This window comes from Furipterus horrens, unplaced genomic scaffold (genome assembly GCF_987537825.1).
Source record: "Furipterus horrens unplaced genomic scaffold, mFurHor1.1.pri manual_scaffold_9, whole genome shotgun sequence".
Classification (NCBI taxonomy): domain Eukaryota; kingdom Metazoa; phylum Chordata; class Mammalia; order Chiroptera; family Furipteridae; genus Furipterus; species Furipterus horrens.
Genome location: NW_028327179.1, coordinates 29,321,160 through 29,393,248, shown reverse-complemented (window position 1 = coordinate 29,393,248; position 72,089 = coordinate 29,321,160). Strand labels below are relative to the sequence as shown.

The window sequence follows — 72,089 nt, the reverse complement described above, 5'->3', positions numbered from 1 at the left end:
TTATACTTGTAGGGGGCGTACTTCAAGTGGAAATTTCCACTGCAGACAGAGATGCATGCTTAAGAATAGGGTACTTACAGAGATGAATGAATGTCACAAAACTAAATCTCAAACATCTTTCAATTTGTGGTGCATTTTTATCAGGACTTGATGCCACTCTTCCATATTTTGGCTCAGCCTATATCTACCCTAAACTAAACAGAAGAGGGATTAAAATCTAGGGAAAGGAGAACCACCTCTTGCAACTCCAAATGTATTCTGAGCAGAGTGGCTACTCCCATCTTCACCTCTCTCTGGTGAAATCAAACAGAAGGAACTGCAAATTCTTTAGGGCCACCTCTAGTGGCCTTTCTCAGTTGGCTGGTAAACCTCAAAGGTAAAGATTTAATTAGGAATTTAACTTTGGCTTCGAAAAAGAAGTCACAATACTGTATCTAGGTATTTCAAACAGGGGAGAAGTCAAACCACTCACAAAAGAGTTTCCTGCTGAAAATCCTTTAGTGGCAAGAAGTGTGTCTCACTAATTGGGGTGATGGCCAACAGGACGTCAATGGCCAGTCCTTTGCCCAGAGTGGAGTTTCTACTAGGAATGGCAATATGCCCTTTTTGTGCACTCTGAAAGGCGTCCTGTGGGGAGGCCTGAGGAGCTCCTGGCTGCCTTTGTGGAGAGGGCAGGTCTGGCCAGGCCTCCGGTCAGCAGGGCTAAGCAGCCACCTGCTGACAGGGCCTTTCTTCCTCATGAACTAGTCCAGGGGATTCCATTAGAGAAAGTGCAGCTTCAAGCAAGTCGTGGCCACCTTTAATGATTTCCAGAGAAGGAAATGAGTCTCCCAAATCAATTATGACACTCAACTTGGTTATTTAGGCTGGTGAATCCCAAGTGAAATCAGAGGATGCTATGTGTAATTCAATGATGTGCAACTCGCTGGGTTTCAGAGCCCAGGGACTACCATGTTAGCATTTTGCTAATATTTCCTGTATACCTTTGTAACTGCAGTGCTTGGTGCTAGCCCAGTTCTGGGCACAGAGTGAACCCCCAATAAAAGAAATAGCCGAGTATAAATCTCAGTGCCTGTCTTTTGTCTGAGCTTGATCAGTATCTAAGCACCCACTTGGGGAGGGGGGTGAGGAATGCCTGATTTACAGATTTTACATAATGAAAAATGCAAACATCTCTAATGCATGGTCTTTACATTTCTTTACTGATTCAAATAGTTAAATCACATGGATGTTTTTCAACATTAAAAATGTCCAAATAGTTTGTTTTTATGTGAACACATGCCCCCTGAGACAGAGTGCAGGTCAGGTGAAAAGAAACAAAGGTTAAATTCATACATAGGAGCTATGCAATTCCTAGGAGACAGGAACCATTACTAGTCTCTGTATTAGAAGGTGATCCACAAATAGGGGCAGAGTCTCTGTGTGCAAGTGTTGTTGAAGTGACTGGCTTGTCATCAAGCTGGCTTTCCCTAAAGCACAACATGAAGATTCCCTGTTGTCCGGTAACCCTTTTGAGCTCCTTCTACTGCCTCTGGTCCTGACACTGTGCCCTGCATCCATATATTTTACCATTTCAGAGATGCTATGATTCGTGAAAAGCACCCAGCTAAGGGTGCAACAAAGTGACTAAAATGCACCCTGGGCCCCGCTCCCTAGGCCGTGCTCTCTGCTCACCAAATCAAATGCCCCATCTCCGCCTGAAGGGGGCGCTCTTTTCTAATTTGCACAAAGGTGCCATTCCATCTAGCAGAGGCCTGGTAGCTGTGCCTGGTTGCATTAGTGTAGCTGTTTCTGAACTATTTCTAACCATACAGAAACTTCATTAAAAGTAGTTAGTAGATATCCGTACCAGCAGAGCTCTACTGCCGCAAACCTCAAACAGAGATAAAAGAGAGTATAGAGAATTTTAACATCCAAAACAAAGGCCCAGAATTTTACAGAACTGAGGAAACAAGAGCTTACAGACACAGGAAGCACAACCTATACCAAGAAAAACAAATAGGAAGAAATCTTCCAACAAATGGTGCTGGGAGAACTGGACAGGAACGTGCAAAAAAATGAAACTAGACCACCATCTTATACCATACACTAGAATAAATTCAAGATGGATAAAAGACTTAAATGTAAGCCATGACTCGATAAGAGTCCTAGAGGAAAACATAGGCAGGAAAATTTCAGATATCCCACATAGCAATATTTTCACTGATATATCTCCTAAGGCAAGGGAAATAAAGGAAAGAATAAACAAATGGGACTAAATCAAACTAAAGAGTTTCTGCTCAGCAAAAGAAAACATCAGCAAGATGAAAAGGAAACCAACCATATGGGAAAACATATTTGCCAATGATACCTCAGACAAGGGATTGATCTCCAAAATATATAAAGAACTTATACGACTCAACACCAAGAAGACAGACAACCCAATTAAAAAATGGGCAAAGGACCAGAGCAAACACTTCTCCAAAGAGGTTATACAGAGGGTCCATAGACATATGAAAGAATGCTCAATATGACTAGCCATCAGAGAGATGCAAATAAAAACCACAGCGAGATACCACTTCACACCAGTCAGAATGGCCATCATCAACAAACCAACAAACAGCAAGTGCTGGCGGGGATGTGGAGAAAAGGGAACCCTAGTGCACTGTTGGTGGGAATGCAGACTGGTGCAGCCACTGTGGAAAACAGTATGAAATTTCCTCAAAAAACTAAAAATGGAACTGCCTTTTGAACCAGCAATTCCATTGTTAGGATTATACCCAAAGAATCTTGAAACACCAATTCAAAAAAGCCTATGCACCCTAATGTTCATAGCAGCACTATTTACAATAGCCAAGTGCTGGAAACAGACTAAGTGCCCATCTGTGGATGAGTGGATCAAAAAACTGTGGTACATTTACACAATGGAATACTATGAAGCAGAAAGAAAGAAGGAACTCTTACCAGTTGCGACAACATGGACAGGACTAGAGAGAATTATGCTTAGCAAAATAAGCCAGGCAACAAAAAACAAATACCATATGATATCACCTAATATAGGAAACTAATGAACAACACAAACAAAAGAGCAAAGTTGAACCAGAGGCATGTAAACAAGGAGCAGACTAACAGTTACCATGGGGGAGGGGGGAGGGAAAGAAGGGGGGCAAGTAAGGGAAGGGTCTAGACAAGGAACTAGTATAAATGACCCATGGACATGGACAATGGGGTGGGGATTGATTGTGGGAGAGAGGGTGAGCTGGGTGGCAGGGGGAGCAATGGGGGAAAAGATGGGACAACTGTAATAGAAAAACAATAAATAAATCAAAAAAGAAAGAAAGAAATTTATACCAGATACATTTTAGTGAAACTGCAGAACACGAAAGACAAGGGGAAAATCTTGAAATGCAACAGGAACAAATGATCCACAAATTACAGGTAGCTTCCTCATTGCAAAAAGGGAAGCCAGAAAAGAGTGAAATAATATTTTGAAAATGCTGACAGAAAGTAATTGCCAACTTACATCATCAGGAGAACTGTCTTTAAATCACAAAGGCAAAATAAAGGTATTTTGGAAAACAAATGTTGAAATCACTAAAAGATCTTTACTAAAGAATCTTCCAAAGATTGATTATCGGAAAGAGGGAAAATGAGCCTAAGAGAAAATCTGAACAACACAGTGAGAAACACTTAAACATGGAGATAAATCTAAACAATGTTGTTTATATAAAACAGTAGTAATTTTGAATTTGATGGCTTAAAAAAGACAGAAAAACTCATGATGGGGGGAAGGGAGTAACTGCAATTACTAAAATATGTTAGGATCTGCATATTCTTCCAGAGAGATTGAGGCATTGATTATTGATTTTGTTAAGCTTTCTTAACAAATTTCAAGGGTAGTCTCTAAAACAATACAAGTAAAATGAATAATTTTCAAACCAATCAAGGGAAAAAATGGAATAAAAAACAAGCAAAATATTCATCAACCCCCAATAGGCAAGAAGACAAATGGAGGAAGCATAGAAAATGTGAATCAAATAGAGGGGACAGACTAAGATTATTTTTTAAGCCCAAATATACCAGTAATCACAGTAAGTATAATTGTATTAAACTTGCCAGTTAAATATAAAAGTATCCAACTGGACGTTGTTTATAAGCAATACAATAAAAAAATACCTAAGGCCATAGAACAGTGAAAAGTAAAAGTATAGGAAAAAGAACACTATTTTTCACTATGCAAATACTAATTAAAATAGAGTTGGGATAGTTATAATAATAGCAAATTAGATAGACCTTGAGACTATATATATTTTTTTTTTATGGATTAAAAGTGTTCCAACACAATGACGAAAGTTTAAACTCCCCAGGAAGATACAACAGTTCTAAAATTGCATATAACCAATAAATTAGCTTCAAATGATACAAATCAAAAATTGATAGAACCATAGAAAGAAATGGACATATCCTTTCTCAGAATGGGAGATTTTGAGATACCATTTTCTATTCTTGACAGGACAAAGAGAATTAAAAACAAAAAACAGACAAATTAAAAAACCTAGTAGAAATAAAGTTGCACTTCATTGTGCAGTAATTTTATTTTTTTTTAATCAGAAATATAAATAACTGCCTCTCTGAACATAAAAACTTGATCTAATCCCAGTAAAAGGCAAAGGAATCTTATGTTTTATTTAAGCTCAGAAGCCTCATGATAGTTACATTATTTCCAGTAGGCATTTTGAAAATTTTAAATTGTTTAGAGATGTACTATGTTACTAACTCAATTTCATCCACTAATCTAGTGAAACCAACACACTTTAAATATATTAACACAGAAGATTTGAGTAACACAAGTTATAAATTTGATTTAATGAACATACAGAGAAATCAGAATCCAATAACTTAAGAATACACATTCTTCAGAAGAACTCATAAAATATTTATGAAAACTGACCAAATGTAGACCATAGAGTAATTCTCAAAAAGTTTCTAACAAATGATATTTAACCACAACAGAATTAAGTTTTAAAGCAATATATAAAAGCCAATTGCATGTCTATATACAAAAATAGAAAAATGTAATTACCAAAAAATTTATTCTATTTCATTTGAAATAGAATTATAAAAGGAACCTAGAAATAAATAATACTAACAGAAAATATATGTATGGTTTTTATTATTTCCCAGAGTTGTTTCTATTTGCTTTACATATTAATTTGTTTACTATTTATAATACCTCTTTGAAATGAGCATAATTATCCCCATTTTAAAGACGAAGAAACTGAGGCACAGAGGATTTACATAGTTCACAGAGCTGGTAAATGGTAGGATTCTAACCCAGGCGGTCCAGAGTCAGATTCTGCACTCAGCCTCTATTCTTTACTACTTCTCAAAAGACATGCAAGGTCTTTCTGGGGAAATCCATAAGATTGTATTGAAAGTCATTCACACCTAATAAATTAATGAATAGACCACATTTCTGATGAGAAAGAATCCAAATCATTAAGATATCAATTCTCCCCCAAAATGTTTTCACTAAATTCAATGTAACTTCAGTCAAAATCTGAACAAGTTGCTTCTAGAAATTCAACAATGTGATGCTAAAATTTATATGAAAAGAACAAATAGTCGATAATGCTAAGACACTCCTGGAGAAGAAGAATAAGATGAGATGACTTGCTCCACCAGATATAAAGACTTATTATATACTGTATTAGTTAGGGTGATGTGGTGTTGTCACAGAAATAGGTAAATTTAACTGAAGGAACTGAACTGAACTTCTGCTACCACCTTGCTGCTACCACATATTCTGGCTACACAGAGTATTCAACTTATGGAGCAATTGTTTTCTCAGAGTATCAAATGATTTTGGTGAATAATATTTACCTTTATTCTCAAAGGTAGTAAGACACTAATTTCTGCAATTCTGATTATGTCTATTGGTATAGTTAATGTGGCCAGTTACAATTCAGAATATGGAACTCCAAGACTCTTACACAGAGGGGGCCAAATAATTTTTTGCCCAAATTCAGATATCTTTGAGAATGAAAAGAAGCCCTTTTAATAATAAATTATACCAGTCAAACCAGGACAGACTGTTACCTTACTTTCACTCAATTCTGTGCTCTTTTAATAACCAGTTTGTTCTATCAATTATGCCAACTGTTTCTAGGCCAAATGATATCTTTTAAAAATTACTAGTCAAACTGATTTAAATATCATAATATATGTCTTTTTATGACAAGTCATATGACCTTGACCATTAAACGAACTAGTCAGCAACCACCACTGAGCAGTGAGTACCCATTGGTATTTGTGACAATCACTCTGCCCATAAAGCATGGGCAGTGGGATTGAAGTATTGGATTCAAATCCTTTCTCTGTCCCATGTATCCTTGTGACTTTGGGAAAACCAGTTAACCCCTCTGAGTCTCAATTTCCACATTTATAGAATGTAAAATATTTCAAGGGTGTAGTAAAGAATGAAGAAGATAAATGTAAAAAGCTAGCATAACTCTCAGCCCATAGTAGGTGCTCAATAAAGAGCAGATGTAGTATAGTTATTATTGATATTAAAAAGATGATTATTACCTGATATCACTGGTTCCAGTGAAATAAGTGTTGCTTTACTCTTTTAAAAATAGCTTGAATTTTTCCATTGAAGCCCATTCTTTGAGACTTAACCCCAAAGAAGTACAGTCTCCATACCTTCAATGCTTGAGGCTTACCTCCCAGAACTTCAGAGTAGTACCCACACTCAAAACCAACTTCTCCTATGGTCTGCCTCTTGGAGATACTGAGGGTTTTCTCAATGCAAAGCCTATTCAAATCCCTGCAGATCACTCACCTCAAGCAGGGCCTTCCCAGATCACCATGTTGCCTCAAGAAGTATGCTCTGTTGGTCTCCAGTCCTCTCCTCGCTGGCCCATCTTGCTGTATCCATGACAACCCATGTTATGACTTCTGCCAAATAAAAAGTATAATGTTAACACACTTGTTTGTTCAGCATAAACTCAACGTAAGTAGTTTAAAAATCAGGGCTCTAGGTTGAAGCAAACCTTCCCAGTTTCCTAAAAGGGACCCCAGCCTAACCCAAATATGTTGGGTCCAGAACCCTCATTTATTCCAATTGTTGCATAATCAACATAGATAAAGAGGCATAATTCCCTTGAAAGATTTTCAAGGTCCTTTTTAAAGTGTTTCCCTCATTACTGTGGTTCTAAACTATGGCCATGACCTCAAGACCAAATTATAGCCTCTGGAGGCTGGTTTCAGTCTGGTGGTTACAGCAATGAATTTGGAGTCAGGAATCCTGGAGTCTCAGCCAACTATTCCTTGGGTAACCACAAGCAAGTAAGCTGTCCTTGTCTCAGTTTTTCTATCAGTCAAATGGGGTAATTTTTCCTTTCTCCCAGCTACTTCAAAGGCATATGTTATGACAATTACTCCACGGCCACAATAAACTTGGAACTTTTCGCTCAGTAACAAAGCTATTGTCAGCTTTTTCCTTCAAAGTATAATAATTTAATCTTAGGATACTTTAGGTTTTGGATGTCTGTTATAGTGGAGGTTCATTCAGGGATATTTTTCTCTAGGGTTGCTGAGCCACATACCCGATTGCCTTAGTGCTGGCTAATGGAGGCAGCAACATCTTCCAAAACATTAAACCAAAAAGCCCGCCTTCAGCTCAAGAGACCAGCATTGCTAAACCACACTGGTGGCTTTCATTAACCCCAAATGCTCAGGCTTCTGCATGATACGAACATCTGACACTATGTGAAAAATATTCTAGAGAATAGGTAAATAAGGCCTGGTAAAGATTCCCATCCCTGCTTCCTTTGTGTGACACCAATATATTTCCTTGTTTGCCATGTTCCTATTATTTTTAGTTCTAAAGGGATCCTTTTGTCCACACTCCATATTTTAGTGATATTTTAACACTAATCAATTCTATTAGCTCCTTGCATACAACCATTAACAGACCAGTGAAGGTGAGAATCCAACTACAAATACCACTTTGAGTAGCTTTAAGAAAGAAATAACTTTAAGCTTGAGTTCTTATAGTTGATAGCCTTCAAGAAAGGTATTACAGTAGTCCCTCTCTATATCGTGGTTCACTTATTGTGGCCTCACTGTATCATAGGATTTTTTAAAATATTATATTTAATTATTTATCACGGATTTTTCACTATATCATGGGATTTTACGGTACTGTATACATATGTTGTTAAAGTTACATAGGTTTAAGAGTGTAGAATATGTTTAAGAACATAAGTAGTGTTTATAAAAGTGTGGAAAAGGTTAATAAGGGAATGGGAAAGGTTAATAAGGGAATGGGAACAGTTTATAAGTGTGTGGGAAGGGTTTATGAAGCCTTAAAATATAAATACTAAAATAAATGTAAGGTTCCTACTTCATAGATTTTCACCTATCGTGAGGGGGTCTAGAACGTAATACCCGTGATAAGTGAGGGAATATTGTATATAGTTAGCAGACAGGTTTTTTTCCAAAAGATCCAAAATTATTATTTATATTACTCATTTTTTCTCTTTAGTATTGTTTTGTATGCATGTCACTTCTGAATAAGAACATAAACTTTGATAATTTAGTGGAATATTAAAGTGTCACCACATAATGATACATTCTGTCTTCTAGAATAGTTAGCTGACAACTGAAATAGGAAGAAGAAAACTCATCACATTCACTCTCTTCCGATGTAAATAAATAAAGATTATAGTACTAAGGATTTTAGCTAGTTTCAGTCCACAACTTTAGTGTGTTTTATTATTAATGCTTAAATATATATATTTAAATACACATACACACATATGTATTTATATATGAACAAAGACTCCACAAAGTTCTGTATTACATATACATTTATATATGGGAGACTAATTCACTTTAGACCCATATGGTGTAGTAAAAAAGATTAGGCATCAATTAGAAATTCAGCTTCCAAGTTCTGGTTCAAGTCTTATATGACTTTAAAGTCTCTTCTTGGTTCTCCCACTAAATCTCTTTGTGACTTTGGGTGAATTCCTTCATATTTTGGGAATATAGTTTTCTGATAGTTTTGGGTTGACTATTGTCTCCCCACCCCCCGCAAAAATTAGAAGGTATGTTGAAATACTAACCCTAACCCTTAGTATCTCAGAATGTGACTTTATTTGGAAATAGGACCCTTACAAATGTGATTAGTTAAAATGAGGTCATACTGGAGCAGGGTAGGTACCTGATCCTATGTAACTAGTGTCTGTCACACAGGAAAAACAAACACCGTGTGACAGTGAAAGCAGAGACTGGACTTATGAGGTTGCAAGCCAGGAAAATGCCAAAGATTACCAGAAAACCACTACAAGCTGCAGAGTTAAGGAAGGGTTCCCCTACAGGTTTCAGAGGGAAGATGGCCCTGTCACACCTTGGTTTGAAACTTCTACCCTGCACAGCTGTGAGACCATACATTTCTGTCGTTTTTAGCCTCCCAGTAATGGCACTTTGTAATGGCAGCCTCAGGAAACTAAAACAGGATCTTTAAATTGAGAGGGCTGGACACCTAAAGGCTCATCCATGAATATATTATTATTTGAAGTCAGGGGTCAACACACTTTTTCTGTAAAGGGCCTGACTGGTCACATAGTTTCTGTCACAAACATTCAGCTCTACTGATCAAAAGCTGTCATACACAATACATAAATAAATGAGTATGGCTGTGTTTCAATAAAACATTATTTATGGACACTGAAATTTCAATTTCATGTAATTTTTCTATGTCACAAAATATCATTCTTTGAAAAATGTTTCCCTACCATTTAAAAATATACAAACCATCCCTAGCTACCAAGTCACACAAAAACTGATGTGGGTCAGACCTGGTCTGCAGGCCGTGGTTTGCTGAACCCTGGTCCAGGTTGTTGCTGTAAGTTCGAACGACTTGGGAGAGAGCATTTCAAAAAAGCAGTATGCATGCAGACTTTTACCTTCATGAGGTAAGTAAGCAGATGATAATAATTGTATTCTTGGAGCTATATATCTTTATAATAGAAATACTTTTTATAAAACCAACTGATAATAACATTTTAAAATGCAGTTTAAAAAACAAAACAAAACTCCATTTCATGAATTTATCTCTTTGCTTTAGAGGTCAAAGTTAGTTTAAAGTAGGCCAAATATTAATAATAAAAATTATAATCATCTATTGAGTACTTAAAGAGTGCCAAGCACTCTACACAATGCTTTACACAATTATCTCATTAAGCCTACAATAACCCCATAAATTACATAGTCCTGTATCCCATTTGAGATGAGGCTGAGAGAGATTAAGGAATGTGCCTCAGGGCACACAGCTAGTGCCTAACTGAGCCAGGAATAAATCAGGTGCTTCTGACCCCAAGGTTCATAATTAAGTCACTTTATATATTATTGTTAATTTCTTGCTTTGGTTAATTTCAAATATTCAATTTCCAAATAAATATTGTAATTTACTATAATAAATTATACTTTTAATTATATAATTAATGTCAAAACTACAATTTTATTAATAAGAAATAATAACCAATTAAAAAATCAGAGACAATTCACAGTAACAACAAAGAATGGAAGAAAAATGTACTTCATTCTACTCATTAAATTAAATCAAATATAACATTTGATTTCTTTACCTTAAATACAGGAATTGCATGAGCAAATGGTCCAGCCTTAGTCTAAAACTATTTAGCTCTGGAGAAAACATAGAGTATAGTGTAAAACTCTATAGATACTGCTTTATATTATACTGTTTTCTTACCACCCAATGAAAGAAAAGGTGGGAAAAAATCCCAACAAACTAACCTGTTGATAGCATTTGTATTTATGTTTCTCATTCAAGTGTATTGACATGCAGAAAAGAGAAGAAAGGTAGAAGTGCCAGGGATGTGTGGATGGAGAAATACAAACCCATCTGGATCCTGTCTCTCTGTGGCCTAATGTTTGTGTTTAAGTTAAACTTTTTGTATCATCACCTGACAGATCACAGACTGAATTTCTAACCTGTAGCATTTTTTCAGAAAGCATAGGGCAGCAAAGTATTCTTTGAGAAAATCATACACTTCATCTATATAAAGGTTAAGTCAATGAAATTATTAAAATGGTAGAACAGGATTTGAAGGCTTAACCTCCAAGGATGCCATCATGACCGGCATACAGAGAACATACAATATGCCCAATATAAAATATCCACAGAGTACAAACCCAGCAATCTGCTTTCTGTTACTTTCTAATAAACATCAATGAGGAGTGTTTATAACTTGAAATATGGGCGGGGGAGAGGGGACACAGTAGCTTGCCACATGGAAGTACATCCTCCTTGTCGATTCCAGGAAAATGTCAAATCAGCACAACTGCTCCAAGACTTTTGGTCTTCACTTCTGTATCAAATAAGCTGCATGTGCTATGTTTTTGGAATAATGAGCTGCATTCCTGGTGGGCTGACTTCTAATGGCTCAATAACATAGAGGGCCTCACAGATTTACATGAACACTATATTCACAGCTATTTTTGCAATTGTGCAAATTAAGATGGAATAAACCACTTGATTCAAAACATGTTAGAATTAGAAGTCAGCAATAAGGTTCGAGCCCAGCTTCATATCTTCAGTTTATCTTCTCTGAGATGGCTTGATTATGGAGCTGAATTTTGGTCCCATCCTTTCAATGACAACTATACAGAATCAGTTCTCACTTCTGAATATCAGTTTTATCAGTTCCAATAGAACTAAGGAACTCTCGCTACATCTTATTGGAAACCAGCTTTTGCCCATTTAATTTACTGCAAACAGCACTTAAGAACTTTACTAGATCTAGAGGTGAAAAGGCTGAATTAAAGAGGTCCCACCCATGAGGACGTGAGATTCTAATGACAGGGGGAAAAAACCCTCAAAGCAGATAATTTCATTTAAATGAAGCTAAATCCCATGGACATAAATAACTAAATGGGGATTGACTGTGGGAGAAGGGAAAGGGGGGGGGGCGGGACAATGGTAATAAAATAAATAAATAGGAAAAAAGAAAACAAATGAAGCTAAAAGATACAATAAAGGTATTGAGTGCAATGGGAAGCTGCAAGAAACTACTGTGCCCAACCTGGTAGTCCAGAAAATGCTTCCAGGAGGGGATGATGCCTAAAATGAGTCCTGAAGGGTAGTGAGGGTTTAGCCAATTGAAGAAAGGAGGAAAGGGTATCACAGTCTGTGGGAACTTCATGAGCAAAACCAAGAGGCAAGAAAAAATCACAGAATATGCCTGGGGAGCTGCTCCAGGGAGAGAAAACAGAATTACTAACCTGAAACCTCCAATTCATGGTCTTCCTAAATGGAAAAAAATTGAGTGTCTGCACAGTATTATTAAAAGTTTTAAATTCATGGTGTGACTTGGAAAGCTGATTCAGGGTGGAGAATTTGGTCCTAGAACTCTCTTTTGTAAATATGAATTTATTTTTAGAAAATCACTCTATACCCTTTGTCTTGTGGTTGGTGACATGGCTCATGACTGTTCCCTGGCCAGTGCACTGATTGGGTGAAACTTGCTGTGACTCTCTGTAGGACAGATAGAAACTCAATGGCCTATGAAATGTAATTCCCTGAAAATTATTTACCAAACATCCTGCACACACAGCACTTCTTCTTGGGGATCCTTAGGTGGTAATTTACATTTCTGTCTCAGAGTCACTTGGTAAAAGAAAAGAACAGCAGTGGGCAGGAAATCCAGAGTGGTGCCCTCTCTGCCCCAAGACATCATTGGGTGACAAACTGTGGAATTTGTCAGGCAGCCACCCAAAAGTTTGGAGAGGACAATCTCCATTATTAAAATAAATTCAGATAATGGAATTTAAGACGGTCTGTTAGGGTACAGACTCGCCATCTTCTCAGCTTGCAGACCATCTGAATAAAGCGCCCATAAAGATTTAAAAAATAAATAAATTCAGACCCATCTAGGTTTTAGCCTCGAAGGAAGACACTCTATCTAGGTGGAGAAAGGCAGTTGTCCAAGAACCTCCAGCTTCATCCCCATTGAGGTTTTGTCCCCTCTGTTTCTTTGCTTTGATGATAGGTACTACCATCCCACCACCACCACCACCACCGGTGGTGCCTTTGTGACTTGGGCATGAGGGCAATACAGGGTACCTTTGGTTCTCCAACTACATCAGGCTGAAGTTTCCAAAAACAGTATAAAACAATAACAACAACACTGAAAAGACAATCTCTAAACTAACAAACTACTGGCTTCTCACCATCCAAAATTGGATTCTTAGAATAAACACTAACTCCAAAAGGCGATATAACTTCATTAGCACCCTACTCTCATTTCTTTTTCCTGTTCTCTGTCCTGCCCTGTGAGATGCAGTAACATTTTCTCTTCTACACAGTCAGACAGCTGGTCACCAACACCCTTCCTGGCAAAGAGTATAGTGGTTAAATAGGCCCTGAGTCAGACAGTCTGGGTTTGAAGATCAGCTGCATCATCAGCTGTGCTCAGCTAATAGGTCACTTAGCCTCTTTGTGTCTGTTTCCTCATCTGTAGAATGAGAATAATGATAGAACTTAAATAAGAAAATGCATTTGCTATATTTAGCACACATAGTATGTGATTAATCATTATTTGTACGTATCTGCTTCCTATCTAGGACTCTAAAATTTAGAAGCCATTTTTTATATAAAAAACATAACTTTAGAAACAGACTCATAGATACAGAGGACAGACTGACAGCTGTCAGATGGGAAGAAGTTTGGGAGACAGAGAACAGACAGCTGTCAGAAGGGAGGAGGGTTGGGGGGAGCTGGATGAAAAAGGTGAAGAGATTAAGTAAACCAAACAAGCAAACACAACTCATAGACAATAGTATGGTGATTACCAGAGGGAAAGGGAGGTAGGTAGGAGAGGGTAAAGCGGGAATAAATACTAATGAAAGGAGACTTGACTTTGGGTGGTGAACACACAACACGATATAGAGATGGTGTATTATAGAATTGTACATTTGAAAGCTATATAATTTTATTAACCAATGTAACCCCAATAAATTCAATAAAAATATTTTTTAAAGAGACATGATGACTAGAAAAAAAAAAGACATGCCTTTCCCCTGAACTCTGGTAACTGGAACCGTAGCTCCACAGCTACAGGAGACGGCATGATTTCTGTTCCTCAGAGAATCCTTTCTTAAGTAGGTCCCACCCTTGCTCTTCTCTATTACTGAGCTCTTTTTTTTTTCTTTAAAATTATTTTTCTCATTATTTGTAATTATATATTTACACATATATCTACTTGTTTTTTCCTTGCCTCCACTAGTAGACTGTAAGATACACAACAAATCTATAAGATCATCTAGGTTTTACTTACCAATAAAATAAATAAATAAACTAGGACTTAGAATGACATCACTAGGTTTTACAACAGTATTAGCATGTTTTTTAATGAATGAGCATAAATCCCTCAAGGGAAGCATATATAAAGTAGTAGGACGTTTGTTGTTTCATAATATATACAATGGCATTAGGGGAAAAACAAATTTCACTAGACTACATGCTGGGCCAGAAATTTGTACGGAGACTTGATAACAAGAAAGTTTTGTACACAGAAGAAACTCAAGACCATGAATATATTCAGATCTAAGAGGAAAATCAATAGGAAGTCTTGGGCTAGAACCAAAAATCAGAATCACAGTTATACTTTCTCCCATTCTGGTAATCCTGTCCATAGCATCAGTGGTCCTTCACAGAAGGGAGTGAGGACAAGGTCTCATGGAAGGCTGTGGATCTTATAGGAGCATGGGGACACAGTGCTGCACCCCACTTCCAGCAATTACATTGTTGATTGTAAGGGCTATTTCTTTGCTATTTAGTTGTATGGCCCGTCCAAAATAAATTAAGGAAAGGAATGAGGGAGGGAGGAAAAGAGGGAGGGAGGAGCAAAAGGTAGAAAAATAAATATATTTCTAGCTATAGAGAAAATAAAAATTGGGGGACTTTTCTTCTTTCTCTGGAGAAAATTTTCTTCTGCACTCAGTATGGGGCAGACTACAAAGAACCAAGAGGAATAATGAATTCATAACACTACTTTTACTGTATTTCACTATACACTTTCACCTGATATTTTTCTTTTCCCAAGTCATTATTTCTGCCATCATGTCTATGCATAGAGAAAAGGAGGTGCCCCAAAATATTTGATCGGGAAAACCAGTCACCTAAATGCATTTAGTTATAACACTTTTTAGGTTGCTGTCTTCACAGCAGTTTCGTCTAGGATCTAGGATTAAATAATACTCAGAGTAAAAACAGCAGATATTCATACCTAAATCCTTACCTGACATTTATCATTTTGTAGTTATTCAGCACTCATGTGTCTCCACACAGACACACTTTCCCCATAGCATCCCACGCTCCCTGGGATAATTCAAGTGTGCAGTCTTAGTGGGACGGCACTAAGTGCCACCTCTCACTGCCATTTCCCATTTCAGAAGAGGGAAGCCCGTTTCTTCCACTAGCTCCCTGGTATAACCAGTCAATCAAACACCACTCCTAGGACACTAAATCGCAAGTGATGCAAATCAAGAGGGCACAGTCAGAGCTCAAATCCATTGCAGTGGTACTCAGGATCCAAGGACCAGGCTGCTCTTGAGGTGCAACCCTGGTTAACTAAGGCCTGACGCCAAAGATGTCCTAGCTCTTATCACTTTCTCAGGTTCCTACAGCACCCAATATCTTACCAGTGAATTCTCCATTGAGACATTTAGGGTTGGTCTCTGTTGCAGGCAACTGAGAACTCAGACGAGGGCTGCAATATATACGAGGTCTGTCCAAAAAACATCCAGCCATTGTTAATATACTAAGAACAGTTTTGGTGACATCAATATAACCTGGCAGCCAAGGAGAGTGGACTGGAATGTGCAAGCGTGAACAATGATGACTTCACTGCATTAGTCAGTGGGGGCAGTAGAAGCCATTGAGCATGTGTACTGTGTGGCCATTGCATTTCCAGCTTATGTAACTGTGTTTTTTGATTTGGAAGCTATTGTTAATCACAAGTACACCCCTCCAGGCCAAACAATTAATAAGGAGTACTGCCTCAATGTTATTTGTTGGTTGAGAGATGCAACATGATGAAAATGGCTGCAGCTATGAGCAACTGGTGATTGACAGCTTCATCATAATGCACCTGCTCATGCATAACATCTGCAGTTTTTTTGGTAAAACATCAAATCACCCAGGTGACTCAACCCCCCTAGAGCTAAGAGTTGGCACCCTGTGACATCTGGCTTTTCCCAGAACTAAAATCACCTTTGAGAGGAAAGAGATTTCAGACTGTCAGTGAGATTCAGGAAAATACAAAGGGGCAGCTGATGGTGACTGGGAGAACTGTGTAAGGTCCCAAGGTGCCCACTTTGAAGGAGACTAAGATGTAATTATCCTATGTACAATGTTTCTTGTATCTTCTTCAATAAGTGTCTCTATTTTTCATAGAACATGACCGGATACTTTCTGGACAGACTTCACAGTTGTGTAGGTTGTATTTTGTATAAGAGAACCCAGCAAGAGAAACTGTCGGGGCCAAAATCCAGCCTGAACTCCACTTGCTGAGATCATGGGGCTACATTGTATTGGAGGAATGGGTGGGTGGCATTTTCTAATTTCCACAGAGATATTTTATGGGTGGGGAGGGGCAGCGGCCCTGCCCCCTGACTGAAACATTCCATTTTTCAGTTTAAAATAGAGGCTTAGAGAATAAGTCATTGACAGGTGAATTATAATTACAGCATTGCAATGATATTGCAGTGGGCTATTCTCTGCCTTTCTACCTACAGATTGAACCACCTGTTCATTCCTTCAGGGAAAATGTGAAAGAAGGAATGTTCATGCAAAGCAGTTCATCCTTCTATGACAGGGCCTACTGCAGTTCCAGGTAGCTGTAACTTGCCTAAAAGTATTAAAAGGGTTGGAATTTTAATTTAAAAGATATTTACAGATATCTAACCTTCTGTGCTACACTACAAATAGTTAACCCTTTATATTCATCGCTACTGGCAGAAAAACACCTCAAAGAACTCAAGAACTTTCCAAGTATCTTTAATTTCCTATAAGCTAGTTTTTCTCAATTTTATAGGTATGTCAAAAGGGAAAGAACTCAAATTATGCTAGTCATGACTGTTTTACACTTCCCATGTCTTTTTCTCCCAGTTTAGGTCACAATTTTATTTGGATGGTCTGTGGGCTAGTATATGTATCATGCTTAGCATGTGAATGGCATTTATTGCTAAAAAGGAAATTAGAGCATCACCACTCCTTTTATTAGAAATCTAAGTTATGCTTCCTTTCCTTTACAAAGTTTCCTTTTACCATATTGTCCCCCAGTCCTCCTTTCACGTTACTTTAAGATGCTGATCAAAATCTTTTGTTCCTACCTCCCCTCCCCATTAAAAAAAAAAAAAAATTAGACTTGTTTTCAGGCTTTCCTCTTGCTACAATAAAGTGAATCAAATCTGTTTTCATTACTGTCCATGCGTTCCATCAATCACTGAAGGGAATCACTAAAAGCAATCAGCGAACAAGTTCAACAGCACTCAGCAGAGGGCCAGCGCAATGGTACTTTAGCAGATCAAAATGAAGACTGGGGAAAGGATGACAGTGCTTCCTTCCCCTAGGAGGCCCAGTATGGCTTCTTAGGAAGTTGCCTAAAAAGGGGAAGGGAAAAGATAAGTGAGAGAAGGAAATTATCTTTATTGCATATCAGCTTTCCTGATACCAAACTTGTTGATGTTAACAAAGAGCAAAAGGTTCATTGGGGGTCTGGGGTCATTCTTGGCATAGTGACTCAGGTTTTGGACTTGGAGACAAAGCCTAAACTTTCATAGGTCTTTTCTAGCAGTTCGTGTTGTCACAGCCAATAAAGAATGGCAGAATCTGTCACAAAGAGACCTAGAATCAGTTGGGGCTAACTAGTTCTGACAAAAAACAGCTTTGATTTACTTAAGCAAAAAGGGAATTTAGTGGAAAGAAGTAAGAATTATGAAGATCAAAGTGCCAGGCCTTAAAAAGATAGAATCCAAGATACTCAGGTGGAGAAGTCTTAGAAGCAGGAACTATTCAGTGGTCAGGACTTCATGGATTCTGACAGTTTCTCCATCTTTGTATCTCCCTGCTTGAGGTACAAAGTCCCAGGAAATAGTTTAATTGGCCCAGAATTGACCATATGTCTTCATACCTTTGGTTAGGCTGGAGAGGGGACCTGGATTTTTGGCCCTATGAAGACTGCAAGGAAATGAAGGTGGGATGGAGGTGGGGAAGTTTGGAATGGGGAGGTGGTAGTGGTAATTACCCAGAAAGAAGTCTCCATGTTGTTATCAACCTAAGAAGCAATGTGTCCTGGATAGTCAAGATGAAGCTAATTGTTTTAACCTCCAAAGGCCAGGAGCCATCTTCTCAATTTACATTAATACCACATAGACCACATGTGGATTTTTGGTAAGCAAGCCAACAGACTAGTTTCAGTAAATAACATGGTGCCAGATGCATGGTCGCTGCTCAATAAATATTTTTTTGAATGGGTTAAGTTTTTCTACAATGTTATTTGTACTCCCTTCTTTTGTTTTTTATATTTCCTAATATTTAACAAATATTCCTTATTCAAGATTGATGAAATAGAACACTTAAAGGAGAAAGTTCAGTGCAGTAAAAAGAATACTGGAATAGAATCTTACAGGTCACAACTGCTTTGGATTTATTTCTTCAATTGTTCAGTGAACTGGTAGAGGTAGATGCTCTCTAAGAATCTGTCCAATCTGTAAGTCTAACATCATGATCACAAATATATATAGTCAGCTAACTTAAAAATATATATATATTTATAATTTTCACAGTATGAGGTAGCTATACCCAGAATCTGGACAGAAAGTAAAACCTAACTTACTTTGTAGTATTTATGAGAAACTGTCAATATTGTAAAGTATCTAGATCACTGTTATCAAACTTTAAAAGAAAGGCAGGCAGCAGATTCAAGTTTTCAAATGAAATCTTACATTGAATCCCAATGTCTAAACCACATAAAGGTCAAAAAACTCTGAAACAAAGAGGGATGCGTGGACCCTCATCCTCCACTATCTCCCACAGGCTCCAGGAAACACCATTTGACATTAATCATCTAATTCCTGACTGAATATCCCTAGACTCTTCGTCTTCTGATAGTTGTAAAATGAGGTTAGCAATTTTATTCAGACAGAAAAATAAATTATTTCCATGGAAAAGTATCTTTCAATGGCATTAAAAAGACTTAGACAATTTGTTAGTCTACCAACAATTTTAATTTGAAAAGATCTAACAGCAACCAATTAATCCCCTATACTAACTAGTAAGTCTAGTACTATAATATCAAACTGCAAATTTAGCTTCCATTTTTCTAGACTTAACAGCTAAATTATAAAATATGAACTCTCCATTGTATAAATCAATACCATTTAAAATTTTGCTTGTAATTTTAGCATGACGTCTCCTATATAAATTTCCCCTACAGTCCTGTTTCAAAGGAAAGATACATATGTCACCAAAGCTAAAGTAATTAGCAACTGCCCTCTTTTTTAATCACCATAAGGGAGATTACTGAAAACAGATTGAATGACATAAAAGCAAATTACTGCCTTTGCGGTTAATAATAACCTTCTTGGCCTTAGCAAGGAGAAGCAATTGCTCTTCTCATAAAAACAATGTTGGAAGTATCATCATAAAAATCATTAAGATACATCCTATTATCTTGGACCACAGATTTCTATCCATTAAATGCCAATGATTGATCTTTGAGTATGAGGTTTGCAAAATTCAAATATCCTTATTGAAGTGATCTTTATTTACTAACACTCATATAGATAAAAGCACATCATTTGGTCTTAAATAATGGATTAATCTTAAAAATATAAACATTCATGTGATAAATTTATTGAAGCTACTTAATTTCAATGACATATTTTGATCAACGCAAAAAGTTCCAAAGATTTCTCTGTAAGACATTTTCACTGCAGGCAACAATTAAAAAATATATTTCAGAGATCCAAGATGGCGGAGGAGTAAGTGGAAGCTACACTAACCTCCTCCCAGGACCAGTCTGGATTTACAACTTAATTTTGGAGAAATCATCTGGAATAACCAACGGAACACTAGCTGGAAAGAAGTCTTATAACCACGGAGAGACAGAAAAGGCCGCTACATCACAACGTGACCGGTAGGGAGTGCGGAGACGCGGAAGGGCTGGCTGGGCTCACACGGGTGGCTGCTGAAGGGACTGAGAAACAGCTCAGCAGCCGGGGATTCCCCCTGAGAAGGGCAGGGTCTAAACCCCCAGCTGGGCTTCCCAGCCTACAGCGACAGAGTGGAAAGTAAAATAGTATCAGCTGTGAAAAGCGAAAAGCCACAGGCTTTCTTGCTAGCCGGAGAGAAACAGCAGGAGAAAAAGAGCTCTTAAGTGGATCACATACGAAAATATTTTGGCCACCACTTACCCTGGGCTCAAGCAGAGGGAAGGCAGAGAGGGCTGGAGACACTTGGGGAGAATTTGGCACGGTGGCTTTGAGGGGAGAACTGGAGGAGCAGCTGACTGGGTCCCAGTGCTGACTATCCCTGGAAGTCTCCAACAGGCTGCCTAGGGCCAGACTGGTACATGATCTGACGCCACCAGAGGCAGATCCAGGAAGTGCAGATCATTCCAAGAAGCACCAACAAACAATAGGAGTCAAAAAAATGGGGAGACAGAGAAACAACCTCCCATCAAAAGGAAAGGTAGAGTCCCCAGAAAGAGTGCTAAATGAAATAGAGGGGAGCGAACTATCAAATATGGAATTCAAAACATGGATTATGGAGAAGCTGAATGAGCTCAGCGGAAACTTCAAAGAACTCCAGAAAAACTACAAGGAACTCACAGAAAATTACGTGAGCATGAAAAAGGGCATAGAAGCTATCAATAAGAGCCAGGAGGAAATGAAAAATACGATCTCTGAATTGAAGAACACAGTAGAAGGAATTAAAAGCAGGCTAGAGGAAGCAGAAGATCGGATCAGCGAGCTGGAGGACAACCTACACAAAAACTCCCAGACAATGCAACAAAATGAAAAAAGACTGAACAAGACTGAAGAGGTTCTAAGACAGCTGCAGGACAACATGAAACGTAATAATATCCGTATCATAGGAATTCCAGAAGGAGAAGAAGAAGAGCAAGGGATAGAAAACCTCTTTGAAAAACTAATGACAGAAAACTTTCCTAACATGACGAGAGAAAGAGTCACGCAAGTCCAGGAAGCACAGAGGGTCCCAATGAAGATGAACCCCAACAGGCCCACCTCAAGACACATCATAATTAAAATGGCAACATTCAAAGACAAAGAGAGGATCCTAAAAGCAGCAAGAGAAAAACAACTAATAACATACAAGGGAGCTCCAATAAGGCTATCATCAGATTTCTCAGCAGAAACACTACAAGCCAGAAGGGAATGGCAAAAAGTATTCCAAGCAATGAAAAACAAAGGCCTACAACCTAGAATACTATACCCAGCAAAGCTCTCATTCAAAATGGAGGGTGAAATAAGGAGCTTCCAAGACAAAAGAAGGCTAAAAGAATACATCTCCACCAAACCAGCAATGCAAGAGATGCTAAAAGGTCTGCTCTAAGAAGGTAAAGAAACAGAGAGAGACAGAGAAGAACACGAGTACAAAGGGGAAAAATGACAATGAATAAGTACTTATCGGTAATAACCTTAAATGTAAATGGATTAAACGCTCCAATTAAAAGACATAGGGTAGCTGAATGGATTAGAAAGAATGACCCACATATATGCTGTCTACAAGAGACCCACCTTAGAACAAAAGATCTACACAGACTGAAAGTAAAGGGATGGAAAAATGTATTCCAAGCAAATGGACATGAACAAAAAGCCGGGGTAGCAATACTTATATCAGACAAAACAGATTTCACAGCAAAGTCCATAAAAAGAGACAAAGAAGGGCATTTCATAATACTTAAGGGAAAAATCCATCAAGAAGATATAACCCTTATAAATATATATGCACCAAACTTAGGAGCACCCAAATATGTAAGGAAACTTTTGAAAGACTCCAAGAAAGATATAGACAACAACACACTCATAGTAGGGGACTTTAACACCCCATTGTCAACAATGGACAGATCTTCGAAGCAAAGAAACACCAAAGATATGGAGGCACTGAACAACACCCTAGATCAAATGGACTTAGTCGATATATATAGAAGTTTTCACCCCAAAGAAGCAAAATATACATACTTCTCAAGTGCACATGGAACATTTTCAAAGATAGACCACATGGTAGGACACAAACCAAGCCTTAACAAATTCAAGAAAATTGAAATTATATCAAGCATCTTCTCAGATCACAATGGCTTAAAATTGGAAATCAACCTCAAGGAAAAAACTCAAAAACATTCAAACTCATGGAGAATGAATAACATGCTATTAAATAATGAATGGGTTAACAATGACATCAAGGAAGAAATCAAAAAGTTTCTGGAAACTAATGATAATGAACACACAACAACCCAAAACCTATGGGATACAGCGAAAGCAGTCCTAAGAGGAAAGTTCATAGCAATACAGGCCTACCTAAAAAAGCTAGAGGAATATCTAATAAAAAATTTAACCCTACAGCTACAAGATCTAGAGGAAGAACAACAAGCAAAGCCCAGATCAAGTAGAAGGAAGGAAATCATCAAGATCAGAGCAGAATTAAATGACATAGAGTCTAAACTAACAATTCAAAAGATCAACAAAAGTAGGAGCTGGTTCTTTGAAAAAATAAACAAAATTGACAAGCCTTTAAGCAGGCTCATCAAGAAAAAAAGAGAGAGGACCCAAATAAATAAAATCAGAAATGAAAGAGGAGAAATCACAACTGATACCACAGAAATACAAAGGATTATAAGAAATTATTATGAACAACTGTATGGCAAGAAATTTGACAACCTAGAGGAAATGGACAGATTCCTGGAAACCAATAGTCTTCCCAAACTGAATCAAGAAGAAGCAGAAAGTCTGAATAGACCAATAACAGCTAGTGAAATTGAAGCAGTAATCAAAAAACTCCCAGCACACAAAAGCCCTGGACCGGATGGCTTCACAAGTGAATTCTACAAAACATTTAGGAAAGAACTAACTCCTATCCTTCTCAGACTATTCCAAAAGATACAATAAGAGGGAAGACTGCCAAACTCATTCTATGAAGCCAGTATAACCCTAATTCCAAAACCAGGTCAAGACACAACAAAGAAAGAAAACTACAGGCCAATATCGCTGATGAACATAGATGCTAAAATCCTCAACAAAATATTGGCAAACCGGATCCAGCAACACATTAGAAAGATCATACACCACGATCAAGTAGGATTCATCCCAGGGATGCAAGGATGGTTTAACATTCGTAAATCAATAAACGTAATACACCACATAAACAAAATGAAAGACAAAAACCACATGATAATATCAATAGATGCAGAAAAAGCATTTGATAAAGTACAACATCCATTTATGATAAAAACTCTCAGCAAAATGGGAATAGAGGGAGCATACCTCAACATAATAAAGGCCATATATGAGAAACCTGAAGCCAACATCATACTCAATGGGCAAAAACTGAGAGCATTCCCCCTGAGATCAGGAACAAGACAAGGATGTCCGCTCTCCCCACTCCTATTCAACATAGTCTTGGAAGTTCTAGCCACTGCAATCAGACAAGAAAGAGAAATAAAAGGCATCCAAATTGGAAAAGAGGAAGTAAAACTGTCATTATTTGCAGATGACATGGTAGTGTACATAGAAAACCCTATAGACTCCACAAAAAAACTACTCGACCTAATAAGTGAATTCGGCAAAATAGCAGGATACAAAGTCAATATTAAGAAATCAAAGGCATTTTTATACACCAACAATAAAAACTCAGAGATAGAAACTGAAAGAAAAATTCAATTTACCATAGCAACAAGAAAAATAAAATACCTAGGAATAAACTTAACCAAGGAGGTAAAAGACCTGTACTCAGAAAACTACATAACATTGAAGAAAGAAATTAAAGAAGATACAAATAAATGGAAGCATATACCATGCTCATGGATGGGAAGAATCAACATCATTAAAATGTCCATACTACCCAAAGCAATTTATAGATTCAATGCAATCCCTATTAAAATACCAGCAACGTATTTCACAGACCTAGAACAAATACTTCAAAAATTTATATGGAACCAAAAAAGAGCCCGAATAGCCACAGCAATTTTGAGGAAGAAGAACACAGTAGGAGGAATCACAATACCTGATATCAAACTATACTACAAGGCCACGGTAATCAAAACAGTCTGGTACTGGCATAAAAACAGACATATAGATCAATGGAACAGAATAGAGAGCCCAGAAATAAACCCAGGTTCATATGGTCAACTAATATTTGACAAAGGGGGAAAGAACATCAAATGGAGTGAAAAGAGCCTCTTCAACAAATGGTGTTGGGAGAACTGGACAGGGACATGCAAAAAAATGAAACTAGACCACCAACTTACACCATACAGCAGAATAAACTCAAAATGGATCAAAGACTTAAATGTAAGCCGTGATACCATAAAAGTCCTAGAGGAAAAAATAGGCAGGAAAATTTCAGATATCCCACGTAGCAACATTTTCACTGATATATCTCCTAAGGCAAGGGAAATAAAGGAAAGAATAAACAAATGGGACTACATCAAACTAAAAAGTTTCTGCTCAGCTAAAGAAAACATCAGCAAGATGAAAAGGAAACCAACCATATGGGAAAATATATTCGCCAATGACATCTCAGACAAGGGATTGATCTCCAAAATATATAAAGAACTCATACGACTCAACACCAAGAAGACAGACAACCCAATTAAAAAATGGGCAAAGGACCTGAACAAACACTTCTCCAAAGAAGACATACAGAGGGCCCATAGACATATGAAAATATGCTCAACATCACTAGCCATCAGAGAGATGCAAATAAAAACCACAATGAGATACCACCTCACACCAGTCAGAATGGCCATAATCAACAAATCAACAAACAACTTGTGCTGGAGAGGATGCGGAGAAACGGGAACCCTGGTGCATTGCTGGTGGGAATGCAGACTGGTGCAGCCACTATGGAAAACAGTTTGGAATTTCCTCAAAAAACTAAAAATGGAACTGCCTTTTGAACCAGCAATTCCATTACTGGGATTATATCCGAAAAATCCTGAAACACCAATTCAAAAGAACCTATGCACTCCAATGTTCATAGCAGCACTATTTACAATAGCCAAGTGCTGGAAACAACCTAAATGCCCATCTGTAGATGAGTGGATCAAAAAACTGTGGTACACTTACACAATGGAGTTCTATGTAGCAGAAAGAAAGAAGGAACTTCTACCATTTGCAACAACATGGATGGAACTAGAGAGAATTATGCTTAGCGAAATAAGCCAGGCAACGAAAGAAAAATACGTTATGCTGTCACCTATTACAGGAAACTAATGAACAACACAAACAAATGAGCAAAATTGAACCAGAGGTATGTAAACAAGGAGTAGACTAACAGTAACAAGGGGGGAGGGGGAGGGAGAAAAGGGGGTAAGAAGGGGAAGTGTAAAATCAAAGAACATGTATAAATGACCCACAGACATGGGCAACTGAGTGGGGACTGAATGTGGGGGAAGGGAGGGGCAGGATACAGGGAAGCAAGAGGGGGAAAAAAAAAAAAAGTGAGACAACTGTAATGGAAAAACAAACAAAAAAAAAAATTTTTTTTTAGTGGGGGAAAATGAAAATATGAAGAATGGAAATGCCAGTTCAGTGAATATTAGGACAAAGATTTTCCTTCACGTTGTATATTTTTCTCCCTATTTGATCTCTCCAGAGTTTGGCATTCTAAACAAGTAAGTAATGACTTAAGTTTCTTTGCATAGACCTAATAAGACCAGTTGTTAATAGAGGTTCCTTTTTCTGAACAAGCCTTTGACTGGAATGTCAAGCCTAAAGGAGACATGCTTGGGCTCATGTTGTTACCAAAAAGCCCTAAGGAACTGGGAATGACTTTCAAAGGTAATAAAAGCCCGCGAAATAAAAGGCCTGCTGCCATGGTTGGTTGTGCGGTCCACAGCAATCTCTCCAGGGAAGGAACGAAGGTTGTTTTCCTGAAAGATGGCTAGAAGGGACCTTAAGGCACAATGGAAAACCAGAAAGACTTGGAAAGGACAGGTGTGTACAGGCAAAGATGAATGCCAGGTATGTGGCCCAGCTTCTGTGCACTGAAGAGCAGACTGAGGGCCACCCTAAATGTTCCTTGGGTAAGTTCCAGCAAAACAGAACTAAAGATCATAAGTGATCATTTGCTGCTCTTGTTATGCTTATGCAAATGAACAGGATAAATTAAAAATGGACTTAATGTAGTCCCTTTAAAGACAAGGAGAGTAATCTTAGGGAGAAAAATCAGTATTCAAGGAAAATCACAATGATCAGTGGCAGACTGTAAAGTAGGGCAGCTAACCGTCTTCAAAGTTTCTTCTCATTTAAAAAATGGTTTCACTTGAAAATTAAACCATATCTGTGATATCACCAAAGAGATTCAAGTTGCAGGCAAGTAGAATGTCAAGTGCCTTGCAACTGTATGTCTTCCCAATAAGACAGTCTTACAGATTTAGAGACTTTTTTGTTGGTTATGTTACATAAATTAACATGTGTTTTCTGTTTTCAAAGGGCATAAGCCTATGACCGCATTACCTGAGTGATTGTTTGTACGCATAAGCCTCACTTAATCCTCTCTGCAGCGCTGCCTCCGGAGACTCAACAGTTTGGCTGAACTAAATGGCTGAGTTGGTGAAGAATGGGGTGGTCTGTGGGCTTCACTTTAAAACTGAATTCTCTTTTCTATCCTAATGGCTTGGACAGAAAGGGCCCAGAGGTCTGAGAGGGGGGAAACATAAACTATTTCCCTCAGCCCAAACTAAATAAAATGGGCAAAAGGGTTTTGGACAGGAGAGATGTGCCTAGCACACCTTCCTCCAAAGAAGCCCTTTTTTTTTTTTTTTTTTTTTTTTCTCCTAATGTGGAACATTGAAAAATTAATCCCTGCCTTTTGCCACCTAGTAGTTATGGATTGAATGATGCTTTTTAACCCTTTTTGCCAAATCTGTTGCCCCCAGAACACAACAAGGATGCCAGCCTGCTAAACCAAGCACGCCGTTGTCCGGAGACAGCCAACTGACCTGGAGTCTGCACAATCCTTCCCCATGTGGGAAGGCCACCCTCCCCTCCACACCCCCACTGTTATTAGGGATTTCTGGACCCAAGGGTAGGTAGGACGACGACCATGTCCAGCTTGAAGCAGCTAGAGGAGCTTGAGACCTTCGCCCATTGTCCTTTACAAGATTACAAAGGGTCTTAATATCTGAGAGGGAGGGATAGTTATTTTTTACGAACCATGGGTATGGACTTGGGGGGGGATGCTGGGGGAGGGAGATACTGGGTGGAGGGGAGTAAAGGGAAAAAAATTGGAACTACTGTAACAACATAATCAATAAAATATACTTAAAAAAATATATATATATATTTCATAGTCATTAGTTATCCTATTGACCTCCCTTGGTAGGAGACAAGGTTTGAATTGTCTAGGTACAACCAATTACATGACTTTTTATATGGATTTGTGCCTTATAAAAAAGGAAATAAAGTTATCTCCCACTGTCAAAAAAAAGTATCTACTTCTTACTCTGTGCTGATTCTGCTAATCCATCTTCTGATCTCCTAGGATCAAGATTCACTGTATTACAAATATTTAAGACATACGAAATATACAGTCTAGGGATGTGTGGATGCCGTTTGGTGCCCCGGCCCTATCACTTCATTCCTTACCTTTTCCAGGCAGGACAGCCTCACTTCCAACTCCCAGCAACTTGAAGATATTCTCTGGCAGCCAGAACCTACTCTGTATGCACATGCACCAGACCAGCTTACTAAGGAGTTAATAATTTCCCTCTCAACCAAATGACTGAATACCATAGCAGTCAGCACCTTGGTTCAGGTATCTCTAAAATATGTTTGTAAATGGCCTCCAAGAATTCCCAGGTAGTATTAAGGTCTTAATTGCCCAGTGGTACTTTGCTTGATATACAAAGTCTGCTAGGAAAAAGTTCAACCATTGTTAATGTAATGAGAATGGTTTGTGTGACATCAATGTAACCTGGCTGCCAAGGAGAGTGAACTGGAATGCGCTTGTGTGCACAGCAAGAATTTCAGTGTACTTAGTGGGGGCAGTGGATGCCATTGAGTGAGCATGTGTACTGTGTGGCCGTTGTGTTCAAAATGACTGAGTTGAGCAACAAATCTGTATCAAATTTTGTGTTAAGTTTCAACATTCCTCTGCAGAAACTAGTCAGATGATTCAGAAAGCCACAGCTATGGGCAACTGGTGATTGGCAGCTTCATCATGACAGGGCGCCTGCTCATGCATCACGTCTCGTGCAGTTTTTGGGTGAAACATCAAATCATCCAGGTGACTCAGCCCCTCTTCAGGCCATATTTGGTGCCCTATGACTTCTGGCTTTTCCTGAAAAACTAAAACCACCTTTGAAAGAGATTTCAGACTGTCTGTGAGATTCAGGAAAACATGACAGAGCAGCTGGTGGTGATTGGGAGAACTGTGTGAAGTCCCAAGGTGCATACTTGGAAGGACACTGAGGTGTCATTGCCCTATGTACAATGTTTCTTGTTTTGTGTCTTCTTCAATAAATGTCTCTATTTTTCATAGTACATGGCTGGACACCTTCTGGAGAAACCTCACATACTCTTTACTATGTCTTGCCTCACTTTCCCACTCCCCTGTCTCATCTGTAATAAACCACTCACCTCAAATTCTTATCTCTAGGTCTGCTGAGGGAATCCTAAGAGAAGGAGGTATAAAAATGAATACAATAGGGGTTTTATCATCAAAGAATTTACAATCTAAAACAGGAGATCAATAATAAAACAAACCAACCAAAACAATAACCAAGAAGAAAATTATACAATATTACATTGTAAATAAAAGCATACTGGCCTGGGTGAGATAACAATCTGGGGTTTTAAACAGTTCTGTGCACTACTGGAATGTTAACTAATGGCCTTTCCTGTAACTCTCAATTTTACCTTCATTGGTAAAAACTGGAAGACTATCTCTAACAGTCTCCTTACTCTGTCATCCTATCTTGTTGCCATCACTGATATTGTTCTAATACTTCCTGGATAACAAACTGAAGCCAAAGGGTAACAGAGAGAGTAGGAATATAAAATTATTAAATTCCATGACTGCTATGGAACAAAAGGAAAACCAGAATAACAAAATAATGATTCTATTTGTCAAGTCCAAACTATAGCTCCTATAAAATTAATTTTATCCTTAATCTTTTGACAGTCCATCCATTCCCAAGGCAACTACATAGAGAACAAAACCAAATCAGTATTCTGGCCACTGGTCACAATTAGTTTTAGATATACAGGGAGGTGATCATTTGCAATGCAACATTAATTTTTAAAAATCCAGTATCATTGCAGAGCATTTTTTAGAACATGTTGTGGAGTGACTGAGTGGACACCTTAGATTGAGTGATCAGGGAAGGCCGAACTGGTGAGGATGAGGAGGATAAGCATTCCAAGGAATTACTCATGCAGAAGCCCCTGGCATATTCAAGCAACTGAGTGTAATCACTTTCTGATTAGGTGATTTATCTTTGATTTACTCTCCAGAGGTGACAAAATAGGACATTGTTGAAAATCAAGAGATGTAAGCTGAGATAGGCAGAAACCAAGATCATATTTGGCTTCATAAGCAATTTAGATTTTATCCTGCTTTAAGAAGCCCCTGCTGTGAGTTAAGGGGTTACTTGATCTAAATTTTAACAAGATTCCTCCGCTTTTTCCAGAATAAATTGTAGGGCAGAAAAAGCAGACATGGGGAGGTGACCAGTTAGGTAATCACTGCAGAAAATCCTAGTGAATGATGGCGGTGGATTAGAATAAGACAACAGTCAGTGGCAGTAGACAGATTCTGGATATTTTAAGTAAGATGTTTCTGGGTGCAAGTAACCAAATATCCAGCCTCAGGTGTCTTAAATAAGGAAATTTATAAACTTATATTATAGAAAGCCGAGTGGTAAGAGCAGGCTCAGTGATGTTATCAAAGAATCATGTTCTTCCAAACTTTCTAATTATCTTACCCCTCAAAATGAAAGTTATTAGATGATTGCCAATAGCAATTTAGATCACTCATATCCAGAGGCTTGCTTTATGTGGCTATTTGCCAGATGTCTCTAACCCATTGTTTCACTGACCTTCATTTTAAGTCACCCATTTCTTATCCATTCACTTGTATGGGAGATGGAGTTATGATTGGTTAAAGATTAAGCAGAGTACACACTGACCTGGGAATGGAGTTGGCTTGCCTTGAGTCACATGACCTACGTGAAAGAATGGATATCTGAGGAGAGTGAAAATGACTACTTGTTTGAAAACAGGAAGAAGGGAATTAATGCTGTTAGACAAGCAGTAATATCAGCCACATGGTTTGGAGGTGGAGTTGACAGGGCTTGCCAATGGAATGAATACTGGGAGAAGAGAGGATTGAAGAACAGTTCTTACAGTGTTAGCTTTTACGAAGGTGGAGGCATTTGCTGAGATGGGGAAGGCTGGGAGAAAGATCAGGTTTGAGAATAATCAAGGTTTCTGTTTTCATCGTTAACTTTAATACAGCCATTAGACACTGGAGAGGTGATGGAGTTGTTAGGTACACAAGTATGAGGTTTCAGGGAGACGGAGAAGAGAAAATGAAATAATGCATGTAATATATATATAATACATAGGATTTTATAAGTAAAGCATCTGAGACCAGATGAAGAGAATTATGGATAGAGCAAGAACAAGACCCAAAGCAGGGTCTAGACTCATGCCAAGATTTAGAGGTGGAGTACAACAGGAGCCATTAAGGTAGCTAGAAAACTTGAGTGCAGCTCTCCAGCATCGCATGTGGGTAGACTAAGAGCAGTACAAATCGTTAGCTCTCTGCCAAAAGGGTAGATGATGTTCGCTCTTCCAACTTGGTAAGTGTGGGACAGGAAGGATATGAGTATCTTTGAAAAATACAGGATAATCATGACAAGCCATAAAAAGGCATTATTAATACACCATACAATCTTCCGCAAGAGAGTTGGCTCATTATCAGTCATCTAAATTAAACATTTAGTGGGAATAGGATGAAAGGACATGGCATCCAATGGCAACAATTCCAGTCCAAGACCTGATAAAAAACGCTGACCATTATTACATCTACAGTTTGAATTCTAAACTATTTCAAATGGAACTGATTATGGAAAATTACAAGGGAAAAAAACCTGGATTCAAATCTGTATCTGACACCTGTTAGATATGCAACCTTGGACCCTTTTACTAACTTATTGTCTCTGAGACTCAATTTTCTCTTTGATGAAATATTTATAAGACATGTCCTTCCTGTCTGCTTCACAGGGTCACTGTGAAGATCAAAAGTTAAAGAAATCCATTAACTGTATAATTCCATAAAGGCAGCTGCCTGACTAATCTTACTTTCTACCACTGATGTGCTTCATTATCCTAATACCAAATACCAATTTTCGGTACTCAATTCTTAACAAAGAAAACCATCTAAACTAAATTTTGAAATCTCTTTAAGGACAAAACACTGGCTTTAAGTAGAGATAACCCATTGAAGCCCTTGCCCAATTCCTATGAGGTTTTAAAATTGTACCTCACCAATTTAAGTCACATGACATGACCATCCTCTGGGTACTTATCTGACACAGTCAAGGTTAACCCATGACATAGGATCTAAAGGTGACCTTACATCCACTGACCAGAATATTGAGAAATACCCATCAAAATATTTCTTCACATGCTACATTAGCAAGTCTGACTGTGCTTTACTATATGCTGAGAAAAATATAAGATCCTTTTACACTTTCTGAAAGTTCTTTCTTCCTTATTATTCCACCTGCTCATCGGTAGTTCTGTCAGGTAGACAAGGCAGATTTATGCTTATCTTAGGAGGAGAAAACTTATTTATGTTCAAAATCAATTAAGAGGCATAAAAAATTATATTTCAGGTACCCAACTCCAATTATGGTGTCAATACTACATCACATTAAATAAATTTTACATTTTAAATTACTCAACAGTACCAGTGATTCTATTTCTAAATGAGTAACACATTCAAGTTTAAAACTACTCGTAATAAGAACTGTACAACAGCCCCATTCTAAGTCTTACCAGAAAGAACCATTTGCCAACCAAATTAAATCTCCCATTCAGAAAAGTAGATGTGGCAACAGTACTACATGAATGGTACGTAGGCCTGAGAATATGCACTAACAAGTTATCCTGAGCCCACTTCCCCAGTTTTCATAGAGGACACCTTTCATAGAACTGCAACCAAGTCACTCTGGATTTTAAATAATAATACTCTGTCAACTATTATTATTAATATAATGACTCAGTAACTAATTATCAATTTAAAATGATCATTATATTACCCTTCAAAACCTGTTTTTGATTTTTAATATTTTAAAATGATATTTAAAAACAGGTTTTGAAGGGTCATCTAGCTTTCAAAATACAGATGAGATTAAGTTGAAATGTTACTTAAAAGAAGAACCTTATACATAAGACCAATATTTAATTGATAAGGTTTAAGAAAAGTACCCAATTGGGGATCATATGAATTCTAGCCTCAAATCATTTAATCTCTCTGAGCTTCAGTTAACATTAAAAAAGAATTCATAACAGGAAATTGTACTGTCACTATAAATAAGTCCTGGAAAATCATAAGTAGTATGAGAAAATTAATTATCAGAAGCAAAAATCAAGATTTCTGAACCAAACCAAAATTAGATCAAAACATTTATTTTTTCTGTTACAAAAGCAAAAGTAAAACCAAGCAGGTAATGAAATAAGCATTTTTTAAAGTGTCCCATCCTGGATTCTCTGTCCTAGAATTTAGTAAACAGTTCAAGTTTAGGTTGCTTCAATACTTCTTCTGGATGCTATGAGGTCTCCATCTTATAACCATGTTTCTCTAGTTCAGCTCTACAATAAAACACAAAAAATACAACATTACTAGACATTATTTATAATAAAATAAAGAAACAATGAGCTAAATCTAGGCACCAATTTAAATACTACCAACTAGCTTTACGTTAATCCCTACAAAGAAACCTATATAAAAAAAAAAACTGGGTGGGAATCAACATAATGCTAATAAATTTTAATTTTCCATTAGTAAACATAGTTTATATTCCTTAATTTTCTATTTAGAGAAGACATGTAAGAAATTCACTGGTATCTTCCAAATACCTTCCAAGTACCATACAAATGTTCTATTAATGGTAATAAAAATTTAAACACATTTTAAGAATCATGAGCCATATGGTTAAGAACATAAGGCAGTGGTAACAAACTTTCAGGAATTTCATAATCATCACAATAGGTATTACCGTTATTTACACACAAAGAATAAACAGGCCCTGGCCGGGTAGCTCAGTTGGATAGAGTATCATCCCTATATGCCAAGGTTGCAGGTTGGATCACTTGTCAGGACACATACAAGAATCAACCGATGAATGTATAAATAAGCAGAACAAACCAATGTTTCTTCCTCTCTCCCTAAAATCAATAAATCAAATTTAAGGTTGTATAAGAATTATCCTGCATTAACTATATTTAGGCAAAGTAAATATAATTAAGTTATAAAATATTAAATGAGACATTACTTTTCTAATTTTAAATATGGATAAAAATCTCAAAAATCCACATTGAAATAAATACACACACTTTAAAAAGATATTTTATAATTTTAAATTTATTCAACCTGAAGTTTCAGTTATACTTTGAAAATGTCAACTGTAATTGTTGATCTGCCTTGTATAAAACATTCACACAAAAAAGTTAGCTCTGTAATGATATTCAGCTATTCAAACCACTGCTCCAAATATCATCAGCAACTTAACTGCACAATTCAGATTTTATAATAGTTTACCACAAAATTGAGGGCTAATCTATGATAAAACATTATACATATGTATAGTTTGATTAATGTGCCCTACATCATTATGTCCAATAAGGCAAAGACATTTGTTCTTAAGTATAATTTAACTTAGACACTATCATACTATCTAATTTAAATACAATGTTAAAAACACATGGTAGGAATTAGATATAATATTTATTATTTATTTCCTCAAAGTCCTTCAATTCCCTAAAATTTTTAGTTATTGTTAATATAAATACTGACCTAAAGTCCTTGAATAACATTAAGACCAAGACATTCATAAGAATCATCTTGCTTCTGCTCAGGTGTAGAGGGCAGAATGGGCTGGTGCTAAAAAGCTAGATTAGGAGTCAAAAGATTACAAGTTTCCCTTCTACCCCTTGCTTTGCTAAAAAATGCTCCTTTTGCCACTCACCCCTAACATGGAAATTGAAAATTAATAGTATTTATCTTTCACATGTTTCCTACTTAAAATGGAAATAAATTTAAAACTTTCTTAAACAATAGTTTTCTGCTGCTTCAACAAAATTAATCCACATTATTCACTTTCCTATTTTAACACCAATGAAAAATAAGAAAAGAAAAACAATCTAAGATTTAGGTAAACAAGTACACAAATTCCATCCAGCTTTGTAACTGTCTGACTGACTTCCTTACAGGAGGTAATGACCAATTACATTTAGGATACGTAAGAAATCAAAAGGAAAATAAATCGAGACCACTAAATACAAAACACAAAACAATACAAAAATACTAATATCATGAACCCATTGAATGAAAAAATCCAGCAAAGAGAAGAAATGGGACATGCATAGTAAAACATACACCATTTGAAACATAAACAGCAAAATTTCTTTTACAACAAGACTGATAGCCACTAGTAAATTTGGGAACATCTTACTATCCAAAAAACTACTCCTTTATATCTCAGTGGCTATATTTGACACAGTGAATCAGGAACTACAGTGGCTTGGAGTTTTTATATAAGATGTGATGCAGGGTCAGGAAAATCTCATAATCCTACCTTATCTCTACAGATATACAGAGGAACATGTATCAGAAACAGCAAAAGCAGAAGGACTCTGGTTACTCTGAGACACAGGTAGCTTTCTTTTTCTACTTTTTAAATGTAATTACACTGAAAAAGAAAGAAAAACATGGGACGTGGGAAGCGAGGTCCTTGCTGAAAACATGTAGCTAAATAAGAGGCAGGTCTGGAGTTGGAACTCAAGGAATGTGACTGACTCTATAATATGAACTGTCTCTCCAAAGTTAAATGGAATTAGGACCCAGCAATATTAGATAATAGTAAAACTTTTTTTTCTCCATGGTTCATAACACCATATTAAAGGCCTCGATGCATTTTACAAAAGCTAGGGAGAACATCTTTGCTGGAGAGTTGTTAATCAAGACAAGTTTTTTAAAGTAGGAATATAAACATTACCTGAAGCTATGCTGTCCAATATAGTGCGTACACGTGGCTAGTTAGTAAAATTAGTTCATTAAATGTAGTTCATTAACTTGCTAGCCACATTTCCTGTGCTCAACAGCCACATGTGACTAGTGGGTTCTGTATGAGTCAGTGCAGCTTACAGAACACTTCCACCACTACAGTAAATTCTCTTTGACAGCACTGGTGATATATCAACAACCTTGTGAAGAAAAAATACTTACAACTCAAACAGGAATATAAAAAAATATCTTATTCACTAATGGAGATACAAAGATTTATACACTTAAGGAAATCCACAAACCTGAAGGCAAAACACAACAGAGAACATAAGAGCACTGTGGAGGTGTATAATAAAAACAATAAGCCACAAAAAACATGCAGATAATACTGTATTTCCAAACCAGTAAACAGGCAAGACATAGTAGTGACAAGAAATCCAATTGTCAATACCTTTACTAAAAGTCCCCAAGAAATTCAAAGTATTCAATAATTTCTTGATTTAATTTTTAAGAGGAAAGTGCTATTTTCTTACTAATGAAAGACAAAAGACACTTTGGAAAATTTGACTTATTTGAATAGCAAAGGAAGAAAACTCACTTAGCATTAACCTAAAAAATTTCAAGATAACAGAAAACACTGATATACAGTTAAGAACACAGAACCATGACTAACAGAGGTGGAAGGACTAATAATAAATATTGTAATAGTATAATATGATTCCAATGAGGAAGAAAGGGGGATGCATATAAAAAATAGGTAGCAGGATGTTCTCTGATGTGGCTCAGTTTTAAAAGGATTAAACCAAAAATAAATGCATGAAGAAATTGGCAAGAACTTGTATACAAAGAATTTAATCGTAGAAGGACTGAGATCTGTAAAAAAGAACAAAAAAGGCTTTTTGAGAGTTATGTATGAGAGTACAAAAGAATAAGAAGAGATAGATCCAATGCTTAGAATAGATGGTGTAGTATTCACAGATTTTAGAAAAAAAGGAGGATTACTGTCCAACAGCTAGTGTTCCTATCTTGTCCATAAAACTGCAAACAAAAAACAACATCATTAACACAAAATTGAAAACTAAGGTGAAATAACTCCATAATGCATTACAGTAGTTTAAAGTCTCAAGGCTCTGAATAATTACATCGCAGGGTACTGAAAGAATGAAAAGATAAGAATCAAAAGTAAGAGTCTGAAATTGAGAAATCATGAAATTGTAAAAGCACCAGAATAACAGTGAAAATTAAATTGTGTATTTCTAAGGGGAGAAAGGAGATGGGTAAAATCATTATTAGTTTCCAGAATAACACTAAGATTGTAATTAGTTTCCAAAATACTAAAATCTTTAGAATATAGGGTTTTGAGCCTATTTAAAAAATACAGTGTAGAACAGAAGCCGTAATATGACTTTTAACCCTTTGAGTGCCATGTGTAATTGCTAAAATTTGTGTGAGAAATGCCAGGCTATTTTGCTGAGAAATGCAGAGTTTATGAAAAATGTCTATAAAAAATTATTATTCATAACAATTTGCTAAAAATTTCATGACATATAGTAAATACACTCTTCTTTTGTAAGCAGTGTTCTCTGACGCAATTTAGCAAAAAAATTATTGCATTAAAATTATTTTAACAATTATTTTAGAAAAAATAAATTCTTTCCTTCAATATGGCTTTTGAAGTATAATATATGGCATAATGTAAAACCTATGATTATAATTTGAAAAAACACATAGCAACATGGATAACAATCAAGAAGTATGCTAAATATTGCATAAATCTTTGAAAGAAAACCACAAAACTTCATAACGTACAAAAAAACATGAACACAACGGCATTCACACTAGAGACATATATCAATAGATACCAACAGTGAAAAAGTTTATAAACAAAATGCTAATACTAGACCATGAAGCAATGAAAATGTCCATTAGCAAAAGCTTCCTTATCATGCACACTGCCTAGAGTTTCGACGAATATTGCAAAGATAAGTGAAATTAAAAGGACCATTTAAAATTAAGTAAAAATTATAACAGAATTAATGTCAGTATTTGAACAAGCATAAAAATTCGAAATTTGAATCAACATGAGAAAAAGTTATATCAATATATAACCTGAAGTACAAAAATAAGAGAACAAAACATAAAATATGAATTATTCCATTGTTATTTATATTAACGCTGGGAGTGATGCTAGCACTTTCGGGAAAATCTGTCAGTATTGCTCACAGCAATGTTGGCACTCAAGGGTTAAAAAATTGTAAAATTTTGTTATGAATCATCTCACTTCCTTTTTGAAGAAATGTACTAGACTAGAGAAGTAGAGGACTACAATAGAACTTCCATATCTTGATTTGAGCAAAGTATGTGACAATCTACTTAGATACCTTTGTGAAGACAGATATATATGGGTTGAATAAAAATAAAATCAAGGAAAGATTGTCTCTACAACAAATGGTGCTAGTACAATTGGATATTCACATGCAAAAGAATAAAGCTGGACCCTTACTTTCACAACATATACAAAAACCAATGAAAATGGATAGAAAATCTAAAAGCAAGAGCTAAAGTTTTAAAACAGAACAGAGATGAATTTTCATAACCTTGAATTTGTCAATGAATTCTTTAAAAGTAGATAAACTGGACTTCACCAGAATTAACAACTTTTGTGTGAAGAACACTATGAAGAAAGTGGAAACACAGCCTAAGAGAACAGGAGTAAATATTTCTAAATATTTATCCGATAAGGACCCAGTACCCAGAATGCATAAAGAACATGTACAACTCAACAACAAAAAGACAAGCAATGCAACTTAAAAATGGGCAAAGGACTTGAAGAGATATTGCTCCAAGATACACAAATGACCAACAAATGCAAGATCGTCATTAGGTAAATGTAAAATCGAAACCATAATGACATACCAATTTATACCGATGAGGATTATTATAATAAAAATAAAGTCAAGTTTTGGTGAGAATATGAAGAGATTAGAAACATCACTCACTGCTGATAGTAATGTAAAATTGTACAGCTACTATGGAAAACAGTTTGGCAGCTCCTCAAAAAAGTAAAATACATTATGACATAACCCAGCAGTCCTACCTCTAGGATTATATCTCCAAAAATTGAAAACAGGTTTTCAAACAAAAACTTGTACATGAATGTTCATAGCAGCACTGTTCACAACAGTCATGAGCTGGACCCTGACTGGGTGGCTCAGTTGGTTGGGTGCTGTCCAACAAAGCAAAAGGTCACTGGTTCCATTCCCAGTTAGGGTACATGCCTAGACAGCAGTCCCATCCGCTACCGGGGCATGTACGAGAGGCAACCAACTGGTGTTTCTCCCTCCACTGATGTTTCTCCCTCACATCAATGTTTCTCTCCCTCTCTTTCTCTCTCCCTTTCCTTCTCCTTAAAAAAAAAATTTGATTAATTTAAAAATACTGTAGTCATAAGATGGAAACAACCCAAATGTTCCTCAACTGATAAATGATAAACAGATTGTGGCATACCCATACAAAAGATTATTCACCCATAAAAAGGAATGAAGTACTGATATATGCTACAACCTGGATGAAACTTGAAAATATTATGCTAAGTGAAAGAAGCTAGACACAGAGATCACTTATTGTATGATTCATTCATATGAAATATCTAGAATGGACAAATCCACAGACAGAAAGCAGATTAGTGGTTGTCGGGGGTTGGCAAAAAAAGAAGAATACAGACTGCTTACTAGGTATAATATTTCCTTTTGGGGTGCTGAAAATGTTTTGGAATTAAATAGAGATGATGGTTACATGACACTGTTAATATACAATTTCCCCCTAAACTAACTGCACTTTAAAATGGTTAATTTTATATTATATGAATTTTACTTTGGGTCAATCAATCACATCAGGTAGATGTGTACATGAATGTGAAAAAGTATACTCCTATCACCCCAATCTCCATTCCAGGTTGAGAAAACCAATCTACAGGGTCCTAGCACTTACAATTCTAATTTTTGCTGAGTTACTCAATATTGGCAGAAAATTAACTTCAACAGAATTAAACCCACAGGATAAAAAATGCAAATATGCTTCTATTTAACTACTTCTGTAAAGAGCCTAGAAAGAACAAAAGTTTTAGGCAATTACATGAAGTATTCATGTTTAGAAATACAGGAGATGAAGGCAATATGTCTTAGTTTTCATATCCAAAAATGTTATTTCAAAGATCAATTATCTTTTAAGAGCTCAATTATCATATGTAGATGACATATTCTGTGTTTACAATTAATACTAAGTTATATAAAAATCTGGCTTAAAGCTTACCGTAACTGATTGGAGAAGTCATCCTCTACATTGTCATCATCCCAATTATCCTCCCAGACATGTGCATCTTCATCTTCATCTAAACCAGTCCAGTCTGAAAACAGAAACAGATGCCATCTAAATAGTTCTCATGTATTATTTCCATAAACACAAAAACTTCAGAAAGTCTGCCACTGAAAACTCTAACAATTCAAAACATCTAATACCAAATATATAAGAAATGGTAATCATCCTCTTCAAATCTCAATTTATGCTGTCAATGTATGTTTTCAATTCTTGAATTTGCAGATAATCTAAAACAGAAATTAATATAAAGAATTCTATTTGTCATACATTTTTTTATTAATTTCTGAAGAGTATTTACTTTCTTGATTTTTCTTTAGACTAATTTTTATAAGGTCTACTTCACAATCTTTCAAAACACAGCACTAATAACACTAAGGCAAGTTGAGTAGCAGGAATATACCAGCCTGAAATTCAAAACTGCTGCACATAAAAAAAGGTAACTCATGAACAGATAATAAAAAGTAGACCCGTCATGGTAGGGGAGGGCATCATCCTCCAAACCGAAAGGTTGTGAGTTCAATTCCTGGTCAGGGCACATGCTTGGGTTGCAGGTTCAGTCTCCAGTCCTGGTGTGTACAAGAGGTAACTGATCGATCTTCCTCCCTCACATCAATGTGTCTCTCCCTTTCTTTCTCCCTCCCTTCCCCTCAGTCTAGAATCAATATTTTTAAAAAAATTTTTAAATAGATCAAATATTTTCTTCACCCTGATTGTAAAATTGTTTGAGAATGTCTTTATACTTTAAGGCATGCACACTGAAATACTTGTGCCAAGTGTTATGTTGACAGTCTACTTACAGTAAAATGATATTCTCTATATATTTGGTATACCATAGTCCCTCTCTATATCGCAGTCCATTTATCGCAGCCTCACTGTATCGCGGGATTTTTTAAAATATTGTATTTTTTATTGCGGATTTTTCGCTATATCGCGGGATTTTGCAGTACTGTATACGTATCTTGTTAAAGTTACAAAGGTTTAAGAGTGTAGAACATGTTTAAGAACATAAGTAGTGTTTATAGAAGTGTGGAAAAGGTTAAGAGACTGGGAACGGTTTATAAGTGTGTGGGAAGGGTTTATAAAGACTTAAAATATATATAAATACGAAAATAAATGTAAGGTTCCTACTTCGCGGATTTTCACCTATCGTGGGGAGGTCTAGAACGTAATACCCACGATAAGTGAGGGAATACTGTATATTGTATATAACATACATGATAAAAATAAACATGACACAATATTAACAACTGATGAAACTTAGGTGTTTGTTGCCCTCTTTTTAAAACTGAGGTATAACTAATATATAACATATTAGTTTTAGGTGTACAACACAATGATCTGATCTTTGTGTATACTGCAAAATGATCACTATAAGTCTAGTTAACATCAGCATTATAGTTACATTTTTTTTCTTGTGCTGAAGACTTAATATCTCAGCAACTTTCAAATATGCAATACAGCATTATTAACTGCAGTCACCATGCTGTATATCATATTCTCGTGACATTTATTTTATAACTGAAGTTTGTACCTCCTGATCCCTTCACCCACTCCCCATCCAACCTGTTCTCTGTTTTAAATTTTTCTACAGGGTTGGAAGTTTCCAAATAAAATGTGGGAAAAATAATTTTTAAGAAACCAGTTTGGAAATTACCTCTGGAAGGCTCTCACAGTCCCTTCTCCTCCTCCTTACCTTCAGAGATTAAGTACCCTCTTTTGTGTACATCTTTATCACAGCACTTACATATTGCACAAACATATTATCAGCTTATGTCTACGTCCATTACTAGTGTCTGAGTTCAAGAGTAACAACTGTATTCTATCTTTGTATTCTTTAACTCAAATAGTACCTAGCACATACACAACAAAAGCTGTGAAACAAGCAACTCTAAATCAGACCTTGTAAATGTTTGATCCCCCTCCTCTCCAAAACCAGTAATTATGAATTACATATTCTCTTATGTCTTAGCCATTAGCTTCATGGCTAAGAATATTTAAACCCCATGAAAGGGGATAAAAACACTATTGTGAGCAAAATTTTAGGAAGAACATATTAAAAAAAGACTCAACAGCTCTATATGTCTTTGGTATTACTATAAAGTACTTTATAATTATGACACTTTTGAGCATACAAAGATACAAAAATGGAAAAGCTGGTTAAATTCTTCATTAATCAAAGTAATTTGAATATACTTTTTAACCTTAATGTCTTATCCGAAGCCCCTATGCCATGCTATCCTTCCAATCACCATATATAAAATATCCAAGAGAATAATTAACCATTTGAATTACAACTTAAGTATTTTAAATTATTTAATAAGAGTATCATTAAGAAACTTAATTGTTCACAGTGACAAACCAGAATTATAATCTATTTTAGGTAGAAACTTTAGAGATTGTCTTTATTATTTAGGAATGTATTAAACTATATTATGTAAAAAGTTTAAATGACAGAGTATAACAGCCCCAATAATTATCCCCAACACTTACAAATTCTCCATACTGAACATGTTAGGATATATGTAAATTATAATATATGTAAACTATACTAAGTGAATATGTAACATAAATAAGCTGTGACTGTTGTAATCTCTAGGGTTTGGCTGGTTTCTCCTGAAATATATCTGACTAAATTGTGCTTTAATTTTCAATTATAACATATACTGATAACCATGCAATTTCATTTAATCATTCAGTTTTAAAGCTTTAAATGCAGAATTGCATTTTTTAAAGGGCAAAATAATAAAATCAAACAAGTATACCTGATTCATATCTAATGCCTTTCCTGAATATGTGGATGACTTTATAAAGTATACATTTTATCTTCAACACTAAATGTATTGGGAATATTGTGATTAATCGTTTAACTAATGACATCTGTGTTGACTTCAGTGTGCAGGCCTCCAGATGTGTGGTGTTAAAAAAAAAGTTACCATATCTTAAGAAGTCAGAATGAGAAATAACCAATAACAGATGCCTGAAACATAACTTTCTATCAATTCTAAATTATTTAGGACTTTGCCCCCAAATATGGCTTTGTTCACATTTGTCAGTGAAAATTATACCTGTGACTAGTTTTAAATTTAAAAAATGTGAACTATCTAAGATCCCAAGTATTTTATCTAAGCATCACCTTGACATTTAAATGTCAAAATAATTTTCTCTCAATGTTTTTAAAATTACTTACTTTCCCCACCCTCCAACATAAACTCCAAAATTTCTTAGAAGTGTTAAGGATGCCACTTTGGGAAAAAGTAAAGAGGAAATTCAATATACCAAATAGGGCTGCAAATGTTCTAGTCTATACTGATTTTCAGGAGAATCAAATTCTCATTCACTCCTTCATAGTGAAGCTCCTCTAGATATAAACAAACTAATCTCCAACAAAGTTTCTTCAAATAAAAATGTCCCTGCATATGGAGAACATTATATAAAGAAAAATACAAAGGAGACAGATGAAAGTTCAAAAAAGTTCTAAACTGTACACTCATCATCACAGGTGAGTGTAAAAGAGAACAGAAACAATAGCAAATAGCATCATTATGTTCATGAATATGATAATGAAGCTACATAAATCTAGTCATTCTGAGATCAATTTACATGTGTTTTTGCATAAGCTGGATAAAATAGGTTAAAACGTTTTAAATAAAATTTCATTTCTGTAGGCTATCATGATACAAAAATATTTCTCCTAGAGCTCTAATGTCTATATTCAGGAGCTAAGAAATCAGTACCTAACATAGCACCACTGTACTACTAAATTTTCTCCAAGAGGGACCAAAAATGTCAATAAGGAACTTCAGAGGACCAACCTAAAGCAAGTTATAAATTATGTTGCTACCAGACTATTGGTGAGGCTTTAGTTATTTGTTGGCAGCAGTCTGAAACAGAGGCTCAAAATAATTTACATAACCATTTATAATTTTTCTTACATCTTAAAAAAAGGAAATTCAAACAATTCTCTTCATCAATAATTTTTTAAAATACATATCTGACAGAATGGCTCCACTACAAAGTCATGTTGACTTAGGTTCCCTTTGTTCATCAATGGTTTTAATTCTCTCTTATAAAATTCTCCAAAGCCATTACTATTCTCATCTTTTCCAAGTCCTCGTGCCCTACACTCATCTCAATTCCCTCATTCTGATCCTCCATTCTACGAGTCAAGGGTTTCCAATGTGAACTCCACCATCTGTCATACATTAGACATGCCAAGTGCAAAATCACAAGCTCTGAGTTCTTCTTACTCTCAACACTCTGTTATCAAACTAGTTACCAAAGTTCCCTTGTTATTCCTGTATCACTGGTCACTTCTCTCCTAGTAACAACCTATTTCAGACCCTTAGTCCTCACCTACGCTAATTAACTTCCCTGACTGTGTCTCTTTCTATCCTTTCAAATTAATTCTGCTGGACTAGTTTTTCCCAAACTACCTATCTAAAGGAAAACTCACATATCAAACAAACAAACAAACAAATCCACGTCCCACCTACCTAAGGATAAAGTCTAAACTCGTCATTTGGCCTAAAGCCTTCCATGATTAGGCCCCAAACCACCTGCATTTGTAAGCACTATTTCACAGCCAAATTATACACATTGATTTTCTACCCCCAAACATTTACTACTTTGCCCCTTTTCTTTGGAAATCCCTTTTCTACATTTATACCTTTGGAAAACCCTGTTCAAATGCTGCTATCTCATACTGTACACAACTGGAAATAATTTCCCCTTCTTTTCAACCACTGTTGCACTCTTTTAGTTGACCAATCCTCCCCACCACCACTGCACCATCAGCAGCAGCAACTGGAAGGAAACGAAGTAACTCTCACCCAGAAGCCCTACAGATAAAGAGTCAAAAGCAAGGTTGCTCTGGTGTAATTGAGGGCGGGGGGGGGGGGGGGGGGGGTAGTGGAGAGGGAAGAACTTAGAGCCTCACATGTTAGGATAAGTACCTGCAAAATACTGGGTTGGCTAAAAAGTCTGTATGGTTTTTTTTCCATAAAATAAGACACATTTTTCATTTGTACCAATAACATTATGACTTGGATATTTTGAGTATGTCAGGTATCTCCCATGACATAACACTGATTGTTCTCAAATAATGTCTCAATTTGATTGTTATCAATTTCATCTAGTCTACCTGACCGTGGGGCATCATCATCCAGCAAGAAATCTCCAGCATGAAACTTTGCAACCACTTTCGACACATTCAGTCAGTCACAGCACGTCCATACACTGCACAAATCTTTTTTTTCTTTGCATTTCAGTTGCATGTTTATCTTCCTTGAAATAATAAAATATGCCAAAAATGTTGCATACTTTCTTCCATCTTCAATATTAAAATGGCTACATAAAAATTCACCAATTTTGATACTTTTTAAAAAATGCATGCTGATATGACAGCTGTCACAATACAATCTAACAAAATTGTTTCCAATGACGTTCACAACTACTAAGCAGCTTCTAGAGCCTCTTACATGAAAAAAACCGAATGAACTTTTTGGCCAACCCAATACTGAAAAGCTCAAACTTGGTTTGAAAACTACTGATCCATTATTTCCACTGAATCCAAAGACAAATATTTACCCAAGGAGTCAAATTTGGCTCAGTGAAGCCTCTAGTTAACCAACTGAGACCTTGGTCTTTCCCTGAGCCCAAAATATAAAACCATAAGGCTGCTATAAGGATTAAATGAGACTATCTAAAGCACTTAGTATTGAAAAATGGCAGTTAATAGCATTCTCTCTCTGCACCATCCAGTGACAGATTCATAGGAAGCACTCAATAAACACATATCCAATGAGTAAATCATTTATTATGTGCTAATTACTGCCAGGGAACTTGAAGGGTGAGGGAGGTAAGGGAAACACGTTCCATAACAAAAACAACAAGAGACAACAATACCACTTCTACCAAACATTACATATACAACACAAAACGGGGGGGGGGGGGGGGGGTAGTTATTTGAATCTTTAGTACTTCAGAAGAAAAGTATAGTTCTGAAACCTTTATTTTCCCCTACATATTTTCACAGTCCATCACATCTTTCAATGAGTAATGTTTAACAACTGAGTAGTAACATTAAGTCATAACTCTTTACTGCTTGTTCATTCCACAGAATCAGTGAAATAGCTAATCAAATAGTATTACAAAGTAGTTTTTACTGTGTAATATCCTGAGTCACATCTCTCACTACCCCCCTGTCCCCGCCAAGCATTAATATCTTGATTTTGGCATTTTCCACGTCATTGTATTTTTTTATAGCTCTCATCCATCTAATGCATACTTAAACAATGTATGCTAGTGTTCTTTGTACTTTCATATTTTATATGAATAATCAGCCACACTATTTTTAGAAGTATTTTTGGGAAAAAGTTAATAACTTTTAAAGTTTTAAAATCAGATAATTATCAAATGACCCACAAACTCAACAAGCTTAATTTTGGATATACCTAAAATTACAAACAAAACATTCTTCAAAAATAGTTCAAATTCTAAGTAAATTAAATAGCAAATATCATCCAAAATCCAAATCCCTAAACAGATTAGGAGGGAGAAAAGGGCTCTAATCATTGAATACCACTTTTATGCCAAACTATGCTATACACTTTACATGTATCGTTGTTATGGACTGAATGTCTGTGTCCTCCAAACCCCAAAATTCTTATGTTGAAGCCCTAACCCTTAACGTGATGGTACTTGCAGATGGGACTTTTTGAAGGTAATTAGGGTTGTATGAAGTCACGAGTGGAGTCCTTATGATGAGATTACTAGTGCCATCATAGGGAAAGCTTGCTCTCTCTCTTCTCCACCTTGTACCGACACAGTGAGAAAGCAACAGTCTCCAAGACAGGGAGAGAGCCCTGACTAGGAAATGAATCAGCTAATACCACCATCTTGGACTTTTCATGCTCCAAAACTTGAGAAAATAAATTCCTGTTGGTCGCTCAGTATATGGTATTTTATTACAGCAGTCTGAGTAGACTAATACAATCATATAATCCTTATATGACTTTAATTATTATGCACAAATTCCATATAAAGAAACTGAGACTTAAGAAGCTAACAGCTTGCCCTGGCTGGTGTGGCTCAGTGGATTTAGCACCGGCCTGCAGACTGAAGTGTCGCCAGTTCGATTCCCAGTCAGGGCACATGCCTGAGTTGTGGGCCAGGTCCCTAGCTGGGGGTGCGCAAGAAGCAACCACACATTGATGTTTCTCTCCTTCTCTTTCTCCCTCCCTTCCCCTCGCTCTAAAAATAAATAAAAAAAATTTTTTTTAAAGAAGGTAACAGTTCATCCTGGCTCAGTGTCTCAGTTGGTTGAAGCATCACCCTGCACACCAAATCGTTGTGGTTTCAACCAGAGTCAGGGTGCATAACCCAGTTGGGGTGCATATAGGAGGCAACTAACCGATGTTTCTCTCTCACGTCAGTATTTCTTTCTCCCTTCTTCTCTCAAATCAATAAAAGCATATCCTTGGGTAAGGATTAAAACTTAAAATGGAAAAAAAGGTAATAGTTCAAAGAAAAATATAATGGTCACTCTCACTCAAAGAAATCAAACCAAAATTATGTAAATATATTTTTCATCCTTCAGATTCACAATGACTAAAACTTTTAACATGGCATATAGGCAACCTAATGAAGGAAGAGGTGAACTGTAGATAAGACTGTTAATTAAAGTAAATTAAAGTCAAATTTCAAAGTGCACCTGGTCCTGGATGAGGTGTCAGAACCCAAGCAGAGCCACAGGGGCATTCCTCTGGAAGAGGGGAACTGCACGGTTGGTGTGTCAGTGCCTGAATAGGGTGAAGAAGTCATCCAATACTGGAGTGAGGAGGGGAAAGGGTGGCCTGACATACAATGTTGAAGCCCAAGCGGGTTAAGGTGGTCCGCTGTGGGTGGAAGGGGCAACAAAGGATGATTAGAGAGGAGTATGACCAAATAGACTATATTTATGATAATAGAAGCCAGGTTTCTCATTGTTGGGAAGGTATATTACAAATATGGGAAGAAAAAAAATAGAATAAACCCTATGATAAACAGATATTGGCACTGTGTGAACTCATGATTTTATATGAACACATACATATATGTACAAGTGTATACATGTATACACACACTTGTTTATTTCCTACTTCTTTTCACTGAGATGGTCCTAAACGTAATTAGCACAACTGAAGTAAGATCTTGCCTTCTAACTATCATTCTTCACTAAAAAGAATGCACCTTGGAGAAATGCCTGATTCTAGGACTGGAGCAGGGAAGTACAAGATTAGCTTGGAATACCATCTTCTGCCAGAATGTTAGGATATTCACAAAGAATGAGAGTGACATGTCAAAAGGACACAGAAGATAGATTGAAGAGCTTCCCAATGTTCAAATATGGGATAATTTGAGGATTTAAGTAAATAATAGCAATAAATTATAGCCCACTGAATGAGAATCCACGGGTCTGTACTGATATAAAATATGCAAATGAACAAACTGAAAGTTGGATAATGAATGGAATACTGTACAAGGGGGAACCCCAGAAAAACCAGAATCATCTTCTGGAGGACAGACCCCTTATAGTACAGGCTTCCCCCTGCTAGTTGAGTGTACTAGGGACCCATCTGTATCAAGGTACTAGTTGGTGGTGTTGTGAGAGGCTGCATTTGGCATCAGTGAATTTTTTTTGAAGACTCTTTCAATCCATTTGCCCATTTCATGATGGGTGATTTATGAGCACACCTGCCCACATCCATGCTTAGTCTTCAGCAATTTTTGACCAAAAAACCCTTCATATTCATTAGATCTCACCCCAAGCAAGTGACTTTGTTTTTTGTTTCCCCGGATGAAAAAAAGTCCTCAAAGGAAAATGTTTTGCTGATGTGGAAGAGGGGACACAAAAACAATAGAAGCACTAACAGGTATCAAAATCGACAAGCTCAAAAACTGTCTGAGCAGTGGAAAAAAAATTTCAATAGGTGTATTGCATCAAACGGAGAGTACTTTGAAGGTGACTGAAGTTTAAACATGTAAGAATAAGTACATAATTTTTTATAAATTCTGCTTTTTTTGTTTTTTAGTTCCCCCTTATATAGACATGGTTTCAAAATCCCTCTTCACAAAATACCTATTAATTATGAAGGGAAATTGAGTAATCTAACAATGGAAAACTCTCAGACACTACCTTAATAAAGCAATCAAAGTGATCATCATCAGTAATGGAACAGGAAAACACTGTTCTTCCTGACAGGATGCAATAAGAACACACCGTCGTGACTATGATATTCCTGCCAATGTGCAGAGCCTGAATCTAATTATGTAGAAACAATGAGAAAAATCAAAGGTGCATTCTATAAAATAACTGGCCTATAATATTCAAAAGTGTCAAAATCACAAAAGTTAAGACAAACTGAGAACTGCTCTAGACTGAAGGCTAAAGGGAAATGACAACTGAATGTAGAAATCCATGATTCTGAATCAAGACATTATTGAGACAACTGGAGAAACCGTAAAGAAATTTTGGAGTAGATGATAGTAATGTATCAGTGTATTAATTTCCAATTTTGATGTTTGTACTGTGATTATGTCTTTGTAGGACATTCACATTATAATATTAAAGGGTGATGTTCATCAGCTTGGCAACTTAACTTTAAAATGGTTCAGGAAAGAAAGGCTGGTTGTACTTTCAATTACTCTGCAAATCTGCAATTACTTCAAAGTAATAAATTATATTAAAAAAATCAAAATGCACCTGCCAGTTTGATTTGGCAAATTCTTCTCTGTAAGTTTATCTGACAGATAAGCACAAAAACTAAATAGATTATTTAACATGCATACAAGGGACTAGTAGTGCACAACTGTTAAAAAGCATGAAGTGGATTTTTATATTAATGTAATCACATATCTAAGATATAAAATATAAATAAGAAGCCAAGTAGGAGACCCTCTGTGTGTATGCAAAAATTACATACAAACACACACAAATTTTATGTGTATGTGTATGTATGTATATATGTGTATATATATATTATGGGTGCATACTTAGTTTTGTTACTTATCAGATCAGTTTTATTAGTATATATTGATTGGTTTAATCTCATAGGCTAATTTTGTATCCAGCAAAATCTTAGTAATTCAAATAAACACGAAAGGAAAAACTATCTGAATTATAAACCAAAGAAACATACAGAAACTTGAACAAAACAAAGTAATTTCAAATGTTACTTCTCATTCAAATTGAAAGCTTCCTAAATGAAGTAGGTTCTATACATTCAAACCTGAAGATACCAAATACTCTGTAAGATGAGCAATAAATGGTGTATTACTTAATGCTAATAAACCAGTTTGTTGTGAAGGCCTTTCTCTTCACACACACACAAAAATATTCTTTGCTTTTCCTTTTAGCTGTAATGAGCTTTACAATGTAACTATGAACATTTTGAGCAAATTGCTGCTCACAGCATAAACTTAGAACAAGAATAAACTACATATTCTGCAAAAGCTGGTAGCTGGTAAGAGGTAAAGGTACAGTTATCACTAGATATTTTTTAAGCAGTCAATTCTCAACTTCTTACTTTAAATACAGATTCATTCATTCAACAAGCATTCCCTGACCACCTACAACGTACCAGGCACTTTGCTGAATGTTATTAATAAAGCTTGGGTTGGGGACTAACCATTTAATGACAAATTTTTTTTTTAATCTGAGCCTCAATTTCCTCAGGATTGTGGTGATAAAGTATGTAATGTAAATAGTAACTTAAATAATGTATCATGTACATTGCACCTTGTATATGATAAACAATAAATGCTATTTTGAAATACAAAGTTTGAGTAAGAAATGGATCCTGCTCTTAATAAGCCAGTTTTCTACTACATAGTTCAAAACTGGAGGGTTATGAATCAATTTCAAAGTGAGGTAAAGATAACATGTCTGACAGATGACTATCAAGACAGAAAACAAACAATTGACACAATATATAATGAATCTCAGAATTGAAAAGAAATGTGCTTTGGCTAATATAATGACTTTGTGTAATATGCACACTAATGTCTCCTTCCATTATAAAATAAAAATAATGTATTATAAATACAAAGAACAAATGTTCCAGCTGTGTGGTTTTATGATGTAATAGAATCATGATGGGGACAACTGAGGACAATTTTAGTGATGCAAGTAATTGCTTAACACAACAATTTTGTACACCATTAACCACAATTCTTTCTACTACCTTCAAAAAGACCACCTTATGAGGGAAACGTGTATTTTACGTAGAACAATAAAGCAAATAATTGTGAAAAATCTAAGTAGCCGCGACGACCTAACAAATAAACAGAAGCAAGTCTAACCAGTCCTGATAAACAGCTAAAGAGTTCAAGAACTCTGGCGTCAACTGGGCCAGCTGTCCACGGATTCTAGCCAGCTACGTGACACCGGAAAGTTTCTTAACTGTCCAAGCTTCGGGTTCTCCATCTGACAAGTGGTAATACCGATATCTACTTGATAGATTTGTGAAAATGAGTTAATTCCTCTTGGTAACCAAAAAGCTAATAAAAAGATAAGTTTTAGAGTCTTATAAATCCTTAAACTTATGTCAAAGCTAAGTAATCAAAAATGAGCGAGGAACAAAACAATAACGTGTGTTAACTTAAGCACCAATACCTTAACAGGTTTCATTTGTAAAGCCCTAAGAGTAAGCAGCACTGGCCTAGTCAGAAACAATTCTGGAAGACTTAGAGGCAAAGGAAGGCTGCTGAACCAAAAGAAAAGGAAGGAACAAGAGGTTATTCAGTCACAAACGACGTCACCTGGCCGAAGAGTACTGGACCCGCCACCCCGAACACAGGGAGTACGGGCCTAGGGGCCCCGTGGCTCCTCTCAGTGAGGAAGCAGAAGGCATTCAGCCTCACAGGTGAGTCCCACTGGGACACTGCGAACCCGAAGGCGGTAGCACGGAAGGTCGGACCAGCAGAGCCTCCAGGGCGGGCCGCGGAGTCCAAGGTCCCCCCAGGCGCCCCTGGGCCCGGCCCTACCTGCCGCGCCTCCTTCAACCGGAGGCCTGAGTCACCGTCCGCGCGGCCCAGAGGCCGAGGCCCAGACGCCTACCTTCCGCAGGGAACTCCTCGAACTCGTCGTCCTCCTCCAGGAGACCCAAGTCCACCGGCTGCTTTTTCTCTGACATCGCAACCCTCCACTCCCAAAACCTCACAGGCCAGTGGGAGAACTGAAACCAGTAGCTCTCACCACAGCAGCTTCCACCTCTGCCGCCTCCGAGGCCGCTCTACCATAGAGACGCGATAGAAGAGCAGCCGAAGCGGCGCGAGGAATGCTGGGATACTGAAGGTCCGCCCAGCGCTTCCTGCGGGTTTAGCAATCACTAAGTTAGGAAGGTTGATTATGTTGTATTTCTGTGGTCTTGTCCGGAGCCTCTGAATTGACAATTTGGATATCAGGATAGGTTCCCCAGACTGGAGAAGACTCATAATGTGCAGAAAAATTAAAACTTGAGGGATGATGTGTTCACTAAGATGCATTAAAGGCCTGCTAACCAATTCCCTAAGCATGATAGTAAATATCTCCACATGACAGAAAATTCAGATTCAGAAATAACCAAAGTCACTCAGGTCGTGCTAGGCAATCCAAATGCAGATTTGCTCACCTGACTTTAATCTCCAAATATTTCCATTCAGTGATCATCTTGTAGTTACACTGTGGTGAATACCCTATTAAAGGCAGTGTGTGTCTAATATTTTATCGTGTTCAAAATATATCATTTGGAATGTAGCTGTGAACTATATAAAATTTTGTCATTTGAATATATAATATTCTAGTTGAATATTGTGTAATTAATTGTAAATTAATAATTGTGAAATTTTAAAAATCCTCATCCAAGGACATGTTTATTGATTTCAGGGAGAAAGAGAGAGAGAAGCATTGATGGGGTGCCTTCCTAGGAACCCAACCAGGTATTAAACTGTAACCTTTTGGTGCATGAGATGAAGCTCTAACCCACTGAGGCACTTGGCCAGGGTAATATTTGTAAATTTTGATACAGGTTTTTGTTTATATGTTTAAATTCCATTTCTTCAACAACATTAGTTTATGGCATATATGAGTCACTGTGCTGAAAAGTCAAATATGTATAGACAAGGTCCTTCCCCTTAAGGAGCTCGTAGTCCACCCAGAGACATGTAAACAGATTAATCGCAATGACACAATAATACATTTGAATCTTTATTTAAAAATAAAATTATCTGAGAATTGAACAGAGTGTACAGGAGTACAGAGAATGTAGCAACTAAATAGAACACACATCTGGACCAGAATTTGGGAAACTACAATTAGATGTAACTTTTTAAAAAATAAGATGACCCTTATCATACTATTTTGATTTGATTACTGAAAACATTAGCAGTCTTCAAATTAAGTTCCAACTATACGATTTGATACGTTACATAAATAAGTACCAAATTAATGAAAGAAGAGAAAACGTGAGGAAAATCTAAAATTAGAAGTGGATGTAGACATTAGAAATGCAGGAAGTATGTAGTATATTTCTTCATATTCAAGTCCATTTGTACAGCAAGCATTTGCTAACCTTGATGAGATCTCTTACAGTTGTATACTCTCTATCATGCCTTCTGTCATACATATCACATATACCACTGGGAACTACACACCAAGTTGAAGCTTTAGGAAGGCAGTTTGCTATAGACATCAAAGAATAAAAGACAAATCACAGATCTGAGCAGCCATCTTGTACAGAGAGAAAAGATTTGCCCAAGGACAAGTTTATAGAGACAAAGATTAATGGCTGATACTAACTGCTAATAGATCTTGGGTTTCTTTGTGAAGTGATAAAAATATTCTGATATTGGTAGTGATGATGATTGAGGATAGTGACAGAAGAGTGATGATGGTTGCAAAACACAATGAATATACTGAACACCACTGAAATGTATGTACACTTTTTCAAAATGGTGAGTTTTATGTCATGTGAAGTATATCTTTATTTTTTAAATGTTATAAAAATTTTGGCCCAGGAGTTAAGAATCCAAAATTCTACTTCCTGGATTATTTGACTTATTTGATATACGATGACATTTTATCAATTCTTAGTAAAAGAAAAAAAAAAAGAACAGCAATATAGAGATTTACTCTCTAAAACTGAATGTATTAAATTTAAAGGAAAAATTGAGAAACAACCTTATGTTAAGTCCCCATTTTTAAAAATTTTATCGATTCATTAATTCCAGAATGCTGGAACCACTGGATAATCTCTCATTTCAGTCATCACGGCACATGGTACAATGAGCAGAATTCTTTAGTTTAATGTAGCTCCACTTGCCTGTTTTTGCTTAAGCTGCTTGTGCTTTTAGTGTCATAGCCAAGAAATTAGTGCCTAGACCAATGTTATGAAACTCTTTCCTATGTTTTTTCCTAGGAGTTCTACAGCTTTAGGTCTTAACATCTAAAATTGTAATCCATTTTGTGTTTATTTTTATAGGTTATATATGTTTAATGGTTTGGCTTACAGCAGAGTGGTAAAAATAAAAGAACATTTTCTTTTAAAAATGTAAAACTTGAAAATGTATCACTTTTGATATAAAGAGATATTTTAATTCTCTTTTCTCAAGATGATTTTACATTGTTTATGGATTTTGCCCTGAAGTACATGCTGTGCAGATGTCACATGTAGACAAGGTTCCTCCCCTCTCAGAGTTTATATCCTAGTAAGTTCTTTAGCTTCCACCAGTCCACCTGGAATACAGCTTCTAAAGTTTTTCTGGAGCAAATATTTGGAACTGATTATGTTTCTAAACTTTAATGTGCATTCATATTCCTGGCGATCTTATTAAAATGCAAATTCTGATTCAGTTGGTCTACCTAAGGCCTGAAAGCCTATGTTTTTAACAGGCTCCCAGGAGATGTTGATGTTGCTGATGTGGAGACCACATTATTAAGAAGCAATGGTTTAGATGAAATGGAAGTAAGGGAAAATATCTGAGTTTCTGAAAATTGATGCCACTAACAGTACTGCATGACTGGTGTATAACTTATTGTGTGATAGTTCCTTGACTGTGTAGGGAAGGAAAGACTTTCCCTACTCCCCTAGGTTCAATATCTGGGTCTATAAAATAAATTCACAACAGGTGGATTAATAGGAGAAAAGGTAAATAAATTTATTAGTTTTTAATATGCAGACTGGGGAATATCCCCCAAGACAGTGAGATTTGAGAACTTATGTACTGTCTTCATAGGGGAAAGGGGCATATAGACAACTTAGGGGAGAGTAGATGATTTTTAGGAAAAATGAATGAACTGTTAGTAGAATAGATGGGAGATATGAGTTTGTGGAAAAACTTGTCTGGCTATGGAATCAACTTCTAGTCTTCTTCCTGGTGATGAGTAAATCCTGGGGAGGGGATTTATGACAAAAATGAGTTTTTCTTGGAGGATCTGTCTTTAGGCAGATAGAGGGAGTTCAGAGAAAACTTTTGTTGTTTTTCAAGTACCTTCAGTCAAAATAATCAGTATACTAAAGCAGCATGTTTTGGGATATGTCCAGAATTCCTTCAACTTCTATACTAAATTCAAATGCTTGCTTCTCACTATTGGAACTTTTCCTCTAACATACTGTTGTTTTTTAAACATTAGGGGGCTTAGCTCTTCTTAGGGGGGATATATCTCTGTGAACAATTCACATCTTCATTAGTATTATGAATATCTATACTCAGTAATTGACTCTGGACTTTGGGAGGAATTGCAAATCCAGTGAAAGATTTCTTTGCTCTTTGATCATGACAAAATCCTTGGACAAATACAAATGTGGAAAATCATGCTTGTAAAATAATTTCCTAAAATATTTAGATCTCATTGAGGAGCAATTAATAGTAAATACAGAAATGGTTATATAAAATCCAAATGCTAATGTTAAGTACTTAATCTACCACTAAGTAAAAGCCTGGTCAAAAAAGACCCATCTTGCACCTGAATACATGTTGAAAAATCGACATTTGCATGCCCAAGACTTGTTTGAAAAGGCGATTATGGTCTCACAAGTAAATCATAAGAATTTTTTAAATTTTGTAAATGCTGTATTTATATGACAGACAAGAACCACTCTGAAGGAATCATTATGGTTTGGGAAATGATATGCAATTTCAAAATCATCTAAATCATTTCAATTGCCTGTATTTACATTTATATAATGGGTATTTATAATGGTGATTATTTTAGAACTTACCTTGTTTTCCAGAATCTCACATTGGTTTCTATGGGAACAAGAATGGCTCTGAAGAAGAGCGTTTTTTAAGAACTCTTTCACATTCAGTGACTGCTAACTGAACTGCAAATTCTATTTGTCTGTTAACATTTTTTTAACTCTTAAATTTTAATACAGAAATAAAAGTTGGGCATTCTAGCTACATAATTCATTTGAAACAATAAAAGCTATTTTTTATGAAACATCTGGCACATTGAAACATTTGAAAACAAAATAATGAGCTTTAGGAACTAGTAATCTGTTGACTTTTTAAAATTCATTAGTGATTAATCCATATTGGCCATGTGCTTGTACCTGGAAAATTCTGTAAAAAAAAACTTCATATGATATATTGTTTCAATACATTTTCCACTGCCATATATATTTATATCACATATATTTATATGTTTTCTTACTTTTGTAAAAATCCTTTTAAAAAGCAGTGCAAAATGTTCTGCATTTAAAGTAATCCTCTGCCATTGCCTCACCCATCCTGTGCTATTATTTACACTTGTACTGTGTTGCACCTTTACCATATTCTCACCAGCTGGAACTTATTTTTTACTATTTTTGAAACAAGCTCATAAGTCTTCATATTTCAATTTTTCTTTTTCTTGGACTAGATTTTTAGATCATAAAAAGCCCAACTTGTAACTTATGTATTTGTGCAGTTTACTCTATTTAATATTTCCCCAGTTTCATGTTTTCTCATAAACTTTATTTTTTTAATTCCCTGGAGAAATGATATTTTAGTATATTTTTATTTAATTCCTTCTTAAAGTAATTAAAACCCACTGAAAATAAGAGAAACCTATTTCATAAAAGAGCACTAAAACTAAATTTTTGTTACATCCAAACTGTAAAAGATGCTGGTTGAAAGCACATGGCATCCCATAACCAGCTTATGTAATAGCTACTCCAGTTATTGCTGACATATAATCCGTGCCTTAAATCCAGAAAGTACAGGTTGATGGCAGACTGCCAGGCAGGGTGGAATAAACGAGTGGTTTTTTACCTTTCTTGGGTTAGTGGATTTCTGCTTGCGATCAGTGTGGCCTTGGCTGATGTAAAGATTGCTAGAGACTAATGATGGCAGTTTGAGAAGTGAAGCTGCTGGCATTGTGTAACCAAGAGACCGTCCTGTAACTCACTGACCTGGATAAAGTTCAAGAGATTATTATTTTTCTTTCTTAAAAGTATTTTGTATTCAGATTTGAATTTATGAAATAAATAGATTACTATGCTTTGAAAAATGGAAAGATAAACACTTATGGGAAGTACATAACCAAATGTTTTGGGGAAATGATTTGGCCCTTCTAATTTTGAAAACTCAATTTTGTTTTTGGGGTTTTTTAAATTTTATTTTAACTTCATTTAAAGTTTTATTTTTTATTACAGTTTACATTTTATATTATTTTGTATCAGTTTCAGGTGGACAGCATAGTGGTTAGACAGTCATTTACCTTACAAAGTGATCACCGATATTTCAAGTACCCACCTGGCACCTTACATAGTTATTACAATATTATTGACTGTATTCCTTATGCTGTATAAAAGTTCATTTTGAAGTGAAGCAGAAAACAAGCTGAAAAGTAAAAGCAAGTAGTATGTTAGTCTTCAGAAGAGAAATTTTATCTCAAAAAGTATTTGAATCTGAAGGTGAGGAATATGATGATCTATCAGGCTACTCAAAGTGGAGTCCATGGACCAGTACCCAGCTGAGATAAGTACAAAAAGTGAGCATAAGCATTTGAAAACTTTAAGTTGACATGCCACTTCATCTAACTTTGTGATTTTGCATTTTACAAAAATCAGCCCATGCTATTTGGGAATTTAAAAAATTTTACCTTTATGTACTACAATTAGTTTGAGATGCAGTGATCTAGCACAAATTACTGTAAGCCAGGAAAAAAAGAATGCCATTTGAACTTCATAGTATTGAAAATAACTTATCCCATGTAATTCTATCTGAAAGCTTGGAAGTGAAGGATTTTTATCTCTTTCTAACCCTAGAAAAAAACACTTATTTTCATTAGATTACACCCAAAGAGGCTGAAACAGATATTCTCTCCATTGCAGATATAAAAACAACAGTGCTTAAGTGATATTACACAATTACCATCAAATTTTAGCCAAGTTAAGTGAAGACTATTGCATAGGACTTGTTTGGTATTCTGATGAACAAAATAAAAACACCCGAGATTGATTGCGGCAACAAATGGGCTAAACTGTATTTGCTATTTCAGATGGCAGTGTTTTGTCTCAACGTATCAGGAGGAAAAGCATTGTATTTAGTCTTTTGAGGGATCACCGGTGAAGCTACATATGCTAAAAAAAAACCAAAGTGAAGAATTGGAAGGAATTCAATAAGCCAGAACCAAAATTAAACAAACAGAATGAAGAAAGATTAAAGTAGGAATGCATATATAGTTCGGCTAAAGAACCAGTAGAGCAGAAAAGGTATAAAAATCTCAAAATAGAAAGGACTTGCTACCTTGGACTACAAATAGGAGAAATAAAATGAAAATATGAAAGGGAAAGTTTAGAACACATTGGGAATTTTTGTTAATTGTTAAAGTATTAGGTTAGCCGAAGGGGTGCCCAATAAAGACATTTAAAACCTCACTGAGCAAAGCTTTGGACATTGTATTGCGGAGATCAACACTTCAATGGCAAAGCTCAACCATGAGGTCTTTTCCAGCTCTGATTTCTACTATCCCATAGCTCTGTGAAGAATAAATGAGTTGCTAAATTGCATGATCAACCCAGACAAAACTCAACACAAGGGTAAATCACCTGACAAAACAATAATGTCAGACAAAATTGAAACAGGCCCCTCTAAAAGGAAACAAACAAACAAACCCCCCTAAATCTTGCATCATACCCCAAAGACAACAAATTCAGGCTCTGGCAACCTACCCAGAGGAATAAATTCCAGGGACAGGACCCTTCAGTCAGCAAACCCAACACACAGGTTGGGAGATTTCAACTTTTCAGCTAACTTTACAAAACTTCCAGCTCATCATAGTACTAGAGTAGGCTTAAGAGTGAAATGGAAAAGAAATCTATTAAAGAGCCCAGTCTATGATTGAACTAATTTACTTATTCCTCTTTTTGTTAGATTGGTTTCATTCTATTACAGTTGTCACAGCTTTTCCCCTTTGCTCTCCCCTACCCCCTCCCTCCCCACGCCGCTCTCACAGTCAACCCCCACTTTGTTGTCCATGTCCCTAGGTCCTTTATACATGTTCCTTGACTAGACCGTTTCTCTTCTTCCCCACATCATCCTCTTTCCCCTTCCCCTCTAGTCACTGTCAGTCTGTTCCTTGTTCTCATGCCTTTGGTTCTATTTTGCTCATTTGTTTGTTTTGTTCATTCGGTTCCTGTTATAGGTGAGATCATATGGTACTTGTCTTTCACCGTCTGGCTTATTTCACTTAGCATAATACTCTCTGGTTCCATCCATTCTGTCACAAAAGGTAGGACTTCTTTCTTTCTGCTACATAGAACTCCATTATGTAAATTTACCACAGTTTTTTGATCCACTGATTTACTGATGTGCATTTAGGTTGTTTCCAGCACTTGGCTATTGTAAATAATGCTGCTATGAACATTGGGGTGCATAGGTTCTTTTGAATTGGTGTTTCGGGATTCTTCCAGTATAATCCCAGCAGTGGAATTGCTGGATCAAAAGGCAGTTCCATTTTTAGTTTTCTGAGGAAATTTCATACTGTTTTCCATGGTGGTTGTACCAGTCTGCATTCCCACCAACAGTGCACTAGGGTTCCCTTTTCTCCACATCCTCGCCAGCACTTGTTGTTTGTTGATTTGTTGATGATGGCCATTCTGACAGGAGTGAGGTGGTATCTCATTGTGGTTTTAATTTGCATCTCTCTGATGGCTGGTGATCTTGAGCATCCTTTAATATACCTATGGGCTATCTGTATGTTCTCCTTAGAGAAGTGTGTTCAGATCCTTTGCCCATTTTTAATTGGATTGTCTGCCTTCCTAATGTTGAGTCATATGAGTTCTTTATATCTTTTGGAGATCAATCCCTTGTCTGAGGTATCATTGGCAAACATGTTTTCCCATACAGTTGGTTCCCTTTTCATTTTGTTGATGTTTTCTTTAGCTTTGCAGAAGCTTTTTAGTTTGATATGTTTATTCTTTCCTTTATTTCCCTTGCTCTAAGAGATATATTGGCAAAAATATTGTTGCATGGGATATCTGAGATTTTCCTGCCTATGTTTTCCTCTAGGACTTTATGGTGTCACAGCTTAGATTTAAGTCTTTTATCCATCTTAGTGTATGGTGTAAGTTAGTGGTCTAGTTTCATTTTTTTTTTTTTTTTTTTGGATGTTCCTGCCCAGTTCTCCCAACACCATTCATTGAAGAGGTTATTTTTACTTCATTTTATGCTTCTGCCCTCTTTGTCAAATATTAAATGATCATAGAGACATGGGTTTATTTCTGGGCTCTCTATTCTGTGCCATTGATCTATGTATCTGTTCTTATGCCAGTACCAGATTGTTTTGGTTACAGTGGCCTTGTAATATAGTTTTATGTCAGGTATTGTGATTCCTCCTACTATGTTCTTTCTCAAGATTGCTGAGGCTATTTGGGGCCATTTATGGTTCCATATAAATTTTTGAAATATTTGTTCTAAATCTGTGAAACATGTCATTGGTATTTTAATAGGGATTGCATTGAGTCTATAGATTTCTTTGGGTAGTATGGACATTTTAATGATATTAAATCTTCTAGTCCATGCACATGGTATATGCTTCCATTTATTTGTGTCTTCTTGATCTTAGGGAGAAAGCTTTTAGTTTTTTCCCATTGAGTATGATATTGGCTGTAGGTTTCTTGTATACGGTCTTTATTATGTTGAGGTATGCTCCCTCTGTTCCCAGTATGCTGAGCGTTCTTATCATAAATGGGTATTGTATTTTTCAAATGCTTTTTTAGCATCTATTGACATGATCATGTGATTTTTGCCTTTCATTTTGTTTCTGTGGTGTATTACATGTATTGATTTGTGAATATTGTACCATCCTTGCATCCCTGAGATGAATCCCACTTGATCGTGGTATATGATCTTTTTACTGTATTGCTGGATCTGGTTTGCCAGTATCTTGTTGAGGATTTTAGCATCTATGTTCATCAGCAATATTGGTCTATAGTTTTCTTTCTTTGTTGTGTATTTACATGGTTTTGGAATTAGAATAATACTGGCCTTATAGAAAGAGTTTGAAAGTCTTCCCCTTTCTTGAGTTTTTTAAAGTAGTTTTAGAATGATAGGAGTTAGCTCTTCCCTAAATATTTGGTAAAATTTGCCTGTGAAGCTGTCCTGTCCAAAGCTTTTATGTGCCAGGAGTTTTTTGATTACTGCTTCAATTTCATTAGCTGTTACCTGTCTTCAGGCTTTCTGCTTTTTCTTGATTCAGCTTTGGAAGATTATATGTTTCTAGAAATTTGTCCATTTCACCAAGGTTGTCATATTTCTTGACATATAGTTGTTTGTAGTAATTTCTTATAATCCTTGTATATTTGTGATCAGTTGTAATTTCTCCTTTTACATTTCTGATTTTGTTTATTTGAGTCCTTTCTTTTTTTTTCTTGAGGAGTCTGGTTAAAGGCTTGTTGATTTTGTTTGTCTTTTCAAAGAACAAGCACCTGGATTTATTGATCCTTTAACTTGTTCTTTTAGTCTGTATGTCACTTAATTCTGCTCTGATCTTGGTTATTTCCTTCCTTCTACTTGCTCCACGCTTTCTTTGTTGCTGTTCCTCTACTTCTTATAGATGTATAATTGTTCATTTGAAATTTTTAAATCTTTTTTAGGTAGACTTGCATTGCTATGAACTTCCCTCTCAGGACTGCCTTTGCTGTGTCCCATAGGTTTTGGGCTGTTGTGTGTTCCTTTTCATTTGTTTCCAGAAACTTTTGATTTCTTCCTTGATCTCATTGTTAACCCATTCATTGTCTAATAACATGTTATTCAGTCTCCATGAATTTGAATGTTTTTGAGTTTTTCCCTTGAGGTTGGTTTCTAGTTTCAAGCCTAACATATTTATTCATTCTACATGGATTTATGGAACATGTACTATAGGCCAGCAGTACTCTGGGGGGGGGTACATGGGTGAACAAAACAGACAAGATATCTGTCTTGTGGCACTTACATTTTAGTGTGAAGAACAATAAGCAACACAGGATAATATATCATAAGTTAATGAGCGGGAAGTGTTAAGGCAGGTTAAAAAGCAGGGTAAGGAAGATGAAGTTTGGGTGGAATCTGGGCAGTTGATTATATTTATTAGTGGAGAAGGAGAGACATCTGAGCAAGAATTGAAGGCAGTGAAAGGAGCTGGCCAGTTGGATATTGGAGGAAGAGAATTCCAGGCTGAGGAAACATCAAGTGCAGCAGGAACGTTGGAACAGAGCTACTGTGTCTGAGGAACAGGAAGGAGGCCAGTGTGGCTGGAGGAGAGTGAGCATAGGTAAGACTATTAGGAGTATCGTCAGAGAGGACTTGTAGGCCATTAAGACCTCATTTTTAACTCCGTCTGAGTAAACTACCCTCAATATCTTGAATCAAGAATCTCAGGACCTCAGTGAAGAAACTAATTCACACCAGATGTCAACCTTCCTGGGAAACTACTCCACCCACACATCAGCAGTGTTTCTGTGAGCTCCTTTAGATTGTTCAAGAGGTAAGTTTTAATAATGTCAGCATCATCCAGCAGTGTGTCTCTTAATGTGTTCATGTGTCCTCTAGTTACAGCTACTGAGAATGAGGAAGAATCATCAAATTTGGAAATATGGATATTTGCTTGGATTTATTCTCATATGAGCAATGAAAAATCCAAACAAAATTACATTTGTGATTTTCATATAATATTTATACGTATATGAAATATGTGTTCTGTCACAGAAAATAAGCCCCTAAATATCAGCCATCCTATTATGAGCTCACGCTCTATGAAACCTAATCTTTACTAGGGGCTTGATAAACATTTAAAGTTTAGGAGGAGCTTAAAAACCAATTTCAAAGACAAAAATAGAATCGCCTCTGAGAAGTAAAGGCAATATTAAAGGAATTATTAGATGTTTTTAGATATTTTGAAAAATATTGTTATAAAATTAAAGGTTAAGTTAGAAAAACACTGTTATTGTTCATTAATTGAAAAAATATGTTGAATGCCTGTTATGTGCCAGGCAAATTTTCTAGACCCTATAGATAGGACAGTGAACAACATATGAGAACCTGCCATCTAATATGTTACTCCATTAAGATTCATCTCAGGCAGTTTACCAGATCATCCCTGTGTAACAATATGTAGTTGAGGATGTGGGCTGGAGGGTCCATCGGCAACCCAGCATTACCTGTTAAGATGGGACATGGTCAAGAAAGGATGCTTCATGACCTGTCCCCATCTGGTCATTCACCCTTTGAAAATCCTTAGGCAGATACCGCAAACTGACTCTCAGGAACGTTCAAGAGGGCGTTTGAGTTATAGGTATGTTGTCCAATATTATAGCTACCAGCCACAGGTGACTACAGAGCAGTTGAAATGCAGCTAGTCCAAACTGAGATGTGCTCGAAATATAAAGTGTACTGGATTTTGATGACTCACTATGAAACAGAGAATGTAAACTATTTCAAAAAACTTTGTATTGACTGCATGTTAAAATGATAATATTAATTTATCTTGTTTCTTTTTACATTTTTATGTGTCTACTAGGAAATGTAAGTTATATACGTGGCCCAGATTCTGCTGGGTTAGGGGATGTGCGTTTGATTCCCAGATCAGCTCAGTGCTATTGAATGACAATGGCTGACTCTTATTGAGTATTCAACTCATTAATGGAAATCTCTCTTCTGAGCATATTATTTGTGCTGAAATATTTAATCCTCATAATAACCCTGTAAAGAACCATTTCTCCAGATGAATAATTTGAGGCACAGAAAGGTCAAGAAACTTGCCAAAGGCTACAAAGACCAATGACCAACGAGGTTTTAAAACTAATGCAGTGGCTCTCAACCCTGTGTTCTATCTCCTGCAGGGCTTGTTAAAACACAGATTGCCGATCTGACTCGTTTGATCTGGGGTGTAACCTGAGAATGTGTATCTCTAACAAAGTGTTCAGGTGATGTTGATGCTTACTGATTTGCAAACCACATTTGGGAACTTTTGGTCTAGTACCACCTACCTTCAATCTTAAGAAAGTCCTCAGCCCTTTTACCTTAAAGTGTGAATATTTCACAAACCTACCTCACATACCATAATATTTAATGTTTCAAAGTATACAGCTCGTAGGTTTTTAGTATATGCACAATTTTGCAACTTACCATCACTATATAATTACAGAACATTTCCACCACTCCAGAAAGAAATACAATACCCGTTAGCAGTCACTCCGTTTTCCCTTCCTCACGGTCCTGGCAACCACTAATCTACAATAGTTTCTTCATCTATGGATTTGCCTATTTTGTATTTTTCATACAAATAGAGTCATATAACATGTGGTCCTTTGTTCCTGATTTCTTTCCCTTAGCATAATGGTTATAACATGTGTCAGCACTTCATTCCATTTTATGGTCAAAAAATATAAAATTGTGTGGACACTCCAGAGTTAGTTTATTTAGTCATCAGTTGATGCACATTTGGGTTGTTTCTACTTTTTGGTTATTATGAATTTGTATGGATGTATGCTTTCATTTTTCTTGGGATATATCTAGAAGTAGACCAAGTAGAAATGGAATTGCTGACTCATGGTAACCCTGTTTAACTTTTTGAGGAGCTATCAAACTTTTTCCATGGCACTGTACCATTTTACATTCCCATTAACAATATATGAGGGTCCTAGTTTCTCTACAACCTTGTCAGCACTTCTGATTGTCTGTCATTTTGATTATAGTCATTGAAGTGACTATAAAGTGGTATTTCATTGTGTGTCAGTTTTTTTATGGCTTAGGTACATTTTAATGTTTTTCTTTCAGAATATTTCATTGTGGCTTTGATTTGCATTTGCCTAATGACTAATGATGCTGTTCATCTTTTCAAGTGCTTATTGGCTATTTCTATATCTTCTTTGGAGAAATGTCTATTTAAATCCCTTGCCCATTTTTAAATTGAGTTAATTTTTTTTTTTTGGTTTTTCAATTACAGTTGTCCACTTTTCCCCTAATTTCTCTCCCCCACCCAACCCACCCCCTCTCCCGCAATCATATCCCTCCCCGTTGTCCATGTCCATGAGTCATTTATACAGGTTTTTTGACTAAACCCTTCCCTTACTTATCCCCCTTCTCTCCCTCTCCCCTCCCCCCTATTGACTGCTATTCTGCTCTTTGTTCTATTTAGTTCTTTTGTTTGTGTTGTTCTTTAGTTTCCTGTATTAGGTGATATCATATGGTATTTTTCTTTCTTTGCCTGGCTTATTTCACTAAGCATAATTCTCTTTACTTCCATCCATGTTGTTGCAAATGGCAGGAGTTCCTTCTTTCTCTCTGCTACATAGTATTCCATTGTGTAAATGTACCACACTTTTTTGATCCATTCATCTACAGATGGGCACTTAGGTTGTTTCCAGCACTTAGCTATTATAACCAGTGCTGCAATGAACATAGGGGTGCATAAGTTCTTTTGAATTGGTGTTTCAAGATTCTTCGGGTATAATCCTAGTAGTGGAGTCGCTGGTTCAAAAGGCAGTTCCATTTTTAATCTTTTGAGGTAATTCCATACTGTTTTCCATAGTGGCTGCACCAGTCTGCATTCCCACCAACAGTGCAGTAGGGTTCCCGTTTCTCCACATCCTCGCCAGCACTTGTTGTTTGTTGATTTGTTGATGATGGCCATTCTGACAGGAGTGAAATGGTATCTCATTGTGGTTTTTATTTGCATCTCCCTGATGGCTAATGATATTGAGCATTTTTTCATGTGTCTATGGACCTTCTGTATGTCCTCTTTGGAGAAGTGTTTGTTCAGGTCCATTGCCCATTTTTTAATTGGGTTGTTTGTTTTCTTGATGTTGAGTCATATAAGCTCTTTATATATTTTGGAAATCCGTCCCCTGTCTGTGATGTCATTGGCAAATATGTTTTCCCATATGGTTGGTTTCCTTTTCATCTTGCCGATGTTTTCTTTTGCTGAGCAGAAACTCTTTAGTTTGATGTAATCCCATTTATTTATTTTTTCCTTTATTTCTCTTGCTTTAGGAGATGTATCCATGAAAAAATTGTTACGTGAGATATCTGATATTTTCTTGCCTATGTTTTCCTCTAGGACTTTTATGGTGTCAAGGCTTACATTTAAGTCTTTGATCCATCTTGAGTTTATTCTCGTGTGTGGTGTAAGTTGGTGGTCTAGTTTCATTTTTTTGCAGGCCCTATCCAGTTCTCCCAGTACCATTTGTTAAAGAGGCTCGACTCACTCCATTTTATGTTCCTTCCTCCTTTATCAAAGATTAGTTGACCATAGAGGCCTGAGTTTATTTCTGGACTCTCTATTCTGTTCCACTGATCTATATGTCTGTTCTTATGCCAGTACCAGACTGTTTTGATCACAGTGGTTTTGTAGTATTGTTTGATATCTGGTGTTGTGATTCCTCCTGCTGTGTTCTTCTGTCTCAAGATTGCTTTTGCTTTCGGGGTCTTTTTTGGTTCCATATGAATTTATGGAGTATTTGTTCTAGGTCTGTGAAATATGTCATTGGTATTTTAATAGGGATTGCATTGAATCTGTAAATTGCTTTGGGTAGTACGGCCATTTTGATGATGTTGATTCTTCCCATCCAAGAACATGGTATTTCCTTCCATTTTTTTGTATCTTCCTTAATTTCTTTCTTCAATGTTATGTAATTTTCAGAGTACAGGTCTTTTATCTCTTTGGTTAAGTTTACTCCTAGGTACTTTATTTTTCTTGTTGCTATAGTAAATGGTATTTTCTTTTTTGTCTCTGTCTCTGCTATTTTATTGTTGGTGTACAGAAATGCCTTAGATTTCTGTATATTTATTTTGCACCCTGCTATTTTGCCAAAGTCACTTATTATATCAAGTAGTCTTTTAGTGGAGTTTATAGGATTTTCTAGGTATACTATCATGTCATCTGCATATAATGAAAGTTTTACTTCCTCTTTCCCAATTTGGATGCCTTTTATTTCTTTTTCTTGTCTGATTGCTGTGGCTAGGACTTCCAACACTATGTTGAATAGGAGTGGAGAGAGTGGACAACCTTGTCTAGTTCCTGAATTCAGGGGGAATGCTTTTAGTTTTTGTCCATTGAGTATGATGTTGGCCTCAGGCTTCTCATATATAGCCTTAATTATGTTAAGGTATGCTCCCTCTATTCCCATTTTGCTGAGTGTTTTCATCATAAATGGGTGTTGTACTTCATCAAATGCTTTTTCTGCATCTATTGATATGATCATGTGATTTTTGTCTTTCATTTTGTTTAGGTGATGTATTATATTTATTGATTTGTGAATATTAAACCATCCTTGCATCCCTGAAATGAAGCCCACTTGATCGTGATGTATGATCTTTTTGATGTATTGCTGGATCCTGTTTGCCAATATTTTATTGAGGATTTTAGCATCGATGTTCATCAGTGATATTGGCCTGTAGTTTTCTTTCTTTGTTGTGTCTTGACCTGGTTTGGGGATTAGAATAATACTGGCTTCATAGAAAGAGTTTGGGATTTTCCCCTCTTCTTGGATTTTTTGGAACAGTTTGAGGAGGATAGGAGTTAGTTCTTCCCTGAATGTTTTGTAGAATTCGCCTGTGAAGCCATCCGGTCCAGGGCTTTTGTTTGCAGGGAGATCTTGGATTACTGTTTCAATTTCCTTCTTTGCTATTGGTCTGTTGAGACTTTCCACTTCTTCTTGATTCAGTTTTGGAAGGTTGTATGTTTCTAGAAATTTGTCCATTTGTTCTAGATTGTCAAATTTCTTGCCATACAGTTGTCTGTAGTAATTTCTAAGTATCATTTGTATTTCTGTGGTATCAGTCATGATTTCTCCTCTTTCATTTCTGATTTTGTTTGGTATTCTCCCTTTTTTTCTTGATTAGACTGGCTAGAGGTTTGTCGATTTTGTTTATTTTTTCGAAGAACCAGCTCCTAGTTTTGTTTATCTTTTGAATTGTTCGTTAGTCTCTATGTCATTTAGTTCTGCTCTGATCTTGATGATTTCATTCCTTCTTCTTGCCCTAGGCTTTGTTGTTGTTGTTCTAGTTCTTGTAGCTTTATGGTTAGGTTTTTTTATTTGAGATTCCTCTATCCTTTTTAGATATGCCTGTATTGCTATGAACTTTCCTCTCAGGACTGCTTTTGCTGTGTCCCACAGGTTTTGGGCTGTTGTGTGCTCATTATCATTAGTTTCTAGAAATTTCTTGATTTCTTTTTTGATGTCATTGTTAATCCATTCATTATTTAATAGCATGTTATTCAATCTCCATGAGTTTGGGTGTCTTTGATTGTTTTCTCTGAGGTTGATTTCTAGTTTCAAGGCATTGTGATCTGAAAAGATGCTTGATATGATTTCAATTTTCTTGAATTTGTTGAGGCTTGTTTTGCGTCCTATCATGTGGTCTATCTTTGAAAATGTCCCATGTGCCTTTGAAAAGAATGTATATTTTGCTTCTTTGGGGTGGAAAGTTCTATATATATCAATTAGGTCCATGTGGTTTAGTGTGTTGTTCAATGCTTGTATATCCTTGGTGTTTCTTTGCTTTGATGATCTGTCTATTGTTGATAATGGAGTGTTGAAGTCCCCTACTATGAGTGTGTTGTTGTTGATATCCTTTTTGTGGTCTTCTAGTATTTGCTTTATGTATTTGGGTGCTCCTATGATGGGTGCATATATGTTTATCAATGTCATATCTTCTTGATGGATTGTTCCTTTAAGTATTATGAAATGTCCTTCTTTGTCTCTTTTTATTGCCCTTGCATTGAAATCTGTTTTGTCTGGTATGAGGACTGCTACCCCGGCTTTTTTTTCCGGTCCGTTTGCTTGGAATATTTTTTTATATCCCTTTACTTTCAGTCTGTGTAAATCTTTTGTTTTGAGGTGTGTTTCTTGTAGACAGCAAATATGTGGGTCCTGTTTTCTTATCCATTCCATTACCCTATGTCTTTTAATTGGAGCATTTAATCCATTTACATTTAAGGTTATTATTGACGTGTATTTATTCATTTCTCTTTGTACCTCTGTTCCTCTCCTCTCTTGTTCTTATCTTCTTTTTTCTTAGAACACACCCTTTAGCATCTCTTGCAATGCTGGTTTGGTGGAGATGTATTCTTTCAGTCTTCCTTTGTCTGAGAAACTCCTTATTTCACCTTCTATTTTGAATGAGAGCCTTGCTGGGTAGAGTATTCTTGGTTGTAGACCTCTGTTTTTCATTGCTTGAAATATTTTTGACCATTCCCTTCTGGCTTGTAATGTTTCTGTTGAGAAATCAGTTGATAGCCTTATCGGAGCTCCCTTGTATGTTATTTGCTGTTTTTCTCTTGCTGCTTTTAGGATTCTCTCTTTGTCTTGAAATGTTGCCATTTTAATTATGATGTGCCTTGGAGTGGGTTTTTGGGGGTTCCTCTTCATTGGAACTCTGTGCTTCCTGAACTTGTATAACTTTTTCTCTCGTCAGGTTCGGAAAATTTTCTGTCACTATTTCTCCTATCAGTTTTTCAATTCCATGGTCCTTTTCTTCTCCCTTTCTAATTCCTATGATCCTGATATTATTCTTCTAATGCTATCCTGTAATTCCCTTACATCTTGTTCATATTTTTTCAATCTTTTTTTCATTTTGCTGTATTGTCTGGGAGTTTTTCTCTACATTATCTTCTAACTCACTAATCCGATCCTCTGCTTCGTTTAGTATGCTTTTGACTGATTCTACTGTGTTTTTCAGTTCAGAGATTGAATTCTTCAATTCTTCCTGGTTCTTGTTAACAGTTTCTATGTCTTTTTTTTATGCTGGTGTAGTGCTCTGCAAGTTCCCTGTAATTTTCTTGGAGCTGCTGGTAACTTCCTTGGAGGTTTTCATAGTTGTTTTTAAGGATGTCGAGTATATTGATCTTCTTTACCACCATTGTTTTGAATTTCATGTCTGACATTTGGGCTATGTCTATTTCATCTATCTCTCTTTCTGAGGATTCCTCTTTGCTTTTCATTGAGGGGTTATTTTTGTGTCTTACCATGTTGGATTCTTTTTATTTTTATTTATTTATTTGTTTGTTTTTTGGGGGAGGTGGTCTGCTTTGATTTCCCTCCTTTGTGGTGTGGGATTCTTTATGGGAGATCTGGGGGTCTCAGTGGTGCAGTCTCTTTGGTATCCTGAGCCTGATGTTCTTGAGTTACCCTTTATGTCGTTTGTTTATGCTGTCTGGTTATATTTCAGATGTTCTTTGATAGGATGTTCCTTCTGGCTAGTTGGTTGAGAGTCACTCTATCCACTTTGTCTTGAGTTCTTTTGTGGATATGCTGTTAAAAACATAAACACACAGCCCAGACAGGAGACCCACACCCTCAAAAAATATCCTCCACCCTCTATCCCGCTATCGTTAGCCAACGAGCCTGTATTAATATAAATGTAAAGAGATTAGAGCTTTTATACTATAAGAAGAATAGATAAGAGTTGTTTTGGGGGAGGAAAAATATAATTTTTGATAGAGGGGGTTATAGATTAATCATAGTTGATACTATGCAAGCCAGTAGGTAATATTTACATTGTATGTTAATAAAAATAGAAGAAAAGGATGGAAAAATGCATAATATAGTAAGAAAGTGAGATTGTATTGTATCAGGTTTATATAGTAATTATATTCTATTATTTAGAGTGATAGGGGGGCTAAACTAGACACACAAACAAATAAACAACAGTTGAAGAGAAAGGATGAGAAGGAGAGGTTATATGCAAGACGTTAGAGATAAAGTTTGTTTTTCTTTTTGGAAGGGGAGAAAAAAAGGAAAAAAAACGAGAAAAAAGAAGAAAGAAAGAAAGAAAGAAAGAAAGAAAGAAAGAAAGAAAGAAAAAGAAAGAAAGAAAGAAAAGAAAGAAGAAAGAAGAAGGAAAGAAAGAAGAAAGAGAGAAAAAAAAGTGAAAAAAAAAAAGGGATGTTTTTACTCAGTTTAGCCTTGGTGTGTCGTCTTCTTTTTCTGCATCCACAGCTAGTCTAGTGTGGCAGTTTAGAGGTTCTTGTTTCTTGCAGCAATGGTCTGCGCCTGCGGTTGCCGCAATGATGTGCGCCCACGGTTGCCGCACGGCGCGCTCCCTTGCTGCCCGCTGGAGCCAGCTGAGGTGTCCTTGCACGCGTGCGCCCCTATACGGGCGGGGCGGCCGAGAGCTTGCCCAGTGATTGGCGCTTATTGTTGCTGGGCTGGGGTGTTTCCGCGCTCGCGCCGAGGTCCCCGCACTCGTGTCCCTCCACGCACGGGTGGCCCTAGAGCTTGCCCCGTGATTGGCGCCTACTGTCCCTGGGCTGAGGTGTTTTCGAGCTCACGTGCCCGTGCCCTTAGTCCCGCTGAACCGAGCTCTGGGAGTTGGTCTCTCGGCTCTTAGGGTGGGGCCCTGGATACTTGTGCACAGTGGAAGTGAGCGTCTGTGAGTCACTGCCACCCGCTGTGCCCATGCCGAAGCCGCCCACCTTCCCTCACCCGTCTGGGTGGGCAAACAGAGCCTGAGCTAGTGGTCTGCTTTCCAGCCTGGAGCCCAGCACCCACGGGAGCTGGCTAGGGGTGTCTGCGCACGGTCCTCTGCGTGTTCAGTGGGCCCTCCCTGTGCCCGTTGGGGCCCTGATCTTATGTCCATTGGGGAGTGTCAGAGGGACGCCTGGACTCACTGCCCCACACACCTGGGCCAGTGAATGAGGGACTTCTCAATGCGTGCCCCCGGGACCCAAGGG

The 72,089-nt window shown here is 36.6% G+C and overlaps 1 protein-coding gene across 1 annotated transcript; it reads right to left on the bottom strand.

Moving 5' to 3' along the window:
* Nucleotides 1-32,942: 32,942 nt before the first annotated feature.
* On the bottom strand, nucleotides 32,943-52,231 carry SEM1 (SEM1 26S proteasome subunit). Its single transcript, XM_090287833.1, has 3 exons — nucleotides 52,029-52,231; nucleotides 39,866-39,959; nucleotides 32,943-33,141 (listed from the first exon to the last, which is right to left on the bottom strand). The coding sequence occupies exons 1-3, from the start codon at nucleotides 52,102-52,104 to the stop codon at nucleotides 33,099-33,101; spliced, it is 213 nt and encodes a 70-aa protein (XP_090143959.1). The 5' UTR covers nucleotides 52,105-52,231; the 3' UTR covers nucleotides 32,943-33,098.
* Nucleotides 52,232-72,089: the final 19,858 nt, after the last annotated feature.

What these genes read in the sequence shown, in the direction of transcription:
- SEM1 (XM_090287833.1), bottom strand. Translation starts at nt 52,104, where the DNA reads ATGTCAGAGAAAAAGCAGCCGGTGGACTTGGGTCTCCTGGAGGAGGAC. An exon ending in CGAGGAGTTCCCTGCGGAAG is followed by an intron (nt 39,960 to 52,028) that starts GTAGGCGTCTGG and finishes TTCTGTTTTCAG; the next exon opens with ACTGGACTGGTTTAGATGAA. An exon ending in GACTTCTCCAATCAGTTACG is followed by an intron (nt 33,142 to 39,865) that starts GTAAGCTTTAAG and finishes GTTTTATTGTAG; the next exon opens with AGCTGAACTAGAGAAACATG.